This window comes from Dermacentor variabilis, chromosome 10 (assembly GCF_050947875.1).
Source record: "Dermacentor variabilis isolate Ectoservices chromosome 10, ASM5094787v1, whole genome shotgun sequence".
Lineage (NCBI taxonomy): Eukaryota > Metazoa > Arthropoda > Arachnida > Ixodida > Ixodidae > Dermacentor > Dermacentor variabilis.
In genome coordinates this window covers 39,847,212-39,901,005 of record NC_134577.1, presented here as the reverse complement: position 1 = coordinate 39,901,005, position 53,794 = coordinate 39,847,212, and the positions used below count along the sequence as shown (strand labels likewise).

General features: G+C 42.6%; 2 protein-coding genes across 3 annotated transcripts; one reads left to right on the top strand and one right to left on the bottom strand.

The window, feature by feature from the left end:
• The first annotated feature begins 13,196 nt into the window (after positions 1-13,196).
• Mettl2 (methyltransferase-like protein) lies at positions 13,197-22,498 on the top strand. Of its 2 annotated transcripts, XM_075672417.1 has the most exons (8): positions 13,197-13,540; positions 14,222-14,313; positions 14,376-14,572; positions 15,555-15,604; positions 16,550-16,610; positions 17,443-17,579; positions 18,270-18,442; positions 21,487-22,498. In XM_075672417.1, the coding sequence occupies exons 1-8, from the start codon at positions 13,461-13,463 to the stop codon at positions 21,630-21,632; spliced, it is 936 nt and encodes a 311-aa protein (XP_075528532.1). In that variant the 5' UTR covers positions 13,197-13,460; the 3' UTR covers positions 21,633-22,498. The 2 variants fall into 2 exon arrangements, with proteins under 2 accessions (XP_075528532.1, XP_075528531.1); XM_075672416.1 differs by lacking the exon at positions 13,197-13,540 and having other exon boundaries at positions 14,202-14,313; positions 14,376-14,543.
• Positions 22,499-23,548: 1,050 nt separating this feature from the next.
• LOC142560372 (2-hydroxyacyl-CoA lyase 2-like) lies at positions 23,549-52,218 on the bottom strand. The gene is made up of 16 exons (XM_075672418.1): positions 51,919-52,218; positions 51,256-51,309; positions 47,324-47,428; positions 46,395-46,473; positions 45,104-45,195; positions 42,040-42,178; positions 38,551-38,662; positions 36,353-36,453; positions 35,435-35,544; positions 34,161-34,284; positions 33,459-33,553; positions 32,418-32,572; positions 29,494-29,631; positions 28,552-28,726; positions 27,629-27,727; positions 23,549-27,486 (listed from the first exon to the last, which is right to left on the bottom strand). The coding sequence occupies exons 1-16, from the start codon at positions 52,039-52,041 to the stop codon at positions 27,301-27,303; spliced, it is 1,887 nt and encodes a 628-aa protein (XP_075528533.1). The 5' UTR covers positions 52,042-52,218; the 3' UTR covers positions 23,549-27,300.
• Between the last annotated feature and the right edge of the window lie 1,576 nt (positions 52,219-53,794).

Sequence of the window (53,794 nt, the reverse complement as noted above, 5' to 3'; positions counted from 1 at the left end):
TCTGCAGAGTACAATAAGCCTCTCTATGTGGCTTATATAGATTACGAAAATGCATTTGATTCAGTAGAGATACCAGCAGTCATAGAGGCACTACGTATTCAAGGAGTACAGAACGCTTACGTAAAAAGCTTGGAAAATATTGCTACATACGTGTGGTATTTGTTTGTTTGAACGAGGTGCGTGGGCGTCATCACTCCAGAAAAGAAGAGGAAGAACGAACTGGGCTCGCGCTGTGAATCTGACCGGTCTTCGCTGCAACCGTTGTTGTAAACATAATATGTAAATAGTTTCTCGTCTTACTGACTCGTCCTTCGCGTAAGAATATCTACAGAGGTTCTACATCTACCTTAATTCTACACAAGAAAAGCAGAGAGATACCTATAGAGAAAGGGGTCAGACAGGGAGACACAATTTCTCCAAAGCTATTCACTGCGTGCTTAGAAGAATTCAAGCTATTAAACTGGGAAAGCTTAGGAGTAAAGATCGACGGCAAATATCTCAGCAACCTTCGGTTTGCCGATGACATTGTTCTATTCAAGAACAATGCAGACGAGTTACAACAAATGATTGGAGACCTTAACAGTGAGAGTGTAAGAGTGGGGTTGAATATTAATATGCAGAAGATGAAGATAATGATAAATAGCCGGGCAAAGGAACAAGAGATCAGGATCGCCAGTCGGCCACTAGAGACTGTTAAGGAGTACGTTTACCTAGGTCAATTAATCACAGGGAACGCTGATCATGAGAAGGAAATTCACAGAAGAATAAAAATAAGTTGGATCGCATACGGCAGACATTGCCAGCTCCTGACTGGAAGCTTACCATTATTACTGAAAAGTAAGGTGTGCATGCAATCAGTGCATTTTGCCAGTGCTGACATATGGGGCAGAGACTTGAGAGCAAGTTAAGGACCGTGCAAAGAGCGATCGAACGAAGATTGCTAGGCATATCGTTAAGAGTGAGAAAGAGAGCGGTTTGGATCAGAGAGCGAACGGGTATCGACGATATTCTAATTGACATCAAGAGGAAAAAATGTAGCTGGGCAGTTCATGTAATGCGCCGGTTAGATAACCGTTGGACCATTAGGGTTACAGATTGGGTACCAAGAGAAGGAAAACGCATTGAGGACGACAAAACACTAGGTGGAGCGATGAAATTAGGAAATTCGCGGGCGCTCGTTGGAATCGGTTGGCGCAGGACAGGGGTAATTGGAGATCGCAGGGAGAGGCCTTCGTCCTGCAGTGGACATAAAACATGATGATGATGATGACGATGATGATGATGATGGAGGTGGTGCCCCCCTCCCCCCGAAGAGAAATCCTGGGTACGTGCCTGCTTAGCAATTTGTAGAACAAAAAGAAAAGAAAGCTATTTGTTAGATGGTACTTGCACAAACGGGAACAATAAAACGAACTTAATTCCTGGGGCTAATGTTCGTAGTCGTGTTATGCGGGGACGCATTTCTGCAACGCGGTCCTAAATATTTATTCTCGTATTCGGCTTCGCCTAACATGCAGGGTCGTACTACAACCAAACTGGTCCCGCTGAAAAAACAAAACGGCAGTCGAAATTTTGAAGATTCACGAAAGAAAACATTCAATACGATCACTTCAGTGCAACCACAACTTTTCTCTTTCGCGAATGCGACAGTCTCCTCCCGACTTACCCCCATGCCTTTTAACCCAAGTGGACAGCGCAGCCTTTCGTATTATTTAAGTCTCTCTCTCTCTCTCTTGCGCATGCACACAGCTGTTCCATTCTCTCTAAACTTTAAAAAAGGAGGGTATGTTTTTCAACGTTCGTATCGAGAAGAGGTGCTTTGCCCCTATACCTTTAGAGAACAAGGAGAACAGCAAAGAAGCTCAAATAAACGAAGCTTCCCTTCAAGCCGACACGTAGTACAACGGTCGTTCCACGGGCGACCAAATGAGACATCCCCCGAGGCCGATGTCCGACGCGCCTGCGCGACCTCATATTGAAGCGTCGAATTTGAGCGTTCACACACGTGGTTCTATTCCCGCCACGTGGCAAGCCGGTAACAAACACGCGCGACACACCATCCCTCTGTGTGTGTCTCGCTTTACTTTTATCTTATTTTTTTCATCATTTTCCCGATCCTTCCGAGAAATCTCGTTTAGAGCACTCCTGCAGCAGCTATAAGCCGGCTGAGCAAGCCTTTCAGTGCCTTCGTTATCTCGCACGTACAAGTTAGCGCTGGACGAGGCTCGTTAGGGAACTGCGCCATCTCGATGAGAAGAAGATAGAGTACAATAATGTTGAAGAGGTGGCGCTGCTATTAGCTCCCTCTGGCGGCACGCAGTGTTCAGCGCTATAAGACGTGAGCTAGTAGTGGCTGTACTACCTCATCCTGGAACGGGTAATTACAGGTCCCGTGATACGGGTGTGCCCGTAATAAAGTCATGCAGCGAGGTACACACGGAGATGTCGTTGCAGGCGCTCGGCGGGCCCCTGTTAGTATAAGGACCTGTAAAATGCTTTCTATACACACTTTCTGTCTATTCGCCTCCCCTTTTATCGCTTCATCACTTAACGTTAGTTTCCAGTTCTTGTTCCCCATTTATTCAAGTAATTTCTCACTCAGTTCGCTCTGGGAGAACGAGAAAAGGGACACGAAAGCATCGATCCTGCTGGTACACAGGCGCGTGAACTGACACTTGTCCTGGCTCAAGGCCGGGCGTAAGGTGCAGCTGCATTACGTGCACCTCGATTTTCGGAGCTCTTTTCGTTTACCTCGTTTTTTTCCCCTGTGTTTGTTCTTTTTTAGGCGCAACTCTTCCTGAAACATAGCCATGCATCAATTCGCCCAGCGAAAATTTCTTCTAAACTAGCGATTATGAAAGTTTCTGCCTGAACTAACACGTTAAAGGAAAAAATTTAGCTCGAGTCCTCCGATTTTCCCACTCAGATATTTTTCAATCAGGGACGAAAAGTTTTTCTGGTTGGTAATGGAAATTGTGGAAACAGATATTGTCACCGGATTCTCCATAGCGTTAAATTTCTATGCGGGTGAAGCCATTATGCGCAGTGGAGTGAACCCTTACAGCTATCAAACACTTCACGACCACACAAGCAGTCAACTGCAACTTCTAAAAAATTTTTTACAAATAAAGCATAAAGCCCCTTTCCGCACAATCTGAGATAGTAACCGAAGGAAAATCTTTTAGTGTACAAAGACAGTCACATTGAACAAGAAAAAAAGCAGAATTAATACAGATTTGTTGAGCACAGTTCTGCGATATTTCATTAAAGAAACAATAATAACCCGGACGTTATCTAAGTTAAATTACATACAAAGTCATTCTTGCAACAACACAAAAGGAACAACAATCTGCCAAATTTCCAAGACGAAACGAACAAGAAAATTTTTGTAAAGTTCTTCCGCAATGGCTAAACCAGTGTTTCTTTTCTTTTTTTTTTTTCATTCGCCTGCTGGAAGCAACTAGGGGCTGTATTGACAAAAACGCTGCTGCGCTATAGAATTGATCGTAAGAGCAAATGATAGCCAATCTTGATGCCGGACATGTTATTAGTGAAGACAACCAACCAATGGGACAGAGCACTTACGCGCTAAAAGATGTGTGAACTCAAACCTGAAAATGTAACATATGGTTTCCAGTAATTTTTCGCAAAAATAGAATAAAATTCGTAATTATAAAGTAGATATAGCTGCATCTATTTGAGCGTCTGAAGCAGTCGAAAACGAGAGCAGTTTACAGGGTACGCGAACACTTTACGTTGCTTGGGTAAACTTAGAAAACAGCCCTGTTCAGAAACTTGTGTTAACACACATTCGAGAGGTATCCAGAACATATCAGTTATGACCACTTTGGGCGTCTTCATAATCGATGGGCACTTACAGTAGCGTAGGATGTAACGCAGGGTGTAACCACCACCTCACCCAAAGCTCAAAAAAGAAGAAAGAACCACACTCGGAAGACTACTGAGTGACACTTACACCCACGTAGTATTCATGCATAGACTCTACCCAACGCTACAAGGGTATCACTGCCCAATGTGCGACATACCGGAAACCTTGACGCACCTGATCCTAGAGTGTCCGTGGCATCTAGACAAAGACGCATCGCCTTCAACGAAAGGCTGTGTCGCCAGACAAGAAAGCGAAGACCTCATCGAAACGTGGGAGCCCAAGCTCCTCTCTGAGGACCTGGAACAACAACGTCGCGTCGTCGCCAGGGCCAAGGAGGCAGCGAAGGCTAGAGGGTTCCTGGAATGAGGAGACCACCCACCTAGAGTAGAACCGGGGCTTACCCCGGGATACTGTTTCAAAAATAAGCGTTTATTCCTCCTCCACCTCCTACTCATCCTCAATTCCTGCTCGTAATGGCCCACCGTAATGACTGATTTGTCAAATTCCTCTGCTGCGTCGTGACCCACAGGTGAGCCACCAGGGAGTTGTGCTCATTTGAAACTTCGTCAAGTTGCAGAGAGAGACGGTGCCACAACATGTCACATCAGAAGCAACAATATTTTTTTTTCTCCATTGAGTTCTAGCAGTGATGTGTAGAGTCACCGTATAGGCTCCCTTTAAGTATAACTATAGCTAATTACTGTATAACTATGCAATATAAGACGTTCCCTTAAAGGGAAGCTGAAGAGTCTGTCGAATTCAATAAGACGAATAAGAGCCAGTAACTTTAACGACGTCGCTTGCGCACCACAGCACAGCGGAAATAACTGCCGTGAACCACGTCGCAGTCAACACGTTAAGAGCTCCGAAGGAACAGCTTATAACTACTGTATAACTACACAGTATAAGACGTTCCCTTAAAGAGAGCATATGCAGTAACTATAACGATCTCGCTTGCGCACTACAGCACAGCGGAAATAACTGCAGTGAACCACGTCGCAGTCAACACGTTAAGAGCTCCGAAGGAATAGCTTATAACTAACTACTGTATAACTATACAGTATATATCACACGTTCCCTTAAAGGGAGCCTATACAGTAACTTTAACGACGTTGCTTGCGCACTACAGCACAGCGGAAATAACTGCCGTGAACCACGTCGCAGTCAACACGTTAAGAGCTCCGAAGGAACAGCTTCCTGCTAGAGTGAGACTAAAAGGGAGCAGTGCCAAATCTGTTTATAAGTCTGGTTTATTTTTTTAACCCTGTCTCCATTCCTTTGGCGGAAACGTGCTGATTACTGACGGAGGAAATGAAGACCGAACTTCCCTCCTTTGAATATTGCGCCGAAATCCCAGCGCCGGTACGTCAGTGTCAAGTCACGGATTTCTAATTACATTCTTATGTTCGGGGTCATTTTCGCCAGTTCTCAAAATATCATATCATGAGCATCTAGTTCCTTTAAAATGAATTGTCATTACCCATAGAGAACTTATGAAACCCGAGTAGACGCTGTAAAGGTTCGTGACGTCATTGAGAACTGGTGCGGGAAAATAACGGCGGCTTTGCCCCATGTCCTTCGTGTTTGCCTCTTTTTCAGCTTGCCAAACCTCCTCTGCAGATAAAAGTGGCCACTTTGTTATAATTGCCATTTGATAATTGACGCCGGTTTGAGCTAGACGGATGTGTCGTCACGGAAGACGAAAAATATACCGTGAAGTGCATTCCGAATACCGTGCGTTGGCATAGAGCTCCAGGGTACAGCATCAAACATGGGCGACTTTTCATGAAGTGTGCCGAAGGAGTAGTCTACGACATCCCCCTATCGTGCGGTCGTTCCTATATAGGTCAGACCGGGCGCTGTGTTAATGAGCGTGTCAGGGAGCATGAAAGCAATGTTGAGCAAATGAAAGAGGGCCCAAATTTGCCTAAGCACATCGGCACTTGTTCCTCACGCTCTTGTGAACCACGTTTTTCAGACGTGCGGATTCTTGCCCGAAGTAAAGATACTAGAGCCAGGGAACTGGTTGAATCCTATCACATAGGCAAGAAAGGCAGCTTGTGCGTTAGCGATACTTCGATAACATTATATAAGGCCGAGAGGAGGTTTCTTGAGCGTGGTGCGTCATGAATGTTTGATTAGATGCGTGAATGAATGTTTGCTCTGTGCGCATGTGTTGACTGACAGTACATATGTGCCTGCGTTCTGTAAATAAAACAGTTGCGAGTGGCGCCCTGTCCCGTTATCTTCTCTTGTGTGTGTGTGTTTATTTGGCGTCTTCATATTTTATAATGAACAGCTACCAACTAGCCCAACAAGAAGTGCTTTTAAGAGCTCCAGGCTACAGCATCAAACATCCCAACTTATACAACGCGATATTACACTTTCAGCTCTGCATTTAGGCCAGGAAGAGCGACTGTGGGGACAAGGAGCATAGTTTCTCAAATCTATTGTATTTAGTGCCACATGCGTGTTTTTTTTTCCTGTTCCCGCATCTGTTCTGTCCTTACTGACCCACTCTATTTTTTTGGCGTTGATTCACTTTACTCTTTGTGAACTGACATCTTATTCTTTCTTTCCTCTTTACTTCCCTTCTTCCTATCTTTAACTCGTTTTTCCCTAATCCCTAAAGAAAAGACAAGCGTTGTGCCCTCTTTCTCCACTGGGTATGTGTGTTTTCATATCGAATAATAATAATAATAATAATAATAATAATAATAATAATAATAATAATAATAATAATAATAATAATAATAATAATAATAACATCAACGACACGAGGAAATGGTTACTTTCTCAACGTATACGTGAACGTGGTGCCGTCAGCGTACAACCGGAGTACTTAAACAATTATTGGGCTTGTTTCATGATCTATCTATCTATCTATCTATCTATCTATCTATCTATCTATCTATCTATCTATCTATCTATCTATCTATCTATCTATCTATCTATCTATCTATCTATCTATCTATCTATCTATCTATCTATCTATCTATCTATCTATCTATCTATCTATCTATCTATCTATCTATCTATCTATCTATCTATCTATCTATCTATCTATCTATCTATCTATCTATCTATCTATCTATCTATCTATCTATCTATCTATCTATCTATCTATCTATCTATCTATCTATCTATCTATCTATCTATCTATCTATCTATCTATCTATCTATCTATCTATCTATCTATCTCGCTCAGTAAAGTGTGGTTGACGCATCAGAGCCTCAGCTGCTTTCGCTCCATAATATCCTACATAACTAGCTTTTAATAAGAACAGCGAACTGAGCAAGTTGGTATTGTTAACTTTCTACATATGGTCAATTTTCTACATCACTAACTTACACCTTAGTTAAACGACTATGAGTTTTTTTTTTTTAACGCATGATTCTATGTATACCGCACACCTAGAGCCAACCATAGAAGCGTATTTCTGCGTCTTTCTGGCCGCCCCCCCCCCCCTCAACACCCCAATCAAATGGCGGTCGCAGCTCCAGGGAACCCAACCTCGATCCCGAGCTCAGCGGCAGAACAGCGTACAGCCACAGAGCCAACGCGTCGGGTTCTTCTTTCGAATCCCAAGGCTGCGTCATCCGTGACTCTGACCGATCCTCGGACGTAGTCTCTCTCTCTCTCTCTCTTCCTCCGTTCTATATTTTTTTTTGGGGGGGGGGCGACGGCGAAAGGTAAACAAACAAAAAGGACTTGAAATTATAGGATCACCAGAAAACAAAAACAGAAGAAAAAAGGGGGAGGGGGCAGGGGCTAGCACATTACTGTCGATTGGGTCATGCACTGCACCGCTGACAGTAGCGTCTCTTTTTCTTAATCTTGTTATTCTTTCTTCACTCGGCCGTTTTATTCGACACGCCTGCCAACGTATTCGTCGTAGGCCGGTATATTTTAATATGCCTGCCTTGCACCGGCGCTGTTTATACGTACGGCTGCGTAGTGTTTATTGTTTCTACACGGTGCGTCAGGAAACCGTCAGGGAGGGGCTGGCAATCTTTCTGTTATTGTGTTTCCGTGGCCGAAATTCCAGATCCGTCTTTATATCGTGGACATTCTTTGAAAAAAAAAAAAGAACTGTTAAAGACAACCGCACGTGATTTATCAACCGCATATGAAAAAGAAAAAGCAGTAAAGAGAGACTACGCAGTCAGCAACCTTCTACACTTCGCGTGGCCAAGCCCACGGAATATAAGGGTGAACAACCAAGCAAAGACGAATCCGATAAGAGGAGATAAAAGTAAACAAAATATCACATATTTATCACTACACACGTTTTAACGCGAGAGCGTTAAAGAGCCAGAGTCGCGGAAAATCCGCTGTCGGCATCGGACGTCGTTCCGGTGCGAAGATTTCCGAACCACCAATACCCAGGCCCCCCATGTGACGCAAGAAATTTACTGAACTAACTGACGTTCTCAATCTAAAGTGGCAGCAACATAACGCCATAGCCACTAAGCCACCGAGCACGCTTACAAGTTTATTGGGCTGGCAAAAGGACATCATCTAACAATTTCGACAATAATGTTTACAGGTCACAGATTCGATTCCTGAACGAAAAGAACAACAATTGTGGGGAAAACTTGACTTATCTAATAAGAACTGCAAGTGAAGCGCAAAAAAAAAAAGAAGAAACAAGGTCGGTCGAAAGGCACAACGCATGCGCTAATGAAAAAAAAAAAGTGCATGCGTTGTACGTATGTATATAGTCCATATATCTATATGGTAATGTATATATTTACATTATATATAGTTATGCGTATATGTAAAATGTATATGTATAGTCTGCCCCCCCCCCCCTCTTTGTTTTCGCTTCGCTTGAAGTATTTCGTACCAACAAGTCCGAATTTCTACCCCTCTCAAATTTAGTCAGAACGAGTATATTAAGAACCAGCTATAACATAAACGAGCCCTGGTAACTCTCTTTGCAAATCGCGCTATATATGATTCTATCATTTTTTTCAGTGCGTCGTACCAGTCTTTCGGTGCAAGGACATGGGCAGCAGTGGGGGGGGGGGGGGGGGGGGAGGTTAAACTGCAAAGCGACAAAATAATTCACTTAGCGTTGCCTAAATACAGGGGGGGCATTGAACATGCAGAGAACGGCAAGAGAATTAAAGAAAGGCAGATACAAACAGCGTTAATATAATCTGCCCATCGAGCGTACAATAAAAAAGTCGTCGGACGCCTTTAATGAAAAAGGGTTCTTTAATACCAGCTCAAAATTTATGCAGCTTGTCGGCTGAGTAAAGTCAGCGCGGCGGGAAACTTGTCGCTAGCAGCATTCACTGGTTCTTAAAGCCGGAAAGAAAGTCCTCCCGGTTTTCTTCGAGGATGTGTGCGGAAATAGTGTTCCCGAATTGAAGTATAAAACATGGCAAATTTGTTTTGTCTGGAGAATGCGAGGAAGGGAGGGGAAAAGGCTAGTCCTCGCCTCTCCGAACTTAAAACAGCCCCTTGTTGAAACTTTCAAACGGCACTCCCTGCCCTTTAACATCTAAAGTGTTCGTGTTAGAAACGAGGGGCAAATATATACAGGCACAGATTTCGCTCTTAGGGTACAATCATATTCTTTACATCAATTGTGTGCAAAAGAAGCGGATTAGGACACTCACGCTCGCTCGCTCGCTCTCACCCACCCACCCACTCACTCTCGGTTGGTCGGTTGGTCAATCGCACCAGTAGGCACGTTTCCGCGCCTACTAGTGCATTATCTCACCAATCAAAGAAATATCACAAAACAAGTTACACTTTCACCCTCAACGCCAAGCAGTGAAGCAACTAACTGGCGATCTAATTATAATCTGCAGTAAGCCTTAGACTGTTTCGTCGGTTTAGGAGTGAACATTTGTAATTGCGAGCGAGCAATCGCATATCGAGAAGTAAAGTAAGTTTGTGTCTGAGTTGCGCTTCACGGTGGTGAAGTGGAGTAAGTGGGTGAATAAACTTCACTACGGAGACCAAGCTGCTAATGCCCGAAGGTAGGCGGCCACCCTATTCCAGGTAGCCGATGCCCTGTGCCGATAGCCCAGCCCTGTTCACCGGCCGTAGCTGGTCCGGCCTTCTTGGGCTTGTCAGCTGGGCCTCCCACTGGTCTTCTGTTGGTGCTTCGATGAGCATTGTCCGCGGGTTATGCATACCCAGGTCATGCGATAAAGGGTGTTTGGCGTATCGCAGAATAGGAAGTCGCTTCTACATGTTGAGGCGTACATCGCGTGTGGTGTAGTGCCGGCTTCAGATGGTGAAGTGGAAAGACTCAACTTTTCTTCCTCCTCCAGCCTGTATGGAATTAGCTCCTGCAGCCTTTGCTAAAGCAGCTCTTTAGCCTGGCGCACCGCGTCGTAGGGTGGTTCAGAGCGTGTGCATACATGACAGGAGCGCGGAAGAGGGGAAAGGCGACGCGAGAAACTCGTTTGCACCTTCGCACCACGTCGAATGTGCACAGTGCCCTCTGGAGCTCCCTTGGCATCGCCACATTTGCTTCTTGACAGCTGTAATTATCCGTGACCTCCCGCAAGAGCATTATAGAAATTGCAGCGCTTACATTTCTGCTAACGTGCAAGTCCAGAGAGAAGCTAGACAGAATGGTAGAGAGGAGGCAGAGAATTGGTAGGACCGTCGCAGTCGCCAAAAGAGTGAATAAAAGCCTCGCCACCCTTCGGTTGCAGTTCCCATACAAGGGGGTGGAGGATAGGGAAAAGGTGACGTGAGAAGGACATGAAACGCTACTACTATGGACACGACCGCGGTTGCGGGCAAACGGGATAAATTTAAGTTCAAGGTACCCTACGGTCCGTGTTGTGATACTTCTGAAAAATAAACACCATACAAATTTGCAAAGCGGGCAACTTACGCAGGGCGTGCAGAGGCAGAGCCGCATTAAAGCGCACCGTAGGGTCTATAGGCGACACTACAGAGGCGGTCACACGTCAAATCAACACTTATCTGCCCTCCCCGCTAGTTCTGCGGCTAGCATTGTGCTTGAAGAGGCGGGTGTTATCACGACCGCTGTAGACGCATTTTCGCGGGGGCGAAATAAAAAAAAAAACGATCGAGCACATGGATTTAGGGACGCGTTAAAGAAAGCCACGGTGTCAAAATTAATCCTGAGTCCGCCCCTACGGCGTGCCGCATAATCCGATTGTGGTTTTGCCACGTACAGCCCCACAACTCAACTAAAGCTTAACACTTCTGCCACAATGCGATGTGCTATGTGAGGCAATGAATGTGCTCAACCCTCTCGGAGGTTCTGAAGTATGGCGCGTAACGACGCCTCAAGCAAACACGATCCCCTCTGTGTTCTGTGTACTACGCAGACAAACGGCAGTGGTGCACGCAAGCTAACGTTTAACATCAACCCACCACTATCGTGTCGGACTAAACGTTGAAGAAATTAAACATTCACCGTCAACATCACCGCTAATTATCGTGCAATCAAACACCACAGAAAGCTTCGCGCACATCTATTCCCACAGTGCCTGAAATCCGCATATTTTACTGCTGGATTCGTTCGACTTTTCCCGAACGAAAATTTCGGCTACCCCGTTAATAGGCCTAACACTGTCATCGAAAAAAAGCAAAATGACGTCAGTGCCATCGTGTAAACACGCGAAGAAGCCAAGCGCTAGAAAATGACTAATGAAGACAAAGCAGACGCGCTCCTATATTTCACTAACATTACATACAGAAAAATCAACTTAATTTAGGACCGCCTCCACAGCTGGACAGAACAGGAAGATGGCGCGCACGCAAGCTCTAGCAGATGCTGAGCGGGCGTTGGCAAATCACTGCACTTGCTGGCGCATTCGCGCTCACCGGGATCAGTATTCTCCACTGCTGTAGCATGAATTGGCAGAGTGGCTGAGAGGCAGAATTCTGGACTGCCAGTCTGTTGGTCGAAGTTCGATGTATTATTTTATCTTTGGTCTTTTTTTTTCTCTCTCTCGCAAAGAATATCGGGATTCCAGTGATACGGACGGCGGCGAACATCAAAACGACCGGAGGTGTGGGCCCATAACAGATGTCATTGTAAAAGAGAAATTAACAATATCCGCATAGTGTGAAGCATTATAGCGCACACAGGTGTCTCTCTCAACAAGAGGAGAAAGTCGAGAACAGCCTTGCAACCCAACACAAAGCAACAACAACAATAACAAAAAGACATCGGGCGCAATCAAAGCCACAAATACATATCCTGAGCGCGGTGGCCGCATTCACCTCGGGGCAAGGTGCAAATAACGTTTTTGTGTTTTCTGTACTAAGTTTAGGTATGTTTTTTGAGAACCTCACGTCGTCTAATTTAATCCGAATCACTTCACCCTGGTGTCCCCCCATAATTTAGCTTTCCCCAAAACTAACCTTATTGCAGAGAAGCCAGCTTTCAAGGGGTCTGCTGTACAGCTGCAGGATAGGTTGACCCACATCGACGTCCGCACACCCGGGCCTGCAAAATGAAAAGAACAAGTAGCTGATACATGAAAAGTGTGTCTATTACAACGCGTGAAGATGGCCAAAAGGCCATGAAACAAAGACTGCCAACAGTGAGAACGTCGATATGGGGTGTCCCAACTTACACGGAACAAATAATAAAAGAATCGAGCACCTCCGTGCTGTTGAAACCAATTGTATGGTGTTAGCAACCTGCTCGAAAAGCCTTCAACATTTTTGTGTTCTTGTTGATATAATAACTAGTACTAATGGTTAAAATGTCAATGCAAGGTTTGTAGGGTGCATTTGAAAACATCACTTCCGGTGCGACTTGCTCGTCGTAGAAAAACACGTCAGAAAGCGATATGCACGCAATATGTTTATAATCGCGACAAATCTCTGCATGAGCTGAAGCATTGGAAAGCCTCCTGTATCACGGCGTTCCGCTATCTAAGGGCGCGGTGGTGTGTCAGAATCTCGGATGCCATGCTTGCGGTGTACTGCGGTATCTCCACCTCAACCACACCAAAAAAGCAATCTGTCATACAATTTAGAGCGCCAGAGGCGTCGATATTGGAGGAAACTTCAAAACTTTGTTCGTATTAGCATACTGGCACCTAAACCAATCGGCGGCGGAACATCCGGGTACGTTGGTCACCACACATCACGGTTGTTCAAAGCATTTGTTGCCACAATTTTTATCGTATTAATGCTTTTCAAAATGTAAATACGTACTAAAATAAACTATTTCATATCGATGGTTTTGGTAACTTAAATTTCACCCACTTCTCTAGCCACCATACCCAGTACAAAAGCGTTAGCTCTGTCGCCATCGACAACAGTAATGGCAGCGTCCACGAACGTCATACATCGTAAAGTATCGTGCGCTTTGAGCGTGTGGCCGAAATCCTGTTTAGGTCTCGACTTATCGCCTTGTGGCCGTCCGTATAAGTGCCTGTGCTTGCAAAACGAATTCTGGTAAACAGTGCTAGACTCGCTATGGAGCTTTTAGCTTCGTGACCGGCCGTGATCGTTGCTTGACTCGGCAGCACTACAACGTCGTCGAATGCGGTCGGACGTCCACGCCAATCACACCCGAACTTAGCACGCTCCGCACTTTCAGACAGGATGGATGAAAGCGACAAAAGGCCTCAGTTTGGCCAACGTTACCTTGATGACGACAGCCGAGTGTTTGAACACAATGCTTGGCAAGTGCAAGTTTTGTTTCGCTTCTATTTCGTGTGCTCAGGTTCCGTCGCACATGCTCAAAAAACGTCAGTTTGTAATAAACCTTCGTACTAACAGAGTGCATCTTCAGTCTGCACGTATGCAATAATGTATGATTACATTATTGCATTACATTCATATTCATTACAATCAACTCCGTGTCAATGCGAGGGGTAGTTTAAGATAAAAAGAAAATTCGCGTTTGGCTTCCTCAAGCTTGGTATTTCCACATTGACGGGCGATAAACCAGTGTCGGAAAAATTTCTAGCTTAGTCCGGGGCGAGAAAGTGCCTCTTTGGAGTACTTTGTCTCGGACATATTCAAGAGAGTTCCAATGGTCATATTTCAGTTACACGAATCTAGTGTACGCAATTAAACCTCTTAGGATATGTGTCCCCTGTCAGGACCAGGATATGAACCCATCTAACTTAACACGTCACAGTTATCGCTAACGTTTGGCGATTTTACCTGCTTTGTGTACCACGAAACTACTCCCAGAATTTTTAAAAATCACTGAGACTTGTCAGACAGGTATAGAATTTTTTAAAGGTCACTACTCTTTCCTTTTTATTAACACCTATATTTAACCACCATTGCTAAAACCTGTAAATCAGAACTGAGTGATGCCTGGTGCTACATGGATATAAACACTGCTTACACAGGGACGACGTCTGCTGGACCGAAGAACAGCTGAAAGCTGCGAAACAAAAGGTGGATGAGAACTCTGTCATCAGAGTGGCACCAGCTGTCAGAGGTACAAGCCGTTACTTATCCTGAAAGAATTTGGAAGCTTATGCAATATGTGTTTTTCAACAGACCAATATGAAGCTGAAGCAGCAGAATACTGGGACAAGTTCTATGGCATCCATAGCAACAGATTTTTCAAGGATAGGCACTGGCTGTTTGTGGAATTTCCTGAGCTCCTGCCTGGTAAATCTCCTGCAAAGGATGTACCACAGGATGATGGCACAGAAGGATATCCAGGCAAGGCAGCTTCACTAAGGATTCTTGAGGTTTGTCACCGATATCTGCATCGAGTCTTGCACATCCACATCAACTCGTCTAGTGCAAAAGCACTGGCTCTAGCCACCAATAATGCCATGCTTAATTTAGTGAGTAGACCAATTTTGCCATGCCACCAGTAGACATTGGTTGTGGTGTGCGTGCATGTGTGTAAAGACCAATAGACAATAAGAAACCAGTGAATACAGACATTATGGTGTCAGCAGGGCCCATATGTATGTGTTGTGAGCAGGTCTATTGAGATGAGGCCCTATAGCAGAGCTATAGCACGGTTGCACTGACATCACTTCTGAGGCTGCATTCAAGACCGATTACTTTCAGAGAAACATTTACTTTTGTGTGATATGAACTAAAGCAACACTGTAGTGATGTTACGGGCTTCGTGTCCACTGGTTCAGCCAATCAACATGCACCAAAAGTGATCAATCGTGGAAACACACCATGGCTTTAATGACTTAAGTCCTGCGCTTGAAACAAGTGTGATGTTTGCATGCATGTCTACTGCTAATATGCAACATCTTGTAGTCTCCAAATGTAGTTTTCAGTGCCTTAGTGCAGGCTTCACATATTTGGCCCTATACAGAATTCTCTTTGACATGAATTCTCTGTCTTGGCATGCATGAAGGGAATCTCTCAAAGTACTGACAACAAAAATATGGATAGAAATGTCACTGCTACGCAGTAGAAAAGAATGCTCTCATTCTCAAGTTAATGTGATCATTACAAGTTGCAACATGCATAATGCATTCAAAAGGATGCACTTTATAGGACGATTTCCCTGTGCTATTTCAATAGCTACACTACACCTGGCACATTTTGTAACATAACATCTAGGCTTATGAACTTTTGTAGCCCTTGCTTAGACCAACTTATGTTCTAGCTTTCACTGCCTTCTGGAGAGCTGCTCAAGGAGTCTGAATGCAACAAATTCTGGATCATAAGTTAGTCAATCTGCTTTTTCTTTCTTTCCAGATTGGCTGTGGTGTGGGAAATACAGTGTTCCCCATACTAGATGTGAACAGGTGAGTCAGCGCTAGCATTTAAACTCCTGAATGAATGGACTGTTTAGAACTGCAGCATCTAGTACAGTTTCCTTCAGTATATACATCTTCACAGTGGAATCTTGTAGCAATTATAAGCTAGCAAGGCATGGAAAACATTAGTATTTCCTGTTCTTTCATGAACATCCCAATCGGCCTATTTAGGTCTGCCCACAAGGTCGGGACCCCTCCCATCTTGCCCATGTCCTGCTACTAGGCCTTGGTTCCATTTAATTTTCAGTATTTTAGCCTCTTCATGCACAAAAAAAAATTGAGGATTATGATATTCCCTAATGTGAAATTTAAACGCGCCTCTATACGTGTTTTCATTTCGCTATATATTGCCTGGCATGAACAATCTGTCCCCTGCGGCATATTGCAAACGGAGCTAAGCAGGGCGCGACTGCCTCACTAATCTGGAGATCACAAGAGCGAGCACTGTTCAAAGCAGCCGCCACAGACAGACCCTCCCAGACGATGCGCGCTACTCTGGCGCCATCTCGTAGTCATCGTCGCCGCAAAGTACGTCTTGCGCGGCACTACGCTTTTCTTCGCACGCTTTCGCCATATTCTCCTCCTCCACTTTCCACCTAATGGTTCCGCTGCACCCTCCTCTCCGCACTTTTCATACCCTGCTGCGTGCAGTGTTGTTCGCTCTCATCTTTCACTGGGTTACGCCGCCGATGCTCACTACAGGGACGGGCGTCTAAGAGCTACGCTTTAAAACAGAAGCACAGTACAAAAGATGCAGACAAAGTGCTCTTTTCAAGTTATTGGTTCTTGGCAGGTCTGCATCGCAGGAGAGCCAATGACTGCGCTCGTGTACTAAGGCCTCTCAGCATTGGCGCTATTTTACAGACGACTAATCTTGAAATCCAAAAGAACTTATGCCAGCTCCTCATGTATTTTTTTTTTATTCACATGCAGAGACCCAGGCCTGTTCGTGTATGGCTGCGACTTCTCACCAACGGCAGTTTCTGTTCTGAAGGTATCTATGCACATTTTTAAAATAAACTTGAAGGTGTCGCAGAGACACTTAAAAGAACAAATAACTGATGAAATTGGCAAACACCCTTCAGTTACTTTATGCAATATTGAAGAACTAACAAAACTTAACTGCTACAAAATAAATGCTTGCGAATGCTCAGGCCACAGCAAGAGCAAGCAGTGAAGAGCATATGAACAACTTTTAAAACTTTGTCTCTTTCCTTGTACTATAAAATTTCTATTTACAGTGGTACTGTACGATGTACGGCTAAGCCAGAATGAAACATGTATAGGCAGAAACAAGCCAACCATGACTAACCAGACAACACATGTCCGACAGTAGAAGCTACTGATATACAGCAACACTGTTTTGGAGCCAAGCCACTTTCAGCAGCCATTTACACCAAATTGCTGTATTGAAATTTAAAGTTTTATGTGTCACAACCATTCTAGATTGTTAGCGTGTGTGGTTCATTCCAACCTGTTTTCACTTTTGTAAACAGTTCTGGCTTTGTTTGACTACTATAATATACTCCACTGTTTGGGCAAAAAGCTAGCAACATATGAGGTTACCAAAACATGAATCACTGTCAATTTAAACGGCACTAGCACGTTCACATGTCCTCCCAGTGCAATGCACTGCTATAATGATACACATTACATTACAAGCTTCCTGAAGCTGTGTACTCGGACACTGTGGCTTTGTTTATTTTGATGAATGCTACATATCCTGCTAGTAGCGGATTGGAATTTCTTGTGGTCACTATATTTACGATGCTTCACTACTTCGACAATTACTAGCTCTGCTTCGTCTTCTGTTTTAAACTGTTTAGGAACACAAGGACTATGACGAAAAGCGGTGCCACGCCTTTGTCTGTGATGTGACAAAAAAATGGGATGTGCCGTTCCCGGAGGAGAGCTTGGACATTGTGATGCTCATTTTTGTTCTTAGTGCCATCAGCCCCGATAGGCAAGTACCAGAAGGTTTCATCCCTCCCCAACTACAATGCGATAGTGGGCTAGCACATTATCGTGCACAGCAAGGCTCGCACTGTTTAATGCACTGCCGGTTGTAGCAAACGTATGCAGTGGCATGGCATCTATCCTGTTCACCAGTGAAACATATTATTTTGCACTTTTGTTCCCAATACTTATGCTACTAAATTTGCCGCTGTTCGTAGTCTCATATTTGCAAAGTTCAAGTCGTGTGGTCAATGTACCACATTTTTTTGCTTTTTATCTAATTGGAACGCTCGACTATATCGCATGAAACACATGGCAATAGATTTCAAAAGAACTGTTTGCATACTATACAAATGATTAAAATTCACATGTGTCACATTCACATTTTTTTTGCCTATTTCTGCTTTGTTTCTTTTTCTAGTGAAACTAAGTGTACTACCATTTTAATGCAGTTTTGCCAATTACCTCGCTTAGAACCTTTGACAGGCGCTCCCCCTATAGACCTGTGCTCTCAAACCTCCTTCTGAATAATTAACTGTATCTTTTTTTTTCTACTACGAATCTGATCAACTTGTTTATTTGATTCTGAATATGCTTTGGTGAAACATCACTCTTGCTTCATACACTACTCTCGGAGCAGTATGGAGCACTGTTACAAGGCTTGTTTTCAGCCATTCCATTTTGTTTTCACATCTAGGATGCAACACGTCGTAGACTCAGTGGCTCAGTATCTGAAGCCGGGAGGAAAGGTGATCTTCAGAGACTACGGCCGCTACGACATGGCGCAGCTGAGGTTCAAGAGCGGACGGTGCATCGAGGACAACTTCTACGCTCGTGGAGATGGAACGAGGGTGTACTTCTTCACTCAAGGTGACAACCCCAACTACCTCTTCACCAAATGGCGACAGTGACAGAATGAAATAACTGTGCACACGCCTCGGACCACGTGCAGTGTTCACTTGATACGGTTGGCACGCGACTTGAAGTTTGTAAATACGAGACTACGAACAGAGGCACGCATTAGTGCCATCAGAATTCTGGGTTTCCTGAAGAAATACTGAGAGATAGTGCTAGGATAAAGTTTCAGTGAAGGGTCAACTTTCATTTCCCCGTTCAAGTACACATAAAACCCGGATACACCCTCATTAATCAATCGCTAAACAAATTTGAATGAAACCTGTTGCACTTACAAATTTAGGTTCTCGAGGACTGGGAGCATATCTTATTTTATGATTATCTTTACCAAAACTGTCCAATGATGCATGTAGCACAAATTAAATACAATTAAAGGTAAATTAAATGTGTATACAATAGTACATGCAGTGCCTGAAGTGGGTTACTCTTAAACCTCTCACTACTTGGTGTGTGCAAATAGTTGTAGAGTCTGAAGTACAAATCGAATAGTACCAGAATGCAATCAAATGTAGAATCCCTTTATTAATTATATATACAGCCTTTTTCACCACTAATTTGAAACAATATTGACATCCTGATATTTGCAACCTTAGCAAGTTTGTGTCATTACACTGCACATCTTGAATTGCATTTTATCAGAAGCACAGGTGGAGCATTAGGAACAGATAAGAAAGTTTGTTTACATACTCGGGACTCTATGGAGCATATGCGTTCGTGTAGTATCATATTGAAGTTTTGAAAGCCAATCTTGTGAGCCAAGATGCATCTGTGTATACCTTCTCCAAGAATAAATCGGAAGTGCAGTAGGAAAGTGAAAAAAATAAAAGGCACTTTTTCTCTAGTTGGAATGGCTGTGGCAGATAGTGTCCCTTTTATACCAAATAATGTTGCAACAAAAGCGCATTCAGTATTTCATAGGAACACATAGGCACAGAATCCACACAGCAAACACAGATATAACAACTGAAATATTTATCTTCATGTAATGATTAGCATGTGCTTTTCATACAACAAAGTTATTTTGTGCCGGATTTGGCTTGTTATAAAGAGGTTCAACAGTAGAATTAAGCAATAGCCTGTTCTGAATGCCATTATACAAGCACAATTTGAATGAAGGTGATTGCGATTTAGCTGAGAAAAGTGGCTGCCTGGGCGATGCAGCAGGCTCTACAAGATAACTTCTCGTCCTTTATGTTAATTGCGGCCAGTATGAAATTTCATTTTTTGCTCTAGTTTCATTTTCATTGGGCACAGTTGACGATGCGAAGCTTTAAAAAAGTACTTCCATTTGCTGCAGGTTAATATTCTCTTCAAGAGATTAGATTATGGGGTTTAACGTGCCAAAACCACTTTCTGATTATGAGGCACGCTGAGTGGAGGACTCCGGAAATTTCGACCACCTGGGGTTCTTTAACGTGCACCTAAATCTAAGCACACGGGTGTTTTCGCATTTCGCCCCCATCGAAATGCGGCTGCCGTGGCCGGGATTCGATCCCGCGACCATATTCTCTTCAAGGACAGAATCAAATGATAGACCATATATTCAATTAGTTATACGGCGTGCAACCTTATTGGAACACACAACCTTACCAAACTTTGTGGTTTATTTAACATCAGAGTATAAATTTAAATTAAAACAATGAATTTAAATTCATGACGTTTGTTTATTTTATGCTAAACACTGATGGCATCGATCACCTGTTTTCCTTATGTACATCACACTGGGTGGTGTGCTATAAGTTTGGCTGACAAAGCAGCAAAAGTGAGCACATCTCTGTTCTACGTAATAAAACAATAAACCATGATGTAAAAAGCCTGCATCTATAATAATGGCTCATAGGCATCTATACATCGCACAGACTTCTTAATGAAATAGTGTATGATATCGAACAACTTCTCAGATTTTGCTTAACTGATTACACAGTGTTTTGGCTACCCAACCCTTGGACCACTGAGTATGCACCAATTCCCCAAAATGAGTATGTGCCACCATGACACAAAGGGTCATGTCATACTTCTATGTACACACAACTCTCCTCGATATTCTTCCCTCGACAAGCACCAAAGATCGCCTTTGTCCTCGCGACAACGCTGTGTCCATGTTGCTCGCTGTCTATCAGCCTGAATGACTGTTTGCATTTCATCATAGCTTGTGAACACTATAGTGCATAAACATTGCAAGAGCTTACACAGTGCGTAGGATGAAAGTAAGAAAAATTATATGAATCGCATTTAATTGTGTAGCATGTAGATAACCACTTCACGAAACCCTTCTTTACATTTGATTCCAACATGTGCGTTGGATCTGCCCCTTTTCTTCTTTTCTTCAGTACCGGCAATCAATTTCAGTCACTGCATGAAGTATGAGGTAAGTGAAGCCAGCAGTTTCAGTGAAAGAGTTCCTGCCATATTAGGATGTTTTTTTTTATCCAGTCTACAATTTGGTTGGCTGGCTATTTAATATGAAGTTATGATACAGTAAGAAAATAAGAGAGTAGGGATGCCATACATGCCTGGCAGCATAAAAGTTTATTGGCCAGTTGCCTGCTCCCAAGATAAAGTACTAAGTGATGCCTGCAGTTAAAAAGGCATTCCACATCCACCGCCATGAGTAGTGCCGACTAACCTTGCGCACATGGGCAAATACCTATAACATTGGGCGAGAGAATGGCCGCAGCAGTAGCTTAAGTGGTAGAGTATCACACGCACAATGCGGAAGCTGTAGGTTTCACTCCCGTATGCGGCAAGTTATCTTTCTTGTCTACCTAATTACTTGTATGTTTGACTTGAAAATAGCGATAACAATTAACTTTACTTATTCTGTTCCTTTGTATGGTCACAAGTTGCAGCACTGAAGGCACCTGAACACTCTCGTGGTCGTACGTGAAATCTGAGAACATTAAAAAAGAAGGAATGGGAGAGAGAAGTCATTGTGGCTTGATGGCCCTGCTTTAATTAAGCTTTCTCGTTTTTTTTTTTTTGGTTTGCCTACTTTCCAGACGAATTGACCAAGATGTTTGCCAAGAGTGGCTTTGAAGAGGAGCAGAACCACCTGGACCGAAGGCTGCAGGTCAACCGTGGAAAGTTGTTGCGCATGTATAGAGTGTGGATACAAGCTCGATTCAGAAGAAAAGATGCTACCTGACAAGCAGTGTTCATCGTGCACCTGTGTGATACAAGCTGTTTTTCTTCACAGAGCCCTGCGATTTAGATATGTGAACTAAGTAACATGATGCATTAATACAGCACACTGTGGCTGTTTTTTTTTTTTTTATCTTAACCTCAAAACGCGCAAAAGACACCATAAATTTTCACTTGAAGCCATCACTTCCTTCAGCCATACAGCCATATTTGCCAAAACCACTGTAGGTACCGATTTTCCTAATTCAAAGCATTCTGGATGAAAATTCCCTTTTCTTTCCCTGAATCTAAGAGAACTGACAAATTCTCCGATGGTGGACACACCCTGCGTAATTTTTTTTTTAACAAAAACTTGACAACGCTGCTAAGCTGCATAAAAAGACTGAAATGAAGAAATAAAAGTATGCATGCTATTCTTCATGTTGCAAATAAAAAAAAAATCACATAGTGGAAGCACACCTAAGAAGCAACAGGTCAAAAGCAACATCATTTCTATTGCACCTACTTCAGGTTACAGTAAAACCTCGTTAACTCGAAGTCTTAAGACCTGGAAAAATTTTGGGATAAGCAAATTCATGAAAATATAAGCCCCTGGCCATGCATAGATAACATATAGCTGTTCAGCACAGGTGCCAGCAGCTGCTAAATTTCCCATGAAAGCTCAGTCAATAAACCGGGAGTGGTATTTTCGGTAGACCACTTCTGCATGATATTGTGGCTTGGCACCCGACACATCGAGCATGTACATGCAATAGCAATCGCAGTTCACTGACAATCCTTACAGAGAGTCAAGGAAATGCTGTTGCATGTAGCCACCAATATGTCCAAAGCTTATAATAGCATGAAATATCACGAAAGTGCTTGTATCCCCCCCAAAAAAAAGTAATTAGCCAGTAATACTGCCCGGGCGCCGTGATTTTGTAGCGATGCCTTTCACTCAATTATATGGCATTCTTTCATTCGCCATTCCCAGCTGGCTTATCCCATTGATAACGCGGGCAGAGCGTGGCATTGACGAAATGCAATAAGAAACTGCATCTGAAACCACATCGTAGCGTGCAGATTAAAAATGAAAGATTAAGTTCTGCCATTTTACTTGCCAAAACCACGATCTGATTACAAGGCATGCCGTGGTCGGGGCGGCTCCCGATTAATTTTCACCACCTGGGTTTCTTTAATGTGCACAGTGCACGTATCCACAAACATAGAAACACAAAGCATGGCCAATAAGCAAGCTGACAACGCTCCGCACGTACGTGAGCATGCATGTTGCGGAGGTCACGTGTACTTTCTTGCACTTTGTCAAGGGTCAGAGTGACACTCCACCCGCATAGTAAGATTGCAGCCAGCCACGAACGGTAGAGGATAAGAGTTGGCATAAAATTACAGGAATTCGCTAAAAACTTGCAGTCCTCTCCTTCTAGCTCCACACAAAGTATGGAAGCCTTTGGGTAAATGACTTTTTTCCCCTGACATTTTCGCAGTCAAGATTTTGAGATATCCGAAGTCCAACACAAAAGCATTTCGGGATAAGAGGTCAAAGATACATGGAGTTGGCACTGAGCCAGGAAAAACATTTCTACTTAACCTATATTTCAAGAAATGAAAGTTCGAGCTAATGAGGGTTTACTGTATACACTGGTGTTGCAACAACTGCCAATCGAGGAAACGCCTCTTCATTCCAGCAATAATACAATATAGGTCCTCCAACACCGAAGAAGTGTTTGAAGTCACCTATTTTAAACACTTGTGAGTGCAGTTACTAACATGCCTGCCTCTTGACATCACTTTGAAAACTGGAATAACAATGCTGTCACTTCTAAAATGACAGCAAGCTTTTGTGTGCATTTACTAATGAGGAAGCATGGTTGAGTCACAAGTGCAGGCTATGCATGGATGAAATGCTCCAGAGAAGGTGGCCAACCTGAACAGAAAACTTACTTAATTTTTTATTTCACTCTACAGTGGAAAAAAAATCTTTCACAGTTGTATGCCAACCTGAGAATCGATACATAAAAGACAGCAGATCTGTACATCAGAGCTCTTGCACCCTTCGAAAGCACTAGGGGTCTGGTTTGCTGGCCCACAGCCTCGCTCGAACACAGCAGTAGTTGCTGCTGCATTTCAGGACGGTCGTGACTGGCTGTTCTTAGTGTCGGCACCAATGCAAGCTGCATTGCAGTCAGTTTTCACTGCTACAGCTGTATAAACTCTTAGCTGACCTCCGACACGCAACCGGCATAAGGCAAAGTGAGACGACAATTACAAAGAACCTCGTTGATACATTCTTCGCTGTTACGTTTTTCCAACAATGTCGCATTTTTGCAATCCCAACCTAGAACAACATTGACACCTATGTACGCACTATGTTCCTATTTAATATGCTGCCATTCTGTCACGTTCCTGAAAGTTATGTTGCATTCGAATGCAGCAGTTGCATAAATTTAGCAGTGCACAGGCAAATGTAGGAAATGTACAATCATTAGTCCAGATAAGTGTGTCCCTCCCGGCACAATTGTAGGTTTTGCTGGCTCCCCAAAGTCAGCTTTGCTGAAATATATCCGTATTAAGACTGTTTCACATGGCACAATTTTCAGTCAGCAACAAACCGATTTTCGTCGCTCCACAACCACCGCAACTGCCACACCTCCCCACGACTAGGTTCCGCAAAGTTGGTTGTGCTGTCACGGAGTCGCAGGAATCAGCACATGTTCGGGCGGGCCAGAAGCGAACAGCGTCAAAATAGGGGCTTTTCTGCCGACGTCTATTTCACGGCGTCTTTTTCAGCATCACCACATTTCCAGACTAAGCAATTAATTGTAAAGGTACAATGCTATTAAAGATCACAAAGCACACTAATTCTATTTTTAAATACTAGATAACAAAATCAAGGATATGAACAGTTTCCATGTTGTTTCATTGTGACAATACAAGCGTGAATACCTCCAGAGCAGGGGGGGCAACCTTGGCCATCGCTCCAAACGAAATAACACCCAATAGCGAAATGTGAAAGCTTGCAGCGAAAATTGCTCTGGGCAGCAACAATATTTTTCACCCCAGTCGCTGCATGTGAAACAGCCTTTATGCAGCAAGCAGATCAGAAGTGGGAAGGGGCAAATATATTGAAACATAATATGTTTCTTATGTTTCTGTGGCAATTTTGGGACCTTCCTCATTGTTAAGTTTTCTCGACTGCTACGTTTCTTTTTTCGCGGTCCCTTGAAAAATGTATCAATGGGGTTCTATTGTATAAGTTCTCTATTCGAATTAGATATGTGCAATGTAACTTTTATTTTGTAACTGTTGCATTTCAAAACAAATTCAGCACTCTGTCGCACATTGCATTGCATTTACATTTGATACTGACTACATTGTTGCCCACGAAAACAGTTGTGGAACTACCCTTCACAGCTTAACATTCTGGTTCACTTCCCATATATGCCCTGTTGGTGACCCACTGTTGTTGCTGTTATGAAACAACATAATATGCTAATACAGTTTCAAATACCCTGTTGGTGACACAATAATGTTTGTGCTATAAAACTGAATGTGATAGGAGTACACCAATACAGCTTTCTAGTAAGCATCTCTCCCCAATTTTCACAGATTGATTTCCAATATTCTCCCCGATATAGGAACATACAATCACCATGTTGCAATATCAACAAAACCAGCATTAAGTAGGGTTAAGCGCAAGATGTCATACAAGCATGCTCAGACTACTACTTTTATCAAACAATGTCACTTTTAGCATTGTCTACTCTGTGATTTCGCTTCAAGTTCATAAACTCTGTAAAAGATTAATGTGGTTACAAGTCAACTTTACTAGTCCTGCTATCTGCTTTAGTTTTACCGATGGTAAATATGTAAAAATGAAAACTGTCGCAATGGTGCGTTGAGGAGTAGCAGTATGTACTATAATTATAAAAATACTTGAACATTCTGGCAGTCTTTAACTGTAATGGTCCTTGATCGTAGCACTCCATCCCTCCCATTCGTGATGAGTCACACAAACAACACAAGAGTGAATATAGGAACATACATACTATAATATAAAAATACTTGTATATACAAGTAATTTCTATTGCACTGGTTCTTGTGTAGAACACCAAATCTCCATCATTTGTGAAGCCATCAAATGTGCTGTCCCTTTAGATGGCTTGTAACAGCCTGATAAGGCAGGTACACTTGAAATCAGTTGCATGTGTTGGCTCACAAGTTCTACCATGAGGAAGGCCTTCCAAGCTTTCACTGAAGTACCTCAATATGCCGCACGGCAAGTTATTTGAATTCAAATTTTTAAATATCAACTGCCAACCACAATAAAAAAAATTCTAGTTAGGTTAGACGTTACCACAGACTGCAATGTGAAAAGCTGCCCATAGCTTTGGCTGCGATCCGTTTATTCATCACTAGCTGTTCCCTCGGTACTTGCACTCAGTAGCAGTTGATACTTTGTTGGTATTTATTTAAGTGCACCAAGAGCACTACAATATGGAATGCCCAAATCACATTTAAAGAGGCCACAGCAGTTTAAGGTCTATGCTGAACATAAGCGAGTGTTCAAAAGAAAAGTTAATATTCTAAAGGAAAGTTCAACATTCAAAAGGAAAGTTACTTGATGCATATTTTGTGTGACACGCAAGTCCACATATCAGAAGTAAATCTTGCCTGAAGACAAATTAAGTGATATCTGTCATACTGCTCACAGCTGTACAAGCAAATTTGCACAAACTGGCTAGCATATGTCTAGTTGGAATCAGTCACAGCTTACAGGTGTGAGCTGGCTTTGCACAAACGAAAATGCGACTGCTTTAGAAGTAATGGAAGTGGTGAGGAAAAAGTTGGAAGTTTCTCCAAACACAGGTGAGATAGGCGTTCTCAAGGGTTGGCAACTTCACTTCAGTGTCAGTCGCTTCACCGATGATGCTTTTGTGCAACCCATCGCACCAATGTACAGGTCCGGCCTAGTTTATATATCAGGTAACAAGCAAAGGTGGAGCAGAGAAGTCAAAAAATTTTGCAACCGTACAAGAGCTGATGTTATGCACGTCGATCAGCAGACCTTGCTCCTATAGAAAGACATGACAACCACTTCAACTTATAATACCACTTAAGAAAAAGAAAGCATGCTAGTTCTAGGATAAAACATGAAAACAAGCTAGCTTTAGGTAGCCCTTATAGAAGACACTGCTTTAAATTAAGACATGGAAGTTATGAATAAATTTTTTGAACTAAGAGGCTGATGCCTCCGTTGCTATGGTGCATGGCTTGAGACCAAGCCTGCGACGAAAACCAATGCAGCATTTGCCTCTGCGAAGCTCCCATGTCTATTCGATTTGCCCTACACTACACGAACTGGTTCTCGCCAGTTTGGTGCCAGTTCTATGCTTGAACAGAAGAGCTTAACACTTCCTGCACCATCTGTAAGTGCACAAGATACTGTGAACTTGTTCCACACAGACACCTTCACTAAGTGAGATTAATGTCATTGGGCAGATGTTGCAGTGTTGAAACTAACGGTGAAGCGTGGGCAAATCAAGCAAGCTTACACATTGCATCATTCTTCCACGGGATTGCAACGTTCCACCAAACCAGATCACCGGTGGCAGCAGCATCCTACGCTTCTGCAATGACACCACAGAACATAAAGAGGGCAGTTGCGTTTGACATCACACAGAGATACTGCCTTCCCTGAAGGAGGTTTTTCCGATAAGGCAGTTGATGAGCACACTGTGGCCGTCTGCATTGAGCCTCTGCGCCTCCTTGAAGATTTCGGCCAGTCGGTCCCTGTCAGGCAGCGACGCTAGCATGCCCTTCGCTCCAAGGCCCTCCACCGACTTGTGGTAGTCTGTGTACTGCAAGAAACAACATCAGAGTTAATCGGGGGTGCCCTAATCAATCACAGGAATGCTGCCAGGTAGTAAGTTATCCAAGATTACAAGAGCAAGTTGCTCAAAAGCGTACAGTTGTAAGAGCCATCCAAGCTGCAGTACTCACACTCAGCCCGCAAGCGACGTTGCTCTTGAACATTTTGACCTGCTCCCTAGAAATCTGCATCCAGCATGCATCATTGCCAACCACAGCCACAACTGGAATCTGAAAACAAAGATGCAAATATATATATCAAGGGGCAATAACACACGCAGTTTTAAACTTTAAAGGTGTTTCTTTGTCATCCCATTCTCCATCATTTTCCCAAGCTGATGCTCCCTAAATACTAATCAGGGCTCATATTTCCTGACATTTCTTTTCCATTCTTTTCACTTCATCGCTGCCCTGAAAAACAAAGAATTGCTCACTGACTCGGAGCTTTGATCCTTTTTCATTTGTGCTATCTCCGTCATCTTTCTGTCCTTTCTCCTGCTTCCCCACACCGATGATTGACGTTCAGGTATCAGCCACGCACTAGACAGTTGCGTTGTGGTTAGCAGGCTTTCCTTTTTCTGTCAACCAAACTCTCTCTCTCATCAGCGACTCAAAAAAAGCCACATTCACGCTATCACTGGGATCAGCCACTTGGCAAGATTGGTGATAAGGAACAAATAAAATCATAGGAAATAAATTACAAACTACAGCTTGTGCACAACCAAAATGGTGCGCAAAAGCATTTTCAAAGTCCATGAAGCTTTCGAGTTTCACTTTGCCATTTGGCCATGAAATATAGCACAGCAAAGCTAAATGGAGCCTCTGGTGTCATTCAGCTTGAAATAATCAAGTCACATTTCTTTACACTGTCATGTACTCTCTCGAAAAGAGTTCTCTAGTATTGCAGTGCGCCAAAGAACGACGCATAAATTAACTAGCAATGACAAGCATGATAAATACATTCAGCACTTTAACCTAGGTGTGCATAAATGGTGATAATTCTTGGGAAGGTTGTTCCACTCATACATGGGGGCTTGCTACACAATTCAACTGACCTTGTGCCTCACGAAGGTGTCAAACTCCAGCATGGAGTAACCAAGAGAGCCATCTCCATATATGATCACCACCAAAGCTTCGGGATGGCAAAGCTTTGCACCCAGGGCAAAGCCCCCACCAACACCCAGTGTCCCGAAAGCACCGGGATCTAGCCACTTCAATGGTCCACTTGGCCTGTAAAAGAATGAAAGTATGCCTACGATCACATTTTCGAATGATTGATTTCACCTTTCATTCTGTTCGCCATTGCTTACTGGCTCAGGCGGGACTCAAATGCTACCATGCCGTCGTCACTGAGATCGGCCACTTGGTGTGCCCATGACAAGTAAAGAAGAATGAAAAATGAGATGAAACGATACAAAATATGGGCTTTAGTCTAAATTTTTTGCCGGAACTACCTTTAAATCGGCATCAATATAGAGTTCTGGCCAGAAGTACAAATACTGGCATCTATGTTGCACCCCAATACTGGGAGAGAGCTGTGTACAGCAGCATTGGGAACATCATTCTAAATGTAAAGAGTTATACCATGGTGCTTTACATCTCTAACCACAATCAGGCTAAAAGACACATTTTAGTAATGGCTCCAGATTGATACTGACCGCCTGGGGTTCTGTAATATGCACCCAATGCATAATATGTAAAAGACTTCGCATTCCGCCCCCATTGGGTGCACCTGAACCTAGCAGCTGCTTTAGCATTAGTATGTTTGCTTTGCAGTGTGGTGCTTGAGTGCTCTATGTAAGAGTAGTGCACTGTACGCGCTGGTGTTAATGTAACGTGTTCATGATTCAGAACAAATGCATTGGTTAACTCGACTAGGTAGTTACTCCCTTTGATAAGACATCACACAATACATAATAAAATGCAATGTTTAACAACACTTCTTAAATGCTACAGGCACATTTTAGACACAACCCATTTAATACGTCTTTGCCCACCTGAGGATATAAGACGCTGTTCCCACAAAGTCGCCGCCATCAGCAACCAGGATCGTGTCATCCGGCAGGGCTGCCTCCAGTTCACTAAGAACCTTCAATGGGCTCAAGTGCTTGTCAGCTGGCACCTCTACCATGGTCCTGCAATTGTAATGCACGAATGCCTTTGAATCAAACCCATCAGACCTTCTGCTGCACGAGAAAAAAAAAATTACTCCTAGTGATAAGGTTATAAAGCCAGCGCAGCTTGTCAGTCCAGCATGAAGAGATTCCAGTTGGGGAAGCATTCAAGAGACCACAAAGGCTTCGCCGCCACTGCTGCTTTTTTGCACACACAACCTACGCATAACATTAAAAACTCATGCAGGTCCCATGCATTGTGGGAATCTGTGAAAGCGAAGCGTTGGTAAGCTGGCAAGATGAAACGGCACATCTCAATATGAGACGTGCAGCACAACACCATGCCGCCACCAATTGCAGCATTTCAACCCTCAGACACAAAGCTCTTGGGCAAGGGCATATTTGTTTAATGGAAACTGGTGTGTGCATATGCTTCTGCGCGAACATGCTCTCATGCACACATGCTACGAAATATGGCGCACTTGCCAATCATCCAAAAGAGCTCATTGAAGTTGGCGCACGAGAAGTGACTGCAGCTGTGGCCTAATGGTTAGAGCATTGGGCTGTTGTGTTGGGAGACGAAGGTTCAATCCAATTATCAAAAACGTAATTAATTCGTTTTCTGTACGAGCTATTCGGCAAGACAGCGACATCCAGGAGCACCAGCCACAATTGGACAAGTCTGGATTTGCTAAAAAAAAGTTTTGCTTTAAAAGTGCAAAATGATGATGCAAGTATACATTAATTTTGATTTTCAGGTGCGGCTACCTGCTCCTCACTGCCATGGAGCAAACCTGAAGGCAAAAGCCGCATATGGACGCAGACACGCAGATAACGACTAACAGAGAGAAAGAATAAACTTTTATTCTGAGCAAGCGCAGTGTGTGCTCTGGGGCTTTGATTTGAGCCATCAACTGCGCTGGGTTGCTCTTCTAAAGGTTTGTTTACTTTGGTATGCTGTTGTCTAGGCAGACTGCATACAGGCAATACGTTTCCTTTTTTTTTCTTTTTTTCTCTGGCAAGAGTTATAACTGGATGTATGATTTATGTGCATGGCAGGCTATATGCATGGAAATACAGTATACAGTTACCCTATTTCCTAAATAACTATTGCTAATTCCATTTTAAGAAAGCAGTAAATTAAATTTTGGCAAGCGAATCTTCTTAGTGTTTTTCATACGGCTATAGGCAGCAGTCCCTGCACTACAGCAGAACTGAGATAATTTGGTATCTCTCTCACCACATAATTACTTTGTGCTTATCCGTACTAACCCATCAGAGGTTGATGGCCTCAAGAAAAGTTACTAGAGAGAGCTTACCGAGGTAGCAGAAAAGCACAGTGAAGGAGAGTAAGATAATGTAAAAACTTTTCTTTTATGTGCTGTCTGTCTGCCATACCCGAACGTTATAGATTTGCATGACCGAAGTGACAGCTTCCTGAAGATTCATCAAAACTGATTAAAAGACCTTGCCCACTTTACATCATATTCTCAAAGAAATTACCTTAAATCCCAGTCTAAAAAGAACTTTAGGGAAACGCTCCTCAAAAAAACATATTTTATTTATTTGTACTAGAGATTTGTGATTCAGCCAATTCTACTTTTTTCATACAGATTTCAAATATTCCATTAGTTTTTGTGTAGCTGCTATAGTTCTTGTGTTATGTCCTACAACACAGCAAAATACTGTGATTTCATGGGCACTTTATAGTGTTTATATTTTTTTCAAAAAGCATTGGGCAATAGCTTGTTTAGCTCTTTGTAGACCACAAGGTACCAATATCTATCCAAACAGTGAGTACAATTGCCGGAACTACGAAAACAAAAAAAATGAGGGCACTTCAACTCATTTTTTTTAACCATCCCATGAAAATAATCCTGTACACTTTAATTGTCCTATAGCAACAAAATTTTGCATACATACTCTTGAACATGTGTACAATGCTGGTATCTACTTGAAATTGCAATATCTCCCAGCAGTAGTGAACTGTGAAAAAAAAAAAAAAACATTATTGAAATATCCTAAATTTTTGTGTGTAGTAGTTCCTGTAAATATACACACTGTTTGGCTAGATATCAACACTTTGCGATCTACAAAGAGTTGAATAAGCTACATTCCGTTGTTTTTTGCAAAAAATTTGTACAGAAAGAACTGCTCACAAAGATGACTATACGCTGTCACTGTCCATTACATTACTCAAGAAGTATAACCGCTACACAAAAGCTAATGACATGTTTGAAATGGGCATAAAATACTCAATAATTGGATGGATTTTGAGAACTCTAGTACAAGTAATAAATAAAAAGTTGTTTTGAGGAGCACCTTCTCCTACCAGTGAAGGGACGCTAAAGGAAAATATTCGGTCATGCTGGATTGAAAGATTAGGCTTCTCTGAAAATTAATTTGCCATTTGTAGTCAGGACATAGCTTTTGTAAGTGAGAAAATTTTGAAAATGGAAAATTGCAGCGGCGTCTGAGTGAGTACCTCTCATGGGACGTCATCAATGGCCGACTCAGAGAGAGCAATAAAGAGGAAGATCACGTAGGAATTGCACCAACTCATTCGTTTTGGAGCAGGCGATTTAAATTGAGGAGCAGCAGTGAGACATTCAGTGGCAATTTTTTGTGTAACAAACTCATATATTGGCACACAGAAACCGATTATACAATTCTAGTAATCTGTTGATCTAACTTGGCTCAGTATTTTCCTTTGGTGCACCTTTAAACAGTGTAACAGTACTAGTGTAACATGAAGAAAAAGCCCAGGAGAACCCATACGAACCAGCAAGTTCAGGTTTACAGCTTACTTGTTCTTCTCCTCTTTTGCATTGTCCATGTCTCGCAGTGTCTGAATCCAAGCCAGATCGCATTTAAAGTCGGGGAGGGCTTTAGCCAAGGAAGCCATAAACGATCCAACATCGGCCTCGACTGCTACTGTTGGCTTCCAGAATGCGTCTGAGTTCTGGTTGAAGAAAGAAAAAATCGATCAGATTTTTTAGTATACTAGCCACAATAATCACACCTTTAAATCTCAAAGCACCACTTTGGCTATGTACCAAGAGTAAAAAAAAAGAAGGCCAGAAATTATTTTTGAGCCACTCAGAGCCTTTCATCATGCACTAGAACCTCAGCCCACAGACATGTTTATATATTCTTCTATAATGAATACCGCAGGACATGGATCGCATGTCTACTTATGCTTAGAACATAAGAAGTTGCTGCTTAATGTACAGAAATGTACTAATTGTAAGAGAGTGAAAATTTTTAAATTTTGCCGTTCGTACAAGCAACAGGAACAGCACATATTATCATGAACAGGACAATAAATGGACGAACACCGAGAATGCAATTTTCATAGACAAACCCTTTATAACGGTGCAAATAATATTCCCATACATAGAATTGTGCGACTTTCTCTATACAGTCTACTATAGCAGTGCTAACAATAAAAAAAGAAAACTGTGACATCATAATCATGTGCTGCAGCTTCCTTTGAAGTATATTTACACTGCTGCAAAAGCCACAGGCTATACATGAGTGAATGAATAAAACATGTCTTTGATTACTTTCAAAATAGCAGTGGACAGCAGTGACATGGCTGCAGAAGTGACATGCATGTGAGGTTCACCTGATGTGCAAAGCAGGCAACGAGGAAACGTGTTCTTACAGCAATCCCAGACACAATTTGAAAGCTGGCAACAATTTAGGAGCATTGGCTACTGCTACTATTTTTCTCGTCACAAACAATCATGCAAACTAATGTTAATCAAGGCCACTCATTAAATCTCAACGAGGTCACACACAAAACTACACAAACATCACAAGCTTTTACGTATTTGTCACCTTACCTTGTAAAGTTGAGACCTGTTTCGATTAACAGCAATGATCTTTGACTTGCGGCTCAACACCCGGCCGTACGACAGACGAAAGTCACACACTGAGCCTGCGACAATTCAAGAAAAATGTTGGTATGGTGATGTCCCTCTGAGGACTGGCGCAAAAACACACCGCAAAAACACACCAATGCAGAAATTTCGTTCCAGCTTAACTCCTAGTTTCTCATTCAAATACACATACAATACTAACTGTCTCACTAGACAATCACTGGAGCAATCCGAAGTAAGCTTATTGCACTTATAAGATAAAGCCTACTGAATGATGGACACAAACTTTTCATTTGGGTGTCAGTCATTTAACTGGCCATAAATTAGCAAAACACAAAAAGAGAAAAATAGAAGCTTTAAGTTTAAAACTAAGTAAATCCACACCAATATAGAGATTTACACTCATCTATGTTACATCTGTTACACCATGTGAAATGGTAACCTCTACTTACTTGAGCTTCTTACAAGTCGTACGCTTAATTTATTATTATTTATTATTATTATTTGTTGACAGTGGTGTCGCAAGATAACAAAAGCAGGCTCCGCTGCAACTACATAAGGCTAAGTCACAGCCTAATCTGGCAACCACGGAGCACAGTTCTTTGAGGTCACAGACAGCACCACCACTTTACCACAACACATAAGAGGCATTGCACAAAATCCTACCCGCCAGGATGACCACATCTGCCTGGGCCAAAGCATCCCTGCGACAGTGGCGCATCTGGAGCTCGCTGTGCCGACCCAGCAGGCCACGGGCCATGCCTCCAAGGAAGCAAGGAATGCCCAGTTTCTGCGCAAAGCAGCAGTAGTGCACCATAGTGCCTTTCAAGAGCAATAGGCAGCTCATCTAGCAAATCACAGCTTCCGATTTTTCAGATTCTACAGGTTTTCCACAAATACTTGACCATCATCATCCTCATCAACCTGGCTATGCCCACTGCAGGGCAAAGGCCTCTCCCATACTCCTCCAACTACCCCGGTCATGCGCTAATGTGGCCATCTTGTCCCTGCAAACTTCTTAATCTCATCCGCCCACCTTTTTGCCGCCCCCTGCTGCGCTTCCCTTCTCTTGGAATCCAGTCCATAACTGTTAATCTTACCATCCTATGGTCACTGCAGCGCACCTTGCCGAGCACGTCCACATCTTGTATGATGCCAGTGTTAGCGCAGAGTATGAAGTCTATTTCATCTCTAGTCTTGCCATTCGGGCTCCTCCATGTCCACTTTCAGTCATTCCGCTTGCGGAAGAAGGTATTCATTATCGCAAAAATATTGTTCAAGTATTCATTGTTCAAGTACTCATTCAGTATTCGTTTAAGGATAATGAATACTTGAACAATATTTCTATAAATGAAAAAAAAAATTGCAGTCTTTGTGGCCATGGACTCTAACAAGGGTCTCGCAAAGTATATTTATTCATGTACTCAGCTATACTGCCTTGTTTCTGACGTATTCCAAGCGCAATTACGTTCCCGTCAACAGTTTCAGAAGGAACTTCCTGTCATGCCGAGTAGGACAAAACTAAATGGAGCACCACCATACCTTGTAGCACATTTTGTTGACAGAAATTTCAAATCAAGGCTAGTATTGGAATTTCTGCCAAAGGAACACAATCTAGTTAATATCCAACTCCAATCCCTCAACAGCAATATGTAACCTTAAATTAGTAATTATAAAGTTGAGTAGTAAAACTCCTGATTAGTTAACAGAACTTCATGGTCTGCCATGGAAGTAACGACATCCTCAAATGATCCACCCAGGAGAGGTACAATTGTTTCAAGAGTTAGTTTGATGTTTAAAGAAGAAAGAGATTGTAAGACAGACAGCTTAACAGTAATGTAGGTATTCAACATACTGTGACATAAAGGGGTACTGTGAATAAATAATGAAATGCCATAACATGACATATGAAGACACTATAAAAAAATCAGGGCCCTCACCTCCAGGGCTGCCCTTAGTTCTTGCACAGGTAAGGGGGGCAATGTCGCCTGGCTGCCAACAATGCAGACAGGTCGCTTGGCACGTGAGATAATCTCCGCGCACTGCTGGACTGCGTGAAAATAATCAAACACATTATTGTCACGCTGCAGTGACAGCAAAGAACAAGAAACACTTCTAAGGGTGCAAGTTAAAGATCTAATTCTTCATAGGTCAAACATGTACCCACAAAAGGCAAGCAACATGCAAATTACGATAGCAGCAAGCATGGTTGTGGGTCATCAAGTCTAATGTCAAGAGTCGAGTACAATTCAGAGTAATTGCTGGCGCTCACACGCATATGAGAATGTATAATGCTATTCATGTTACGCATGCTATCTGATTAGACGTGTTTTCTTTGCTGTAGAATAAGTAACAATGTTCAAGACGTTTCGGACAAAGTAGTAATGTCTTGAGCCAAGCGATAACTTGATAACAGTGACGATCCAGTGAAGAGAGTCAACAGCAAAATGTAAAACAGTGCACACGTGGCAGTATTAACCAACCTTATCATTTGTTCTCAATTACTTATTGATATCACCTAAAGGCCCACAATGGCATTACATGAGCTGTGGTATCAAGAATATATATAAGTGAAGTTCAGGTTCTCGGGTAAAAACTCATTAATGTTAAAAAGGGCTGAAATACTTCTACTTAGCAAGTTTTGTATAAACAGAAAGATACTGAGGTTTTGACATTAATTTATTTGCCGGCTCTGTGAAATCGGGCTCTGATAACAGAGCTGCAATTGGTTACTGATAACAGAGATGCGATGTCCCCTTGTAGCCTGCTTGCTGTCTTAGCTCTAAGATGTTCAAAATATCCACACAACTGTATTTGCCCTGCAAAGATTGCCCTCACGCTTTGTGCTAGCTACTTGCCTTCAGACGGTCTTGCCAAGGGAATGCTCACAGGCAGAGGTGAAACATCTCTGGGTAGGAATGCACCAGCAAAGACATTGTGCATGTAGTAGTCCAGGTATCTGGAAATTATGGAAGAGGGCAAGATGATGGGCAGTGGAGAACGATGTTCAATAGTCAATAAATCAGTGTTCAAAACTGTCAATGTTGAACATTTTGGACTGAACTCAAGAAAGTATAAAGAGACAGATTCTTCAACAATAGACCTACTCAAGTATAAATGAGTGAAGTTTGAAGCCACCGTCCAGCAGTAATCGTTGTGTGCCAATTAAGTGTTCCATTTCATGTTCAACAGGCTATTACAAGAGTGAGCAAGCTTGAAAACAAAACTGTTCTTGACAGGAAAGCAACATAAATAAGGTAGATGGGGCTGAGGATAACCACTGATAGCACAGGTTGACAAAAACAAAGCTGCAGCCCAGAGCAGACTTCTGATTGTCATTCATGCACCTACAGAGAGTATGAGATTACAGGAAGGTAGTATAGAGGCCCACGATTGAAAAAGATCTATTGTAAGTGCCAGTGAAACATCCAGATTGGTATAATGCAAGGATTCCTTTCACTCTATTCTATTCCTTTCTAATCATGCACCTCTAACAACCAGCCATTATATTGCGACAGCAATTACAGTAAACTTTCAGTTGTACAAACGTCAGTTTAAAGACTATTTCAGAATAGCAAACTTCTAGAAAATCCTCGGCAGTTTTCCTATGCATTCAATGCTAAAACCTTTCAGTTGAACAAATGTCTGAATAGCGAATATTTCAGTTGAGCGAACTTGATCAGTGAACCCAGGCTCATTTTCCAAATCAGTTCAACGAAGTTTTTTGCTCTGCAACCCTGGCATAGCCAATACCTGCCACACCCAAATTGCCCTGCTAGCAGTGGCTACAGCACTGTGTCAGTGAGCTGGTTACCTGTGCTGAACTATCAGATCTGGAAATTGTTTCCAGTGTTCGTCCCGAAGAAGAAGAGAGTGACGAGGAAGATGCGATGGCAGAGGCAGATTTAAATCCTGCAATTCTAGCCGAGGCTGAGTATTTGAGTAAAATTTGTTAGTTACTTTGGATCGTACGTTTTCCTGGTTAGTATGTTTTTTCTTGCAGCTTTTTCCAAAACATATGAACGAGGTTATACTGTATTTCCCGACCGGGCGCCAGCGGAACTGACGATCGCGGCTCAATCTTGCAAGCGAAAGGGAGGAAAGTGGGGAGGAAGCACAGTGCTTCTACTCCACTAGCATCTACGTACTTTCGCAGCAGCAGACGGTCATGCGCGCCGTATGTTGAAAGAGATTTGCAGACGGCTGATAGCTTAGTGTATGCTGTTTTCTCACCGCTGTTTGCGTTAAGCGATAGACAGCACAGAGGTCACTTCACTCACTGCTGCTACCGCACTTGTTCGCACCAAAGTTTTGACAGCGAGTGCGCATGGTCATCGACTGTGATGAGTTCATGTTTGCCTGTGCGCGCTGACACCATGCTTGTTCATTCAGTTAGTAAGCGAATTTTTACAAGTTGATACGGCCGATATAACTACTATCCTTAATTAGTATAGCTTCCTACTAATTTGTCATCGAAATCGATGCTTTGCCTTTCGGGTGAAACTGATACATTTTTGGCAACAATTAGGCAGAGTGCTGCTCAGAGAAGTGATGAAAAGCAAAAGGGAAAACAAATGGAACGGGATCTTTACATTCTCACAGCTCTGGTAAGGCATTTGTGACAAGCTGTTCATAGTATAAGGCCATATGCTCCATTTCAATTCTAATCAAACTGAAAACAAGAAATAGGACTAAGATGTAAGATTATTAAAACCAGGCTCGGGGCTTCCAACTGTCTTCGACAGAACTTGACATCCATGCCCTAATCATTAGTGTGTAACACATGCTCTCTTCAGTTGTCAGCTGCGTGAGTTGTTGGGTATCTACAATATACCTATAGAATTCTGAAAACTAACTTCCTTTCACTTGCTATAGCTCCAGCAAATATGATTTTCTGTGCATTCCATTTCTTCAACAAAATAAGTGCACTAGTGAGTTGCTAGAATAACCCCATCAGAGTGCCAAGAGGATTGCGATGGGTAAAGATTTGCAAACCACATGCTTAGAGCACAGTCTGTCTAGACTGCTGCGAAAGATAACGAGACAGTTGGCATACAGTTTGACTAGCTTCTGCCCAAGGCTGCCTGGTCTTCCTTTGAAGCCAACCTCAGACTGCACAATTGAGTATGGGTAGAGGACATCAATTGGGAGCTCCACAAACACAGGGCCTGCGACGTGGCACAACAAATACACAAAAGCAAATATAATTAGCAGACAAAAAAAATGCTGGGATAGGAAGCCACAAGAGAGAAAAGAAATGGCACACTGAGTGCGGACACACAATGTAATTTAAAAACCTTGAGCAAACTTCTTGCTGGGCAAGTTTGTGCACAATTTTTCTGGTGAACATTTGTACAAAAACATGACAATCATGTATTGATGACAAAGATGGCAATCCCTGTCATGTTCACATGTCAAGGCAGTTATGGTGTCCCACTTGTTCCTCTGGGACTGGGTTTGTTTCTGCTTGGCGCTCAAATTAACAACAAATTTAACAGGCATACACAGAGGACCCACAGTAGAAGTTGATTCATACTTTCATGAAAAAGGTAAGCCGCAACACACTGCCTGGGAAACATATCTGAAAGCAGCAAATATTTGAATACATGATCAAAACTATATATATTCAGTGTCCTCTGCGATGAATGCATACACCAATTGACAGGGTGTTATGTCACCAAGTTGCAATACGCACCATGACAGGCCCCCATAGTGAAGTTCTCTCCAAATTAACTGTCTATCTGGCTTTTTTTTTTTTTTCTGCACCAAAATTAGCATTGTGCGCCATGACAGAGGTCATAATGAAGGTCTCTCCAAATTACCTCTGTCTATATGGCTTTCTTTTTTTTAATCAAAATTAACACCCACAGGCAGTTCTGAAACCTTCCCCGAACACAATATGGCTGCCAAAGCCAGGAATTTAACAAGTCTTACAAAAGTCATGCTCAGCAGCATAACATTCAGATCAATTAGCCAATACTGTTAATTAACATTTAAACAGAGTTTTCATAGCTCCTTTTTTTGAAGCTACAACAAGAGAGCATGACGTGCTGCCCAATGTAAATGCAACATAGCACAGTGCTATTCAGAAGTACCTATCCATCAGTTGGAGGAAGCTAACCTGTGCGCATAACTACACAAGCTATGTGGAATTTTCCGCTAGTCTTACAGAAGACAGCACACAAAGACGCACCTTCAATTGATGGTCACAAACAGCACAATTCGTTAAGGCCAAAGTTGCTTCAGTGAATACTAAACGCGAATAATTTGAAGATTTGCAGAATGTGGTCTGTACTTTGAAGGACACATTTACAAAAGGCCAGTGGAAGATCCTCAACACACAACGCTGGTACAATGGTCATTATAAATAATAATTTACTTAAAATCTTTGCATCTGACATATTTTTATAGTGATTTCGGACTTGAAAGGTGGGGCTGTTTGTAGACATCAAAGGGACACCCCATTTCTTGAGCCCTATCTAAAAGACAGCGGCAGAAAACTTGACATAACTTGTGTGAAAGTTTGCGCAGGATAAACTCATCTGAATGACCCTGCACTGCTTTGCAACCATATTGGGCAGATTCTTCTATGGAAACTGGTGAACACAGAAAAATGTGTCAAAGGAGTTTAGTAGAGTGGACTACCGTTACATTTATCCTGATTAATTTAATTTTTCAGTTTTTTCAATAACTACAGGTATTCGTCAAAGCCTATACATCTATCTGTGCCCGCACTTCCATAATTTTTATCTAGATTTTGGCATTTGTCAAATAACTCCAACCTAATTGGCCAGCACAGACATGGCCAAGTCTGACCACAATGGTAACCCCCAACGATAAACCCAATGCCTCAAAAGTCCGGCTCAGTGGTTCTAGGAAACAGTGAATGAGTTGAACAAGTGTTATGACTCGCAGCAAATGCCGATTATGGGGCAGCCTTTGGCAGATTTGGATCGAAAGCAGCAGCTCACAACAAATGATAACCACGTGAACTTGATTTAAATGCATTTTTTTTCCATGACAATTTGCCCCAAAACTACTTAAATGTTACAACAAATACAAAAACGAAACTATATTTGCAGCTCTACCAGCAGCCTACTATCAAAGCCAGTGTCATCACCAATGTCTTTACAAGATGGTGTCGGTACATGGAGGAAAAAAAAATACTTAAGAGGGAGCATGACTTCAGGCAGCCAGCCTTCGCAAGGCCAACTCCTCTGATGCTATTCTCCTCCTGCTTTCTCTTCTCAAATGCAGACATGGCACATAGAATCCTGGGAACAGCATGCCATACAGCATTTCTAGATGCAGCACAATGTTGCTTCATTCATAATAGGTACTAGTAGAGCTGGGGTTGCGGCAACTTTCTCTTGCCTGTGCCACTCACTTTCTGCTCGCAGACTTTGACGTCTTTGTTTTTCGACCTCGGCGCCTGGAAACAATGTCAACGTTGCCGAAGCAATGCTTGCTTTTGAGAATCATCCACATGATCAGCAATAGGTTACAACTAGCGAGCGGCACAGCAGACAAGCAGACGAGAAACCGAGCCCAGCAGCACGAGGTAACCAGAAGTGACTGCTTGGCATTATGTGAACAGTCACCAGCTTGGGTGCTTTTTCTATGATTGTTCCTTTTTATGACTATGCTTCAAGATTTTCACATGAAGCTCCTTCTCAAGTTTTTTCTTTTCCCCCATGATGTTTTCATAGAGGTTTGCAATGATAATGCAACACTTCTAGACATTAAAACAAGCTCATTTAAAGGAAAACATATTTTACATACTAAGCTAACGCAACTGTTGTGCCACGTTTTCGACACTTTGGAGCCTTGCACACATTGCAGGAGGAACTGGTGCATCTAGGCATGGGACACCATTCTGTCTGCAACTGTAGCAGAGTGGTTCAAAGAAATTTGGAATATAAATGTAATGAAATGCAAGTAAGGCACAACATTAAGATTAATAGACAGTGATAAAAAGCTGCCTAAGATTGACAATGATGGCCATTGAATATAAATAAATTTCCATTCTGTGAAGCTCAACTCTGCAGTTTTTCTGTAAAACAGGCCACATGTGTTAGATAGGATACACACTGTTTTCTGCAATGAATCTATAAAAACTGGGTGCATGTTAGATTTGCGAGCATGTTTCAATCATCTGAATACTGTCAAATGAAGCAACAATGTGTTTGGACATTTTTTTTTAATTTTTTTTCTGTTCAATGTTTTACTGATCAGAAAATTCTATCAATTTCATCAATCCTATCAAATACAAATTAATGGAAGTTTGCTGTACAGGCTAGGGAATTGCATTAGCAAAAAAAAAAAGAAATCATACAAATGTTGAGAAATCTCTAGCAGTCAGTCAAGAAGGTTAATCTGTGTGCACATTCATGAAAGCCCTGTAAAGTATTTTACTGCTGTCTTTTAGAAAAGTGCACAGAAAGTGGTCTGTTCTCTATCTATGCCTACATACGGCAAAACAGCAACACTACTCCACTGTCAAGCATGCTCGCAGGGCACTGCAGGAGTAGAAAATCAAGAGAACCTGGTGTGTCAGACTGTGCCTTCTGCAGTGCTGTCCGCAGAGTGGGGACAATGTCCCTGACCGTAGTGACAGTCGCCGTGAACTTGCACAATGACTTGAACAATGACAGCTGATCGATGTCTTGCAGAGCCCCTCGTCCCTAGAGCACGAAAAAACGAGAAAAGGGAACAGTAGGGGTTACCATGGCCACTTGTGGTGCTTTGAGTCACAAGGAAATTGAGAAAGTTCCAGTCAGTCCTCACTTCAGGTGTACAGATTTCGTCAATAGAAATGAGATCACTAGGAGCATGAATGTAGCTTGGCATCGGCTGAATTGTGTCTTTCCTGTGGGATTCTTGAAGTTCCAAAGCTCTGAAGAGCGAGGACAACAGTTCAACACTCTCTCCAGAGCTTTTGGACACTGTGGATGAAACATGAGGCTGACTAGACGTCCTAAAGTCCGCTTTGGTCATGCACACAGTGGCGACATTTTTTTTGCCAAAGGCTGTACATGAAACATTAAAGGGGTACTGTCATAATATTTTCAACTGTTAATTTATTGTGTTAGAATGAAATCCTAGACTCCTAAACCCCAGATAAAATAGTGACAAGCCTCAGAGTGCCGTTAATAACATAATAGAACAGCTTTTCTGCAGCCAGTTTCAGTTCTGTTAGCAGGAGCATACTGTGTTATGACGTCCTGACGCAGTATGTGGGAGCAAGACATTACCTACTATGTTTTGACACTCGCTTCGGCTTGCTCGGTCATCGATTATGCAGCTGTGTGTTGGCCCTCAGCACTAGTAACAGCACACAAGGTGACAGAGCATGTGTCAATGTCACAATGGCCTGTTCCCACGTGAGCAGAAATATTGAGCCATGACGTCACAAAACAGTGTCCTCCTGGGAAACAAAACCAAAACTCACTGTAGAAAAGCTATTACATTGTTTACGACACTCTGAAGCTTGTCACTAAGTTTCCTTAGATTTAGAGGTCTAAGACCTTCATGTAACGCAATAAAATGAATGGCTAGGACACATGCCAACTAAGCCATTTAGCAAGTCATTGGCCTCAATAAAGAGTGCACAAAATGTAAAATGAAGTAATGATATTCAATAACAACCTTTTCAATCTTATCACTCAAAAGAGGCCACCACATGCTACCTGGCCACTTTGCTTTGTTCTGACCGAGTGTTCAGACGTTCTGACCTCCATGTGTGAATGGAGCAATGGGTGGCACTTCGAGCCGAAAGTAGAGAAAAAAAAAAACGAACTGGACTGCTGAACAGCCCAAGGTGTTTTGGGGTCTTCAGAGAAAGACGCCCACGTCTGCGAGAAAAAGCTAACCACACTTGGGGAGCAAGCAAACAGGGCTATGAAATGTCACCGCCGAATGGGCCATGAAACAGCAGGAAAGCTTTTTAAAAGATGAGGAAAATAACATTGGTAGTGCGGTGCGGAGGGTACGGAATCACAGCTTGCCTCCTGGGCATGACCCAACCCAGCCACGCTTTGGACAGGGGAATGAAGTCACCCCTTCGACTGTGCTTCAAAGGCGCCAAGGGAGCCACCTCGAAGGCTCCCGACTGTTTTTTCAAGTATAATTTGGAGTGTGCATTCACAGACCTTGTAGATTAGACTTTGCGGAAGTGCGTTAGCATTACATCATGGGTCTTTAAAGTGCCGGATCCGTGGCTTAAAGTGCATTCACCACATTACAAAGTGTTGTTCAGGAACTCACTCACTCGATACACATTTTGCCTCTTTGTGGAGCAAAGTGCAACTGATGATGGTCCGGAGGAGACCCCAGTCAGTTGCACCATATATATACATATATATATATATATTAAGGGTGTGCAAGTACTCAAATATCACTGAATCGAATCGGTTGGTGATTTCTCGAAAAATTCTATTTGCAAATCGAATATCTACTATTCAAATATTCTATATATTCGATGTAGGGACCTGTGCAGTGCCCCCAGTTGCATGCATCGCCGAGACCCTCGTGCTCAATGCCGACAACCCAACTGCAGTAAAGTTGGTTTAGCCCTTCTGTATTTTAAAAACTGGAAAGAAAACTTTTTTGTGCAATAAATACAAGAGTGCTGCAAAACACAAGTCCACTATTAAACTGAGAACCTCATTGGTATTCAGTACAAAAGAATGTCACTAATTCATTAGTTTAAGAGAAAGAAAATCAGAACAATGCAATTGAATCTATTCAACAGATATTTTATTGATAAGAAAAGATGTTTTCCTGACCATCACATACTAGAACTGAGCTGTAATCAGTGCTAGCCTACTAATTTCATGTTCCCTTTATTAAGAGTAGACCATACTGTATATCTTGATTTCTATATACCTAAGTTAACTGGTAGCTGGCAACATTCTTCTTATGCAATGCTAGGAAACTCCCCCCATATTTTCTTGCCTGAAGTTTGTAAGCATTAAATTTTGAGAAAAACTTTCTGGTATTCAATATTTTGACTGTTTTTCTTGATTCAATTTGATAATCGACTCGAAATCTACCATTCGGTATTCACACACCCCTAATACATACCTCTACCATGCGACCGGCTCCCCACATTTCACACATTTCTTTCCCACTTTGACACTCTATTAAAAATGTGACAATTACTAGCCCTGCAGGTTTGCCACGATTGCCTCAATAGTATGTGTACACTCATTTATTTATAATGAAGTCATTTGAAGTGGAACTTTGATGCAGTTGGCCTTTACATGGAAGGTGAGACGCATGCAAAAAGCAGCAGAATCTGGACTGCGATTAGCATTTGCTAATGCATGGCACGAAAATTTTGTTAAAACAGCTGCCTGCCCCCGCAGCAGGTCTTCGACAAACGCTTTCACAGGCACTCTTGTATGACCACACTCACGGACTGCACCGCAAAAAAAAATTTCCCGTGCAGATGGTCAAGGCCCCAGCAGCTGTCCAACAGATATTGTAAGAGCACTCTTCTTCCTACTTTTATTTCCTCACAAAACACACAAGCCCAGAGGCATGAATTCACGAACGGCAGGCGACAGACAGCAACATTCAAAATGTTAATTCATTTCCACGCTCACTTTGACAGCCGTTGCAGCAGCACCGCCCAGCAAGAGCACAGGGGACTCGGCCATCTGAGCATTCTTGACCGCAGTCACTGTGTTAGTCAGGCCTGCAAAAGTACTCAAATTATTCTGTCTGCAAAGACAACAGGCACTGACTAGGAAAGTCAGAAGAAAGCCAATAGAGAGCAAAAGAGAAAGAAAAGCTAATGAAACAACGAAGCGCACAAATTCCTACAGCTTTTACACAAAAGACGCAACAGCAGTGGTGCACTCAATGCTTGGCAAACGACTCGCATGCTCGAAGAAAAGAAGGGTGTAGTTACTTGAATCCCAAATCAAATGGAATGCAACATCTTTGCTTGTCAAAAATGAAAGTCATTTGTGTGCTGGACAGCATTAAATGATTCTACAGCACAAGCATGTGACAAAACACCGCCACCACAGTAAAAGCATCCTCCCTGTCGCATTCTCAACGGAGCCAAATAAATCAAATATGAATTTACCACAAACTTCCACGCACTGTTTGACGACAGCGGACATCTCAGCTTCCCTTTTGACATGTGAAGTCCATTTAAAAAAAAAAAAAAGAAAGCTTCACCTTCAAATAGGCAATGGTTTTTTTACTCTTACATCCTTCTTGAAAACTAAATGACAATAGTTGGAGAACTTGCTAAAATCGTGATTACTCCCACTGATGCAAGTGATAATCAAGAGCCTTCAATGAAGCAGGAACCACTTTTCTTTAATATTTTTTTTTTAATTCAAGTACCCTAAAGGCCCATACGGGCATTACATAGGAGTGTTACAATAAATCAGTGATGTTTACAGTACATGCATTAAAACAGATAATGCATGCTAAAATAAAAAGAACACAAGCAGAAAAACAGGAAAAGAAAAACGTAAGAGCACTACAACAACACATCCTAAACATTGAAGATACATATAGCATTAAAATCGGTGTTACACAATATCAACATTACCTGGTTACTTCATGCAAGAAAAATACTTGCTAAAAAGGGTACACATACCAGCTGATACTGGATGAAAAAATGAAATAACACAACCAGAGAAAATTTTATGCCGTACAAGGAACTTAGTGCTAACCCAAAACAAATCCATTTGCGCAAGGAACATCAAAATGTGGTAAGGAAAAAAAAAAAGTAAAATAAAAAAGTGCACAAGAATACAGTGATGCCTATAACGAATGTTATAATGCCTTACAATTGTTGTACAATTATTTATAACTTACAATTTTATTTACGCATCACATTCACAATAATGTGACCACATCAAGTAAGATGAGTACCTGGTCCAGCAGTTACTGCGGCCACCCCAATCTTTCCAGAAATCCTTGCCACTGCGTCGGCTGCAAAGACTGCATTAACCTGTTCAAATGAAAAATAGCGGTCAGATATACCATGATGACCAGAATCTATAGGTCTCGCACACCCGCTTAGAGCAAGTGCAGCTGAAATTAACTCCAGCTGCCAGCTGTCCGAGTAGCCTGCACTGGGCTGCCAATCTGATCACAGCGCTGCTGACGACAAAGGCATGATGGCTTTGTTGTCAGCCATCACAACCTGTCCTAGGGAACACAGGCATTAAGCATGAAATAAGAACAGGAAATAAGAACAGGCTCAGTGTTATCTAAGTTGTTCTTTCGTTCTTTTTGTCAGTTTCTGCAGCCCCTGGCAAAGGGTAACTGCCCCCTAGAAGAGAGAGAGAGAGAGATAAGGAAGGCAGGGATGTTAAACAGTCAAGAGTCTGGTTGGCTACCCTATGCTGGGGGAATAGAGAGAAGGGGGAGAGAGAGAGAGGGTATAGAGACGTGCCCAGACAGTCACCGAGTCAAAGTCGCTCTTGCAAACCAGACGTTCTGAGAAAGCAACAAAAGTGCCTTCACTGCCTTCTGAACCGATGATTGGTGGGGACAGTGCTCTAGTACTGTCTGTTCATTTAGAGGACAATCATCTAGTTTCCTCAATGTGTTGATCAATGATTGTCTTTGTGCTTGAAATTGAGGACAGTAGCACAATAAGTGGTCAATGTTCTCCTCGCATCCGCAGACTTCACATGCAGGACTATCAGCCATTCCAATTAGTGCTACCCCTAGAAGAGGTGTGGATTCTAGTCTATACTTCAGAATAAAACTAGGGATGATGATCTCAAATGCTCTCATTGAAACATTGACCACAAAAAAACTATTGAAGCAGCATTATGGCAGTGACATAATACCTCGTGTCTGGTGTCCACAACGCGAATGCCTTCGCGTTCCGCTGCCACCAAGATGGGAGAAATATGACCGCCACTGAGGCAGAACAGGAATTTGACATCATGGGCCTGAAAAATCCACAAATTAATGTCAAAACTGGCTGTCTGCCCTGATTCAACAGTTTACTGCCACACGCCACTACAACAGTAGCTTATACAGTTGATGTGAAGAAAGCATATGAGCTGCATTTTTACCGTGCTAAGCAGTTATCCAATTGAAGTGAACTTAATTCCCATTTGCACTTGGAGACATCAGAGCAAAAAGCTGTTTGCAGACCCTGACGAGCGTGCCGATCCTAACAGTGCGTGGCCACATTGGGCAACAGTACTATACGAAGAAAGTCTTTTTTTTTTTTTTAATTATCTGTACATTCACCAGAATGAAAAACTTTAACATGACTAACAGCAATAAAGGTAACAGAAATAGTATAGCAATGTGTGCACTCAAAGGAAAAAACGCATGGCAGTATTTTTCACCCGTATCAATCGACTCAAAATATCGCACAGCAAGATGCTAACATAGCAAAGAGCTAAGAACGAGCTACGGGTCGCCCTACCTCTGCAACACGTTGCTTGAACGCCTCGACAATGTTAACAAAATAGGTTGAAAAATCTTCTTCATTATAGTTTGGTTTCAATCAAGAGCCTGATGGCTGTGATACAAGAGCCTTACTAGAATTCCCCAACTGCAATGCATTGCCCACAAGAAAAAATTCATGCAGAAACCCCTCTGGGAGTTGTTTAACTATGTGTAAGCATTGTGTCGCATGCTCCACCATACAGCCCGGTGTCATTATCAATGTTATGAAAATTTATCTTACCAGTATAAACCTTTACCAACCCTTACCGTTCATTATCAACCTTATTAGACTTGACCCGACCCTTATCAACCCTTATCAGTACTTGTTAACCGTATCATAATTGCTCCAACCAACTGAAGCCCTTATCGCTCTTTAGCACCTCATCTATCCGCGTCAATCACTGTGAACTGTGATGAGACCCATATAACCCCTCGTCACTCCTTATAAACTCATTGACTGACTGCTTATTTGTCTGTGTTGCGCAACGTGAAGCACATGAGCCCACAGAGATAGAGGGCACTACAGTCGATGAAGGAACGTCCTTACGTTAGGTGCATCCCGCAACCACCGAAACACATCAGGGATGCGACGAGTTTGGCATTAAATTTTCCTGAAATCTGAATTTTCCTGATGTCTACAATGGTCCGCGACGAGACTCTACTGTGGTCCTAGGGATAGCTTTTATTCCAATATCACCAAATCTTAAATAAAGCCTTCACAGAACCTGTTCTCCTTTGACATTTGTTTTGTCCCCACAGGTACAACACATTCATATGGTTCAGACATATTCACCTTCTGCAAATGCGAGTGTTTAGCCCAGTGGATAAGACACTCTGCTTCTGAGCGTGGGATCGTAGATTCAAAACTCACCGCCACCAACGTTTTTCCTTTTGAATTTATCCTGTTTTATACATTATTTTCTTTAGAGCAATTCGTCTTATGTGACGGATGGATGGATGGACAGGTTTCCTCATCGGGTAGGCACAGAAATGCTTATTCAACTAAGAGTTGCGTTCGTGTCATCTTACATCTGGTCACCACTGGCCCAAGATTACATGAATGTGACATGTCATCAAGACTGATGAGGAAAGCACACCACACATGCACATCAATGAGGTGCATGTCAATGAGGTGCACACCAGGAAGCAGCGACCTTTATCCCAGTCACTATTACAACAATGCACTCATTTATAAAATTGGTCCTCTGTCCTTATGACTTAACTGGTTCACACAGCTTTAGTAAGGCATCACAGATGCCTTAATACTAGTTTTTAAAAGACTAGCTAGGGGCGCTTATATTCTGCTGAAAGTTTCAGTATCTGCAGTGAGAAATTAGAATTCTGCTCAAAGTACTCAATGTCATTTCACTATGCTGAGGAGTTGCAAGCCAAGTATCCAGCTGTCTCTGTAGCATCATGTGACACCATGCTCACATGCCTCAGCAAAGTGGATAAGGCAAGAATAAATTTATCCACATTATAGCTGGGATTGAAGCAAGAGTTTCACAGCTGAGACACATGCACCCTACCAATATTCCATAATCATACTGCATTGCCCGAAAGACATAAGCTGCATTATAACCTTATGTTCTAGTTAAACAAAATATAGTTAAACATGTCACCTTGAAGGTCACATTAAAATCTATGAATTCCCTTATTTTGCGATTTAAAGTAAAATTGAAGGACACTTTCAAATGGCCTAAATGTGCTACGGTTGTGATTTACGAGCGTCGGCAAGCAAAGCATGCACCAAAGTATTAGCTGATTCCATGGCTTCCGAAATTTACAATGCTGCACTCTAGTTTGCTTCAACGCTTATGCCTACGACCTGCCATGTACCGAAGCGTACACGCACAGTATGCCTTTATGCAAGCAGACATCTTCAGACAAAAAGTCAGCACCGTCACGATTTCTGCTGCATATCAAGTTGTCGAGTTCTATGTCTTTGATACTGAATTCGAATGGCAGATCTGGAGTGCTCCCAGATCAAAAGTTTCTGCTCTTTATGGAACAACTCTAAAATTAAATTATGGGGTTTTACGTGCCAAAACCACTTTCCGATTATGAGGCACGCCGTAGTGGAGGACTCCAGAAATTTTAACTACCTGGGATTCTTTAACGTGCACCTAAATCTAAGTACACGGGTGTTTTTGCATTTCGCGTCCATCGAAATGCGGCCACCGTGGCCGGGTTTCGATCCCTCGTGCTCAGCAGCCCAACACCATAGCCATGCACTGAGCAACCACGGCAGTTTTGGAGCAACTCTGTTCCAATGGCAGGCCAAGAGTAGAATTCAATCTGAGATCACTTCACGGAAGAGGCCAGACTGCTCTTACGAAATCGGCGAGCTCAACATAGTTCTTCCAGCAGCTGTTGATTGAGTCATCTGTGTAGCAGACGTCATAAAGAAGACAGAGCAGACGATACTAAGCAGCATGTGCCACTTAGATGGAAAAGTAAGAGAGAGAACTTTTAGCGAACGTAAACATCCTCAGAATTCATGCACCATTTTTACTACCCACACACAAACATGGCACAGAGGCACAGTAAAAATCTTTGTCCTTCACAAAAACAGAAAAGTGTCATTTCGGCATGAGCAACATTGCCTGCACTTCCACATGTGGTTGATTGTGCCCCCTTTACTCTCGTTGAAGCGCGAGTGTTCCAAACGTGGATTCGGAGCCGGTACTCTCACCGCAGGATGGCGCCCTGTGGCAGAGCTTGCAGATTAGATTACTCTGGATCTGCCATTGGAATTCAGCATGAAGTTGTTTCTGATTTGCGCATTAGACATGTCAGAGAAAGTGACACAAATTACCAAGTCGTGCAGAGTGGTCCTCAAGCAAAGAACAGTTTTGAGCATCGTTTCTTTAAATGTTTGTTTGGTTGTAACTGGGATTGGCAAATAATTCGAATGGGTGCATGCAGTGAGCTACGTAGTGCAGTCATTGACTCATAACTGCAAAGTCTACGTGATTTTTATTCCAGCAATGTTAAGATAACATTTATAGCACTTGCCACTGCCTTGTTCTCACTAAAATTTCGCCATAACAGATTTTTTTTTAAAAAAAAGCCCGCTACCTTTTATAATCACTCGACTTCGTTTGCCAGGTTCACCTGTACAGCTCGCACTTTTGGGCTCCTTATCGTAGCTTTTTGCTATGAAGGTTAAAAAAAAAAAACTATCTACTTTTCGTGGAGGATAAACAAAATTAAACTCCGATTTGCCGACCGAGCCTTCTTAGAATGTGCTATATCTTGAACAAAAAAGCAGGTCACAGCCTCGCAAACACACCGACCCTGGCCGTATACTTACCTTGAGCACATCAGCTACCAAGTCGCCACCATTCCGGAGGGTTGATTTGTCGACCTGCGGCCAAAGTGGAAGCACACTGTTTGTCTAGATTTGTACGCGAGTTCATTAGTAAAATAGTTCGCTGCTGGGGTGGTGTATAAATGGTCATTTATAACGAAAACAGCGCGCACTAACAGGACAACAAAGGACGTAGATGATTCCCGCTAGCGTGCGGTTTTCGTTAGTCGAAGAGGTTGGCAGTCGCTTAATTCATATCTCGTCAATTTATTTTCTCGTGTCTTCCGTTGGCGTTTATCTTGTTTATAGCGTGAATGAAATACGAACACGACCCGTTTTACTACTCTTCTCAACTACGTAATTAAACATGAGACGCCAGTCGTATGCCACGCACTCAAGCTCACGCTTTTTCGAGTTTTAGAATTGCCACGACAGGCGTTAGCGGTGCGCTCCTGCTGCAAGTTTGCGTGTTCTTATGTTTCTTCAATGCATGTCCATTTGTTTAGCGCTTTCATTGATAAGCGCCATTGTCGTGCGTTCGCCAGTAAATGCTTCGGCTATAACTCTTCGGCTGTCGCGAGATAACTTTTTATTTTTTTCATTCGTTTCCGAAAAGCGTGTGCGGCCGGGACCAACTCCTTCGACCAGGAAAAACTAGGCACTCACCTTGAGACGCAAGTTCGCGAGCAGCGACAACTTCCTGCTAATACCCGCTATTAAACCTCCCAGAACCATGACGGCGGCGGGAATCCACAGGTCTGACAGCGCAAACGCGCTCAAAACAGCCATCCTCGAGATCCAAACCACAAACGTTCACACAAATAAAAAAATTAGGACGCGCTTATTACCGCACGGTCAACCACATCACGTAGATGTCTGCTCCGGTGGCAGCACACGCACCTGTGAGCATAGGGAGGAAAGTTCGGGCCACACGCAAGCCCAAACAGCCGGTAAAACACGCACGCCCATAAAGAAAAGTAAAGAAAACTCAAGAAAATAATTTATTAAAAAATAGTCAACACAACCACGTGCTCTGCCGCTCACGTGACTATAGGGAACCATAGAACCATAGAGCTACGAGCAACCTCCGTAACGTAATACGTGTTTCTTTGCGCCATCTAGTGGTTGACAATTCGTTCTGAAACCCAGGAGAACAATAAACACTTGTTAAATCTTCAAAATCAAGATAGCTGCGTAACAGCTTATCACCTAACAAAGTTCTTTTTGCATGCAAAACAGCTGTGGATGATACATGCCAATAACTGATGTTCGAAATTCAGCAAGAAAGCAATACTTTAGGAGCAGACACACAGAGTTATTCTTTCCTGCAACAGGAATGCCAATATTTTACATACTGCAAAAGAAGCACAAAGTACAGGACAAAGCAAGATTGATACTAACATATTGATATACTGTGAAGCACTAGGTTAGAGTATTCTAGTACTTATTTGCTAGGTGGGTTTTTGCCAATAAATTCTTCCTATCTCTCTTGTAACTCAGACCTCGCAATTCAGACGTGGGCAGTCCAGCAAGCCTGTGAGGCGGCGTTGAGGCAGGGCCTTGACATTCCCCCTTGCAAGACCCGAGCCCGGGTCGCGTTAAACCTTGCCGGAAGTACAAGAAAGTTGTATACATCCATTCATCCATCTCTCGTAACTCAATCCTAGCAAAGCACATTCAACAACTAAAAGAAGTAGCGGGAAGAGAAAGATTCGTGCAGGCAGTATGCTTGCACGAATCTGCATTGGTCAGAAAACATATGATCACTCTACACTTACATGTAAATTGTTCTGCAAGACATTATTCCGTGCTTCTAAGCTGCACTGGCACACATATCGTCATTGGTTATAGACCTCATAAAGGTGCCAAATGATCAATATTTCGTTGACCGGCTGCGTGTTGCCACTGGGCACGATTGCGAGCAGGATGACAAAGATCATGTTCCTAGCTGTAACCATGGCAATATCTTAATGCAGAAATCAATGTGCTATATCAACACAGTTGCCTGGATAGATTATATGAATCCCATACATCACAGGCAGACCTGTTCAACATTCCCCGACTGTAGCTCAATGTCCCCATCCCCATGGCACCTTATATTGTGTTGATAACAAGGCTTAATTGAACACTTTGAAGTTTACTAACAGTCAATCTATGAGAATCTGGATGTCAGTGTCGACAGTTTCCTACTAGCTGGAACGATAGAAACAGAGACTCATCACTCAACCATAGAGAAGGCAAGTAAATTTAGTAATTAAGCATAATGGGACGTATAGGAGGCCCTGATCGTTTCAAACACAGACAGGCAGGCATAGGGAAGCACTATGGGAAAACAAATAGCTTTCAATTATCAGGAACACAGGAACACTGTAAAGTTCTGTGCAAACTAGATGCATGGATGAGAATGCAATGATGGTGCCTGTTTCTCGATTTTACACATTTTCTTGTGAGTCCCCCCTAGGTATAAGTCATGAGTTGAATTGGCAATAGCGACGATAACACCTCAAACAGTGTTCAAACTATACGCAAGTGCTACATATTG

What these genes read in the sequence shown, in the direction of transcription:
- LOC142560372 (XM_075672418.1), bottom strand. Translation starts at nt 52,041, where the DNA reads ATGGCTGTTTTGAGCGCGTTTGCGCTGTCAGACCTGTGGATTCCCGCC. An exon ending in CGCAGTAACTGCTGGACCAG is followed by an intron (nt 45,196 to 46,394) that starts GTACTCATCTTA and finishes GTACTTTTGCAG; the next exon opens with GCCTGACTAACACAGTGACT. An exon ending in ACACCTTCGTGAGGCACAAG is followed by an intron (nt 27,728 to 28,551) that starts GTCAGTTGAATT and finishes CTTTGTTTTCAG; the next exon opens with ATTCCAGTTGTGGCTGTGGT.
- Mettl2 (XM_075672417.1), top strand. Translation starts at nt 13,461, where the DNA reads ATGGATGAAAGCGACAAAAGGCCTCAGTTTGGCCAACGTTACCTTGAT. An exon ending in CCCATACTAGATGTGAACAG is followed by an intron (nt 15,605 to 16,549) that starts GTGAGTCAGCGC and finishes ATTCACATGCAG; the next exon opens with AGACCCAGGCCTGTTCGTGT. An exon ending in GGTGTACTTCTTCACTCAAG is followed by an intron (nt 18,443 to 21,486) that starts GTGACAACCCCA and finishes CCTACTTTCCAG; the next exon opens with ACGAATTGACCAAGATGTTT.